At 32.0% G+C, this 65199-nt stretch overlaps 8 protein-coding genes, 1 non-coding gene and 1 pseudogene across 15 annotated transcripts; 8 read left to right on the forward strand and 2 right to left on the reverse strand.

Moving 5' to 3' along the window:
• Nucleotides 1-676: 676 nt before the first annotated feature.
• LOC123208597 (peroxidase A2-like) lies at nt 677-2953 on the forward strand. Its single transcript, XM_044626132.1, has 6 exons — nt 677-689; nt 790-847; nt 1582-1741; nt 1871-2061; nt 2181-2341; nt 2424-2953. The coding sequence occupies exons 1-6, from the start codon at nt 677-679 to the stop codon at nt 2840-2842; spliced, it is 1002 nt and encodes a 333-aa protein (XP_044482067.1). The 3' UTR covers nt 2843-2953.
• A 1748-nt stretch (nt 2954-4701) lies between these two features.
• Nucleotides 4702-7669, forward strand: LOC123208598 (annotated as a pseudogene).
• A 2848-nt stretch (nt 7670-10517) lies between these two features.
• LOC123209789 (subtilisin-like protease SBT4.4) lies at nt 10518-13719 on the forward strand. 3 transcript variants are annotated; one of them, XM_044627931.1, is made up of 10 exons: nt 10518-10556; nt 10644-10735; nt 10827-10918; nt 11008-11254; nt 11357-11855; nt 11937-12031; nt 12122-12343; nt 12431-12542; nt 12635-12848; nt 12940-13719. In XM_044627931.1, exons 1-10 carry the CDS (start codon nt 10518-10520, stop codon nt 13482-13484), a joined length of 2157 nt encoding a protein of 718 aa, XP_044483866.1. In that variant the 3' UTR covers nt 13485-13719. The 3 variants fall into 3 exon arrangements, with proteins under 3 accessions (XP_044483866.1, XP_044483865.1, XP_044483864.1); XM_044627930.1 differs by lacking the exon at nt 10518-10556 and having other exon boundaries at nt 10635-10735; nt 11937-12020; nt 12099-12343; XM_044627929.1 differs by lacking the exon at nt 10518-10556 and having other exon boundaries at nt 10638-10735; nt 11937-11998; nt 12140-12343.
• Nucleotides 13720-22407: 8688 nt separating this feature from the next.
• Nucleotides 22408-25097, forward strand: LOC123209791 (peroxidase A2-like). Its single transcript, XM_044627933.1, has 3 exons — nt 22408-22814; nt 24044-24235; nt 24339-25097. Exons 1-3 carry the CDS (start codon nt 22593-22595, stop codon nt 24963-24965), a joined length of 1041 nt encoding a protein of 346 aa, XP_044483868.1. The 5' UTR covers nt 22408-22592; the 3' UTR covers nt 24966-25097.
• A 2780-nt stretch (nt 25098-27877) lies between these two features.
• Nucleotides 27878-29423, forward strand: LOC123209792 (peroxidase A2-like). Its single transcript, XM_044627934.1, has 4 exons — nt 27878-28178; nt 28290-28481; nt 28597-28765; nt 28866-29423. Exons 1-4 carry the CDS (start codon nt 27963-27965, stop codon nt 29327-29329), a joined length of 1041 nt encoding a protein of 346 aa, XP_044483869.1. The 5' UTR covers nt 27878-27962; the 3' UTR covers nt 29330-29423.
• A 157-nt stretch (nt 29424-29580) lies between these two features.
• LOC123209790 (formate--tetrahydrofolate ligase) lies at nt 29581-34815 on the reverse strand. The gene is made up of 5 exons (XM_044627932.1): nt 34485-34815; nt 33999-34148; nt 31308-32483; nt 30566-30712; nt 29581-30134 (listed from the first exon to the last, which is right to left on the reverse strand). Exons 1-5 carry the CDS (start codon nt 34647-34649, stop codon nt 29859-29861), a joined length of 1914 nt encoding a protein of 637 aa, XP_044483867.1. The 5' UTR covers nt 34650-34815; the 3' UTR covers nt 29581-29858.
• Nucleotides 34816-35587: 772 nt separating this feature from the next.
• On the reverse strand, nt 35588-35660 carry TRNAA-AGC. Its single transcript has one exon. It is a non-coding gene; the product is annotated as a tRNA-Ala (tRNA).
• An 8083-nt stretch (nt 35661-43743) lies between these two features.
• LOC123208411 (E3 ubiquitin-protein ligase SINAT2-like) lies at nt 43744-47524 on the forward strand. Of its 5 annotated transcripts, none has more exons than XM_044625909.1 (4): nt 43744-43886; nt 45090-45426; nt 46007-46393; nt 47087-47524. In XM_044625909.1, the coding sequence occupies exons 2-4, from the start codon at nt 45208-45210 to the stop codon at nt 47405-47407; spliced, it is 927 nt and encodes a 308-aa protein (XP_044481844.1). In that variant the 5' UTR covers nt 43744-43886; nt 45090-45207; the 3' UTR covers nt 47408-47524. The 5 variants fall into 5 exon arrangements, with proteins under 5 accessions (XP_044481844.1, XP_044481842.1, XP_044481841.1 ...); XM_044625907.1 differs by having other exon boundaries at nt 43875-44050; XM_044625906.1 differs by lacking the exon at nt 43744-43886 and adding an exon at nt 43897-44046.
• A 465-nt stretch (nt 47525-47989) lies between these two features.
• On the forward strand, nt 47990-51412 carry LOC123208410 (GTP-binding protein BRASSINAZOLE INSENSITIVE PALE GREEN 2, chloroplastic). The gene is made up of 3 exons (XM_044625905.1): nt 47990-49247; nt 49488-49655; nt 50420-51412. Exons 1-3 carry the CDS (start codon nt 48024-48026, stop codon nt 50804-50806), a joined length of 1779 nt encoding a protein of 592 aa, XP_044481840.1. The 5' UTR covers nt 47990-48023; the 3' UTR covers nt 50807-51412.
• A 5711-nt stretch (nt 51413-57123) lies between these two features.
• LOC123208599 (metal tolerance protein 4-like) lies at nt 57124-63484 on the forward strand. Its single transcript, XM_044626134.1, has 4 exons — nt 57124-57195; nt 59077-59227; nt 62904-63034; nt 63152-63484. Exons 1-4 carry the CDS (start codon nt 57124-57126, stop codon nt 63326-63328), a joined length of 531 nt encoding a protein of 176 aa, XP_044482069.1. The 3' UTR covers nt 63329-63484.
• Nucleotides 63485-65199: the final 1715 nt, after the last annotated feature.

Consider the following 65199-nt stretch of genomic DNA (forward strand, 5'->3'; position numbering starts at 1 on the left):
GAAATATATATAAGTCCACTGACAGGCAGCAATGGAGATGGAAAATTTATTTAAGAGGGGAAATATGCTGATTCTTCATCAGCATGACGTAGAGATTACCTGGAATATAGTACGTACATAGCAATACCTATACAACTATGTTCAACAAGTTTTTTATCTTGCAAAACAAAACAAATTACATTTAAGTAAGCTCTAATGTTTTCCTCTCTCTCTTCTGTACTAGTAAATTCATTAAGTATATTTGAAAAGGTTAAATTTGAGTACTAATTCAGAGAATAGTTTTAAATGATTACAAGACCAGGAGATACTTATTATCCCAGGAAGATACTGCACATAGTTTTCCCTTATAAAAACCTTGCTATATTCTTTTATTAATTAATTTACTAAATGATGAACATGAGTTAATATTTTTAATCGTTCCAGAATTGCTGTAAACTTTATTTTATGCAAATATGTGTACCAAATCAGTGTGAAGTTTTGTTCTCTCAAAGGTAGAGGGGCCTGTTATGCAGATATGGGATGTTACATTATTGCACACAATTAACCAACCATAAAAGGTGACAATTCTTGATGAATTTTACAACAACTACGCGGTTTTCTTAAACGAATTATATAAAATTTATTTGAATGACATCAAACCAACTTGTTTGACACTTCTGGGGAGTCCATGACTAAGATGGGAAATGTAGGTTAATTTATTGACAGGAAGCAATGGAGACATTAGGAAAAATTGCTGAAGAGTTAATTAAATAAAACATCTAGCTTCGTACTTGAGTTTTATGTTATGAGAAAATATTTATACTCATGTCTTGAAATTTCTCAAGTTATTATATTTTGTTATTAATTTGTAAAAGTCAGTCCGAATTCTTAGTTATTCATATTGTACCACAATGGAAGCTGTCCATAGAAGTACGATTTAATGAATGTAGCTTGAGTTGTATATTTTGTTTGATTTTGATTTTTTTTTTTTAAATATTGAATCTTCGCCTACAAGTTTTGGGTTTAAAAAGGAATGATACTATTAACAAATCATAAGTGGAAGAATTTAAAGCATATAAGCAACAATGAAATGAATAGTTTTGGTTGAAATTGGATAGAAGTATCGAAATTTCTCTGCACGTTTAATATTTTTCCAGCAATTATGCGGAAAATATCAAAATATCATAGTTGACAAACTATATTCCTTATGAGATAAAGAATAATTGCATGACAAACATATAAGCAACACTGCAACACCAACTTCAAATAAATTAAAACGTAATGAGTAATTTTGGTTACCATGCATTTCAATTTTCAATATGAAAACAAATGAAAGAAATTTTAACTTGGTAGAAAGTCATTTTCATTAATATGAAACCTTATAAATAGTGAAACCGCGTAGAAGCATAAATGTAAGGTAGAAACTTAACACCGAAAAAAGAAATGTATTGTATAAGCCAATTCGTCATTCTTCAGCTATAAAAGGGCTCAGGCGCTCAGCAACAAAATTGTTAAACCGAAAACTTATTCTCTCTTGCAACAGAAAAAAAAAAAAATGTCTTGGTATGGTATAACATTGATTGGTCTTCTTGTTAACATAACATTTGGGGTGTGTAATAGCCAGTTGAGTCCAACATTCTATGCCACTTCTTGCCCCAATATGTCGAAGATTGTGCGTGGCGTGATTAAGAGAGCCAGAAAAGATGATGCGCGTATTGGTGCCAAATTCATCCGTCTTCAGTTCCATGATTGTTTTGTCAGTGTAATTACACAAGTCTCTTTACTGAACTAGTGTTTTAGTATAGTACTTTCTTCCAATTAATTAATATTTAACTCCATTTCTTGGGATTTTATGTACTAATTAATTCCTCTTCAATGTTTTTTTATGAAGGGCTGTGATGCATCACTTTTGTTAGATGATGCAAATGGCAAAGACAGCGAGAAAAATGCACGACCCAACTTGTCAATAGAAGGTTATGAAGTCATAGACAAAATTAAAACTAAGCTTGAGAGAGTTTGCCCAGGCGTCGTCTCCTGTGCTGATATCATTTCCCTTGCATCTCAAATTTCGGTTTCTTTGGTACTTTTACCTCTTCATTCTTCCATTGTATAGTTTAGACTTTTAGTTAATTGATTTTAATTCTTTTCCATAACAATAAAAGTATTATAAATTGATAAGTTTTCCTTAATAAATTTACAGGATGGGGGTCCAACATGCAAGTACAATTGGGAAGAAAAGACTCCAGGGAGGCATTTCTAAATAGAACTATTGTCATTCCAGGACCTAGAGAAACCCTCAGTGAAATTTTACAGAAGTTCAGAGATCAGGGACTTGATTCCACTGACTTGGTAGCTTTATCTGGTAATAGCATTACATAAGATCCAAATTTGCGATTATGTTAACCTTTACTATTATATAATGAGCTAAATTTCTTTTTTCTTAGGTGCACACACTTTCGGTTCTGCTAGATGCACTGTTTTCAGCCACCGTCTATACAATTTCAATGGCACAGGAAGGCCAGACCCGAGCTTGGATCCCAAATATTTGCAAAGTCTTCGTGGACAGTGCCCTAATATCGAGAAGCAGTCTCCTCCGACTCTAATTAAACTTGATCGAACAACTCCCAATTATTTTGACAACAATTACTTCAAAAACCTGAAAAAGAAATCTGGTCTTCTACAAACTGACCAGGAGTTATTTTCTACTCCTGGGGCTAAAACTGTTGCAATTGTGGAGCGGTTTGCAGAAAACCAGACTGATTTCTTTGAAAGTTTTAGCGAAGCCATGATGAAGATGGGAAATATAATGACACTGACGGGAAACAAAGGTGAGATCAGGATGAACTGCAGAAAAGTTAATTGAATCATCTAGTATGGGAAGATTGTTGCTACGACGGGTTATAATGTAATAAATTATATAGTTTGTTCCCATTTAAGTTGGTATATATGTGAAAATTATTGTTCTGTGAGAAGCTCAAAGTTTATATGACAAAAAGATGTTAACGTGATTTAAAATTACAGATGTATACTTTATTTACTTGTGGAGTGTCTCAAAATATGAGCTTGATAATTAATAGGAATCTTTATTTAATTTTTTAGAGTTTGGAAAAGCTTAATGGTCTCACTGGCAATCTTCCTTCAATTTTGGTATCACCTCCAATACCTTTATTACCTCCAGCAAAACAACTAATTCCCTAATTTCCCATTCCCCTTCTCCTTCTCCTGCTAGCAATGTTCTTTGTGTGCTGCTTGAATAGTGAAGATGGTGGTGTGATCAAAGGAACGGTAAGAAGCCTAAGGATGAAGCACAGCCTAACTTGGCATGTTTGAAAAGCTTGAGGCTACTAAAAATACAACTCAATTAACAACGTTTTAATTGTACCAGACTTAATTTATACCACAAAAGGCCATTGTTACATTCCATTGAGATCCCAACTAACCATCATTTTAAAGAATTTGAGGAAATTTTTGTTTCTGGATAGGAACCAGAATTTCAACTGATCCAGGACTAAATTGTTTTTTACCACAAGAAGTGATGTTAGAGCTCTCAGGTTGTTCAACAAGTGACATCTCAGTTTTTTCTAATAAATCATTCGGCCTTGATTAGCGTAGGGAAAATTCTAAATTTGATTTGTGCTTGTGGTTAACTAATTTTGGGATACTTTAGATGAGATAAATAAGAATGTAGCCTATAAATACTTTGTCAATTGTATTTAACATGGAAAGTTTTGACTTTTCTCGCAAATGGAAGCGATTATCTGCTGTATTTGGATAAGACAGTCCATGCATGGCTGTTATTTGAAAGAAGCGACTTCCTAGTTTTATCTTTTTATAGAAAAATTTCTTCTGACTCAAACTAAAATCATGGTATAAAAAGTTAATTTATTAGTGAATTCTAAGACTAATTTAATGATGAAGCCAATATAATAGACTGGCTTATGAACTATAAAGTCAAGTAAACGATTGTGGCATCTTCGTTATTCCTAAGAAGTTAATTAGTCTCATAGACAAAATATTCCTAATAAGTTAATTATTTAGAACATCCTCCATAGTGTTTTACTGGATTTTGATTTTGTTTAACAGCAATAGGAAAAATATTATAGACTAATGTAAACGTTGCTGAAATTATTATCCAAATGATCATTTTTATACTTTCAGAGAATAAAAAAAATGTAAAAATGATCATTTGGATAATAATTTCAACAACGTTTACATTAGTCCATAATATTTTATATGTTTAACAGCAATAGGAAAAATATATTTTATATGTTTTTTATTATAATATTATTTTTTTCATATAAAATTTATTGCAAACCAGATTTGATGCATTTAGTTCATAATATTATAATAAAATAATTGATTTCCTTAATAATTTTTATATAAATATCTTCTTACCATATAAAGGGGAAAATAGATTTGATGCACTTAATTCATAATACTATAATAAATATCATATATTCTTATTAGATGTGATGCATATACTTCATAATATGATAGTACATCTCATATATTTTTATCTATTCTCTTATATTAATCCTATTAAGTAATTTCTGCTGAATGTTTCCAATCTATTATTAGCTGTAATGCCAAAGATATGAAAGCTTAATAAACACAAACTTACTCGATTAATTTGCTTATCAGATTGGAGCGTCGAGATTTGAAACAATGGTTGGCAATGGATTCTTTATATTTAATTGCTTCCTGTTGTTTCTGTTACTCAATATGAGCACGTTGTATGGTGCCACTGAAGGAGATAGAAAAGTAAGTAATCGTTTTCCATGCGTTCTCAAATTTCATCAAAATATTTGCTATTAGTAAAAATGTTAAATTTCCATTATATTCATGCAGGTATACGTTGTCTACATGGGATCACTTCCTGAGGGTGAATACTCACCATCGTCGATCCATCAAACTATGCTTCAAAGAAGTTGTTGATGGCAGGTAGTCTTTCTGGCCAGAATCTAAATTACTATAATTGTAGTTTAAATTTCCCCTCAAACCATTTCTTTCTCTAAGTATTTCTGCACCCAGCTCTGTAGAAAATATACTGGTTAGAAGTTACAAGAGGAGTTTTAATGGATTTGCTGCCAAGCTCACTGATAATGAGAGGCAAAAGCTTGCCGGTGAGTACTGCTCAATACTTTGTTATGTTACCTGAATATAGACTATACATTTGTTGGCCTTTACAATTACCGTATTAATTGACATACAGCCATGAAAGGGGTAGTCTCCGTTTTTCCAAGTAGAACACTCCAGCTTCATACGACGAGATCCTGGGAATTTATAGGTTTAGGTGAATCTGTTAAACGCAATCCCAGTGTTGAGAGTGATGCTATAGTGGGAGTTTTAGACACTGGTATCTGGCCAGAATCCGAAAGTTCTTGTGATGAAGGTTTTCGTCCTGCTCCTAAGAAGTGGAGAGGTGCTTGTAAAGGAGGCAGAAATTTCACTTGCAACAAGTAATTTGTTTCTCTTGTTGATAGTATTTTGTTGATACACCTAAATTGTTTAATGTTAATTTCTTGCTTGCATATCAATTGATACTGGATTATCATTTTACAGAAAAATAATTCGAGCTCGAGTTTACTAATTAGATGGTAAAATGAAACAGCTAGAGATAATGAAGGTCATGGAACCCATACTGCCTCTAAGGCTGCAGGCAACAAAGTAAAGGATGCAAGTTTTTTCGGAGTGGGAAAGGGTACTGCAAGAGGAGGAGTTTCCTCTTCAAGAAATGCTGTGTATAAAGTTTACTTGGAGTCAGGTTGTAAAGGAGCAGATGTATTGGCCGGTTTCGATGATGCTATTGCTGATGGGGTTGACCTTTTAACAGTCTCATTAGGAGGAGATCATGCAATGGATTTTAGTTATGATCCCATTGTCATCGGTTCTTTTCACGCATGGCTAAAGGTATATTGACTTTAAGTTCTGCTAATAATTCTGGTTCATTTTATGGGTTGACAGCAAGTGTATCTCCATGGATGTTGTCAGTAGCTGCTGCAACAACCGATCGCCTTTTCATCAACAGAATTGTTCTTGGAAACGAAAAGGAAGTAGTGGTATGAATCATTAACCCTTAAATTTTCATTAATCTAACGGAATTATCAATAAGTATTCTGATTTTACATCAGGAATAATCTAACGATTTGTTTACCGAAATAGGGATTTGCAATTAATGGCTCACTCAGAATGGAAAAAATTTCCTCTGGTACTTGGGCATAGAGTCGTAGGCGATTGCCTTGTATCGGATGAGTTGTATGTTCCTCTTCAAAACCATACTAACTCATAACTTAGTGAGCAAATAATAAATGTATTAAAATAGTTTGAAACATTGTTGCTTTCCAGCAGGTGTTCTGGCAGGTGTCTCAATAACAGTCTTGTAGAGGAAGAGATCATTCTATGTGAACAGCCTGAAGGACCTATCGCAGCTCATCAAGCAGGCGCTGCAGGATCCATCGTTAGACAAAAAGAATCAGTTGGCCGGTCATCCTTTCTCGTTTCTTGGCCATCATCATCAGTGACCTCAAAATTATGACAGTATCATCTCCTACATGGATTCAACAAAGTATTGATAACTTTAAGTAGCCATTTTTTGGGTACTTCTCTGTTTTATCACGGTAAATAATGAAATATTTGCGCCTGGATTTTCAGAAATTGGCAAGCAGAGATACTAAAGACTGAAAGTATTAAGGATTCTGAAGCTCCTGCTGTTGTTTATTTCTCTTCTCGTGGTCCAAATACTATTTTGCCTGAGATTCATAAGGTATATGTTGCTCAAACCTTAAATATACGCTATCTCTTCAATAAGCATATTGATCAATTTGCCTTGTAATTTGGTGATAAAATGTCATTCAGCCTGATATAAGCTCTCCTGGAGTTGACATGTTGGCTGCATTTTCGCCTGTCGCTGCATTGACCATCGACGAGGCAGATAAAAGGCATGTTAAATTCAATATATTGTCTGGAACCTCAATGGCATGCCCTCATGTTGCTGGTGTAGCTGCTTATATTAAAACATTTCACCCTACTTGGTCACCTTCCGCTATCAAATCTGCCATAATGACTACTGGTAATCATTTTATCTATGGTAAATTGCATGTCCAGATGATTTTCTTAAGTTGAATGTTTCTAAATCAACAATTTGTTGTTCTGCCCCTAGCATTACCAATGAATGATACCAAGGATTCACTAGCCGAATTTTCATATGGATCTGGGTATGTTAATCCAATAAAAGCCATCAATCCAGGACTTATATACGAAGCTTCTGAAGAAGACTAAATAAGAATGCTCTGCAATGCAGGTTATAGTTTGGAAAAACTTTAACTTGTTACCGGAGATAACAGCACTTGTCCTAAATCCTCAAAAAAAGACATCACCAAAGGATTTTAATTATCCTTCAATGGCATCCCAAATTTTAGTAGGAAAGTCTTTCACAGTCAACTTTCATAGAACGGTGACAAATGTTCGTCTTCCAAACTCCACATACAAAGTGCAAGTCCTTCCAAACTCAAGAGTTAAAATCAAAGTAGTACCTGACCTTCTCTCCTTTAACTCAATAAATGAGAAAAAATCATTCGATGTAATTGTAACTGGTAAAGGTGTTCCTTTGAGTATTGAAATATTGTCTGCATCCATTGTGTGGTCTGATGGGAAGCACAGAGTAAGAAGTCCAATTGCTCTCATTCCTTAGGGGGGTTCAATATGAAGTTGTCAGTGGCTCAGTGCTAAGACATTGGATAAGGTTGAATAGATAACGATGATTAGACATTGGATAAGGTTGAATAGATAAGGATGATTAGAAAAAATCATACATTTTTTACTATTAATTATATATTAAAGAGATAAATAAATTAGGCTTTTGAGTAAATTAATTATATTCATCAGCTATTGTGGCGATGAATGTTTTTTTATCACTTCAGTGCTTCTCCTTTCATTCATTGTGCTTAATTCAATATTTAGCTTGATGTTATTGATTGGTCATCTTTAATATGAATTGACTAATTGATCGAGACAAGATAGTAGATGTATATGCTTAACCCTGAAATTGTTCCCTTGAATGAAAGAATTATTGTTGATGCAGCCACCATGCTAAGAGACTTTTGGGTTGTTATTATTAATTTATGTTCTTGCTTTGAATGAGCTCGTCAAATCTCTGTGGGTATGAATGACTCGTATTTCCTTACTATACTACTATTTGGATTCATCCACTTGCAAGATCTAAACTTTTGTTCATTACAGATGCCTCACTGTCAATAACATAATTCATGCATCAAGCAAAGTGATAATAAGACTTTGATGCTAGAGATGCATAAGAAATGCACATCAAGCAATGTGATAATAAGAGTTTGCTATTGCTACACATGTAATGTAGACTTTGGCTCTTCATTTTGTGGATTGAGTGTCTATCATATTTTTGATGCGCGGTATTTCATTCCTAAAATTGTTATTAAGTTGGACTACCTTCAATTCGCATCTTATGCAGTAGTTGTTGATTTTGATTATATGTTTTTGTGCAGAGCAACAATGTCCAGACCTCTAGCATATCAGACTATGACCTGCGAATTGGGACAGATCAATACCTTTTAAATTGAAATTATATTCAGATATGTATATCAGTTTTTGAATTCGGGCAAATTATGTAAGGTCAAGATATGTTTGATCTAGTAGTTATTATTGTATCAATCATGGAATCCAGAACGAACCTTAGAAAGTAAATTTATACCAAAAAAATTTGAATAAGAATGGTCATTTATAAACTACAAGTATTTCATACCAAAGTATTGAAAGACTTGACAATGTTAATCATCATGATATTATAACGAAACTCGTTGAAAGCAACCTATAGTAGGATTAACCTTGTAAATTTTCTATATGACACCATCAAAATCAGAGAGATAATGTGTTTTCACAACTTTTCAAAATAATCTTTTAATCGCCTTTGTTTTTCTATGCTTAACACGTATGTTACTCTCAATATATTGGTTACAACAACTGCAATGGATATTAGAAAACACATTGGCAATTGCATCATTGATTGCATTGTGTTGATATGCAATAATAGACATGTTAGGAAGGTCACTAATGCACCTATGTAACTCCCTTATGAACAAAATTCATAGGAGTATTCATAATTCAGTTCAAACTGTAAAACCAGATCAAACCACTTAAATATTCTCTTTGTTTTAGTTTGTAAAATGGTTCAATTTAAGTTGATAAAGTTTTAAAAAATAGTTCTTATTTTGGGTTATAGTCTTGGTGATTTTTAAACCGTAAACCATATTTTTTTTTAAATACATAATATTTCAATAAACAATTAAGTATACAACTTGTTTTTTTTTTATATTTATTTTGTCATTTTCTTTATATATATTTTGTAAATATATTTAATATTTATTTTACATATTTATATTATATTTTAGAAAACTATAATTCAATTAATTTTATTAAATAATATATATTTATAAGTAAATGATTTTATTAGATGCAAACTGTAATTCAAACTAGATCGAATCGTATTTTTTTAATTTGATTTAATTTAGTTTGGTTTGAAACTTAAAGTGGTTTAGTTTGTTCTAAACTGTTTTTTAAATTTCGCTTGAAAAAACTCTTAAACCATACCAAACTGTACTGTGCAAACCCCTAAAAATCTACATCTCCGTTTCTTTCTTTCCACCAATACTAAACACTAGTGGATAAATCCGATTATTACTATCTTTTTTTACAACTATAAAGAGTATTCTATGGTACATGTTTTTCAGAGATATATCATCAATGCAAATTACTAGACGATAATACTCTTGGAACAACCTCATTTACGTAAAAAAACTTAAAATAATAACTCGAGCCGTTTTATCTTTTGTCAAAAAAAATTAAAATATACAACAACATATAATACGAATGTTTAATACGGTAAATATATAAAATATGTAATATACAACTGAATGTACTTAAAATGGTAAAATACCACAAAGCATATAATAATTGAATTTACTAACTAGGCTTAAATTTAAATTTAAAGATAAAGGTATAACTGGAATCCTGGCAGAGATCGTATTGAAAAAAAAGGAAATTAAAATTGGATAAGCCAAATAAAAAACTAAAATAATTAATTTCCTTAATAATGTATATCCAAATATCTTCCCACCATATAAAGGGAAAATCAGATTTGATGCATTTAATTTATAATGTTATAATAAATATCATATATTCTTATCAGATTTGATACATTTAATTCATAATATGTTAGTACATCTCATATATTTTTATCTATCTTCATATGTTAATCCTATTGAGTAATATCTGCTGAATGTATCCAGTAAAGGAAAATGCATACACTGATTCCAAGCTAAAATTAACTGTAATGCCAAAGATTTGGAAGGTTACTAAACATAAACTTATTCTATTAATTTGAGAAACAACGTTTGCTATCTATAAAATAGCCTTTCGTTGCTCATCAGATTGGAGTATCTAGATTTGAAACAATGGTTAGCAATGGATTATTTCTGTTTAATTGCTTCTTCTTGTTTCTTTTTCTCAATATGAGTACATTGTATGGGGCCACTGAAGGAGATAGAAAAGTAAGTAACCTATTTCCATGCGTTCTCAAATTTTATCAAAATATTTTCTATTGGAAAAAATGTTAAATTCCCATTATATTGATGCAGGTATACATTGTCTACATGGGATCACTCCCTGAGGGTGAATACTCACCATCGTCGACCCATCAAACTATGCTTCAAGAAGTTGTTGATGGCAGGTAGCTTTTTCTAGACAGAATCTAAATTATTATAATAATATTTTCAATTTCCCCTCAAACCATTTCTTTCTTTATGCATTTCTGCACCCAGCTCTGTAGAAAATATACTGGTTAGAAGTTACAAGAGGAGTTTCAATGGATTTGCTGCCAAGCTCACTGATAATGAGAGGCAAAAGCTTGCCGGTGAGTTCTGCTCAATACTTTGTTATGTTACTTGACTATAGATTATACATTTTTCGGTCTTTACAATAACAGTATGAATTGACATACAGCAATGAAAGGGGTAGTCTCCGTTTTTCCAAGTAGAACTCTCCAGCTTCATACCACGAGATCCTGGGAATTTATAGGTTTAGGTGAATCTGTTAAACGAAATCCCAGTGTTGAGAGTGATGTTATAGTGGGAGTTTTGGACACTGGTATCTGGCCAGAATCCGAAAGTTTTAGTGATGAGGGTTTTGGTCCTGCTCCCAAGAAGTGGAAAGGTGCTTGTAAAGGTGGCAGAAATTTCACTTGCAACAAGTAATGTGTTTCTCTTGTTGGTAGTATTTTGTTGATAACCCAAACTGTCTGATGTTAATTTCTTGCTTGCATATCAATTGATGCTGGATTACCATTTTACAGAAAAATAATTGGAGCTCGAGTTTACTCATTAGACGGTAAAAATGAAACAGCTAGAGATACTGACGGTCATGGAACCCATACTGCCTCTACGGCTGCTGGCAACAAAGTAAAGGATGCAAGTTTTTTTGGAGTGGGAAAGGGTACTGCAAGAGGAGGTGTTCCCTCTTCAAGAATTGCTGTGTATAAAGTTTGCTCGGAGTCGGGTTGTAAAGGAGCAGATGTATTGGCCGGTTTCGATGATGCTATCGCTGATGGAGTTGACCTTTTAACAGTCTCTTTAGGAGGAGATCGTACAATGGATTTAAGTGATGATCCCATTGCCATCGGTTCTTTTCATGCAATGGCTAAAGGTATACTGACTTTAAATTCTGCTGGCAATTCTGGTTCATTTTATGGGTCAACAGCAAGTGTTTCTCCATGGATGTTGTCAGTAGCTGCTGCCACAACCGATCGCCTTTTCATTGACAGAATTGTTCTTGGAAATGGAACGGAAGTAGTGGTATGTATCATTAACCCGCGAATTTTCATTAATCTAACGATATTATCCTTGAATAATCTAGTGATTTGTTAAACAAAATAGGGATTTGCTATTAATGGCTTCACTCAGAATGGAAAAAAATTTCCTCTGGTACTTGGACATAAAGTCGTAGGCGATTGCCTTGCAGTGCCTGACTTGTATGTTCCCCTTCAAAACCATATTAACTCATAACTTCGTAAGCAAATAATAAATGTATTATAATAGTTAGAAACGTTGTTGCTCTCCAGGTCGTGTTCTGGCAGGTGTCTCGATAGCAGTTTAGTAAAGGGAAAGATCGTTTTATGTGAAATGCCTGAAGGACCTATTGTCGCTCATCAAGCAGCTGCTGCAGGATCGATCGTTAGACAAAAAGAATCAGTTGGCCGGTCTTCCTTTCTCGTTTCTTGGCCATCATCGTCAGTGACCTCAAACGATTATGACAGTATCATCTCCTACATGGATTCAACAAAGTATTGGTAACTTTAAGTAGCAATTTTGTTGGGTACTTTTCTGTTTGATCAAGGAAAATGATGAAATATTTGCGTTTGGATTTTCAGAAACCCTCAAGCAGAGATACTAAAGACTGAGAGTATTAAGGATACTGAAGCTCCTGCTGTTGCTTATTTCTCTTCTCGTGGTCCAAATACTATTCTGCCTGAGATTCTTAAGGTATATGTTGCTCAAATCTTAAATATATGTTATCTCTTCAATAGACATATTGATCAATTTACCTTTGTAATTTGGTGATAAAATGTCATCAGCCTGATATAAGCGCTCCTGGAGTTGACATATTGGCTGCATATTCGCTTGTCGCTCCGTTGACCATTGACGAGGACGATAAAAGGCATGTTAAATTCAATATATTGTCTGGAACCTCGATGGCGTGCCCTCATGTTGCTGGTGTAGCTGCTTATATTAAAACGTTTCACCCTACTTGGGCGCCTTCTGCCATCAAATCTGCTATAATGACTACCGGTAATCATTTTATTTATAGTAAATTTCATGTCCAGATGATTTTCTTAAGTTGAATGTTTCTGAATCAACAATCTTTTTCTTCTGCCCGTAGCATTGCCAATGAATGATACCAAGGATTCACTAGCTGAATTTTCATATGGATCTGGGTATATCAATCCAATAAAAGCTATCAATCCAGGACTTATATACGAAGCTTCTGAAGAAGACTACATAAGAATGCTCTGCAGTGCAGGGTATAGTTCGGAAAAACTTAGACTTATTACCAGAGATAACAGCACTTGTCCTGAAGCCTCAAAGAAGACATCACCAAAGGATTTCAATTACCCTTCAATGGCATCCCAAATTTTAGCAGGAAAGTCTTTCACAGTCAACTTTCATAGAACGGTGACAAATGTTGGTCTTCCAAACTCCACATACAAAGTCCATGTCCTTTCAAACTCAGAAGTTAGAATCAAAGTAGTACCTGACATTCTCTCCTTTAAGTCAATAAATGAGAAGAAATCTTTCGATGTGATTGTAACTGGTAAAGGTGTTCCTTTGAGTATTGAAATATTATCTGCATCTGTTGTGTGGTCTGATGGCAAGCACAGGGTGAGAAGTCCAATTGCTCTCATTCCTAAGGGGGGTTCAATATGAAGTTGTTAGTGGCTCAGTGCTCAGACGTCGAATAAGGTTGAATAGATTGGGATAATTTAGTGTTAATTAAAAGTCATGTTTTAAAGCTATTTAAAATGGACATGGTCGCTGTTCTTACGGAGCTTGAGCGCCTACATGAGACTGGTTTAGCTGTTAAGGTAATGGGATTCTTGCTTCAATACACAAAAATAGCTCTTTTATGGATTTTATCTTAATTTTATTCATCCAAGTTGCACTTTCTAAGATTTGAATGTAATCGTGTTGGTTGTTTGCATTGCGATGCCGTCTGAGCTTGTTTTTTCATACTTGGTGCAGTGAAAAATCATACAAATTTTGTTGGAAGTATGATTACAGTGTGGCTCTCATAACTATGGCAATATGAATTTTAAGATATTCAAAGTGATAACTGTTAAGAAAAAATATATATTTCTTATATTGGACTGACATATTAATAATGGTATATACTATACATTGTGTATTATTTGACATTTTGGGTAATATCGTTAGAGTGTATTTTGTTGTGATCAAATAATATAATAAACTTATGAGTTTTGTAATGTGTAGAGACCATATTTATTATATTTCATCATTTTATGATAGGCTAATGTAAAATATAACAAATACAATATGAATAGGTTGAAGTTTCGGTCTAAACATAATTTTATTTACCTCATTACTTATATTTCATCATATAATGATACAGAAAAAATTTTCTCTGTAGTTAGATTGTACTCATAAACGATAGTTAAACACGTGATTTTATGTTGCTATGGATTTAGATATATTCCTGTAAAAATACTGTTTTTATTGATTTGATATATGACCAAAATTTAGTAAAATGAGGTTTATCTCACCTTTATAATTTCAACAAGTGATATCAATGTAGTTTTTGTCAAGTTTAACATTTGATTTATATCAATTCTAGAATTAAGAGAGAGAAACAAAAACATGGGACCGTGGAAAGACAAACAAGTAACATAAAACACAAATAATTTTTAACATGGAAACTTCTTCAATGTGAGAGAGAAAAAACCATGGGACTGTAGTCCACCAAATATTTTCACTATCAATAAAATTTGGTACAAATCTCTGTAGTTAAAACTAGAGGCATAAATTCATGATTCTTCAAGAACAAATTTTTTGAGCAAATGCAACAAGTTTACACAATAAATACAAAAAAAATCTTACAAAAAACATAGGTGCGTTTAAGGGTTGAAGGACAACTTTTCAGAACTCCAAATCTGATTTCCACTGTTCAAATTGACGATCAATGAGTCCTAAATATGCTTCTAAAATTTCATATCAATCAGACTATGGATTGATCTTGATTGAGGTTGTTAATTAAACCTAAACAAACTACTCTTGCCCAAAAAACTTTGCATTTTTCTTCTTTGTTTGTTATTGTAAAAACCAATTCTGCCACCGTCTTGTTACCCTAAACTCTTGGGTTTTTAATCTCTTTAATTGGTCATCAAGATTATTAATTTAGCCTTCCTCCAAGTGAGCAAAAAAAAATTATTTGGACTTCACTTTTAATAAATAAACTTTAGGTCATCCTCCACATGGAGAAAAACTCAACCCACTAAATCTCTCTCTTACCGACTATGTGGAGGGATTCGTCATCCCAAGAACCAAACAACATTTTTCTAGTTTTTTCCTTGATAGAGTCTTTGTTAGCATATCTGAACCATTGTCATCGGTGTGTACTTTATCTAATCTCAATAACTTCTTCTCAAGTGTATCTCTAATTCAATGATACATCACATCAATATACTTTGATTTTGTATGAAATGTAGAGCTCTTAGCAAGGTGAATAACACGTTGATTGTCACAAAATAAAACATACTTTTCTTAATGGAAACCAAGGTTTATTAAAAACTTCTTCATCTATAGCAACTCTTTATAAATTTTTGTTGCTGCAATAAATTATGTCTCTGTTGTACACAATGCAACACATTTTCATAACATTAATTACCAGAAAACAACACCACTTGCACATGTAATCAAATAACTTGATGTAGATTTGCAAGCATCCACATGACCTATCATATCAAAATCTGCATATCCAACTAACATTGGCTACCATGGATTTTTCAAAATATGTCAAGACAAATGGAGGAAAAATTTTTAAAAAAAATTAGAAAGAAACACCTCTACTTTTTGTTGCAATCAACATTTTAAATTCTAAAGCCAGATTATTAGGAGTACAAAATTGTTTAGATGTTATAAATGAAAATTTGTTAAAACGTGGCACTTATAGAAGATATTTAAGATTTTTTAATTGAAATTTATAATATTTATGAAAATAAAGATGGAATGACGTCACATACTCCTAAACCAAAGGTAAGTTCAAATGGTTTAACTAGACGTAAGTCGCATATATGATCTATTCTACACAAATGTAAACAATAAATAAGTCAAAGTTCAAATTATAGTGTGTTCTTTAATCATATTAATATTGATCATTTTCTAAAAATTATGAACTAAGAAAGTGACGTATTCGATATTTAACAGGGTGAAAAACACATCAAATCAGTTATCCTATGTTTTTTGCTATGACACGCAATATACTAATGTCTTCGGTGTTTATTATAAAATCAAAATCAATTTTTAATGCATGTAAATGCATGGTAGCTGACAAGTGATCTAACTTATACCCTAACACAGTCAAGATGAGCATGTATATAAAAGATTAGGTAACAACTAAATTCAAATTACAAAATTGAGTAGCAAATGATATATTTGAAGAATTCAAAAAGTTGATTAGAATCTATATAATTCAAACTTATATTTGTATATTAGATAAATAAAGTTATTTATCTTATTTTGGTTTTTATTTCCATCATATAACTAGAGAATTCTTTCGTACAAATGAGAAATTATCAAGAAAATTTTTGAGGTACTGGTTCTATTAATTTGAAAATAAATATAAATTAATTTTATATGATTATTAAATATAAAAATATTATATTATTTAATTAACTGGCAAACTTGCTAAAAGCTACGTGTCAACTTATTAAGGGTCCAACATGACATGGCTCACTAAAATGTAAGTTGTGCAATGAGCCTTTATTTTATAATGGGTAGACCCGACTCGTATGACCCACACTATAACGATTCTTAGTCCAACATGCATGACCCACAAACATGATGGACCAAGATAAGGTCAATGTAGCATGGCTCGATCCGGTCCAATCCATTGCCATCTATAATTAGACTTGGTAAATGGGTCGGTTAAGTTAGGTGCAAGTCCAGTCAATATGGGTATGGGTTGAAAATAGATCAAGTTGTATGGATAATAATATTTAAAACTTGTACTTGGCCTTACGGGTATAAGTCAGCCTACAAGTTACCCTCTAATATTATTTTTTTATTATTTCTCCTTTTTTTTTATTTTATTAATATATTCATTTCGTAATTTTTAATATTTTTCTCTTCAAGTACATAAGTATTTTATAAAAAAACAAAAATTTAACTCAAATTATAAAAATATTTTCTATAGATTTGAATAATTCAACATTGAACACAAAATAAATATTTATAACAAAGTGTGTAATATTTATATTCTTTAAATTTGTTTTTAACACAACAAATTTTTTAATTTTATGATAGATTTGAGTTTATTTCATATTAAGAGAAAGAAAACTGTATAAAATTTATACTAGGTGTGTTATAAATTTGATGTTGAAAAGGAAAAAAAAGATAAATAGAAAAAAATGGCAGGTAACCCATGGGCATCCATAGGTATATCCAATCCACTTGTAAAATTCACTACCCGCAAATACAGAGCCAAAGATCTAAAACATACATCCGCTTTTAAGCAAATCATCCACAGCCCCCTACATATGACCCACCGGTTTCTCAAGTCTATCTCTATTTCATACCTGAGATTAAACACAAACTATTCATATTAAAATAGTTTATAATTGGGAAAAAAACATTAGGCCCACTGGGCGCAGCAGCCCACAATGGGAACCAATGTGGGTCCATCCCTTTACAACCAATGTGGGTTCATTAAAGTTTTAAACTTAGAACTTCATCATACATTAAAAAAAAAAAAATTTATAAGAATTCGTTGAGGTCGAATCTTTTTCTCAGGCTGTCCACATGTGACTCAGACAAATGATGGAAATGTTGACTTGGTAGAAAGTCATTGTTATTACACAATCTTATGGTACATTCAATGCATATATATATATATATAAACCCACAGAATTTCTACCATAGGGAAACTTTATATTAACGTGCATGTGAAACATGGATCTCATCAAGGTCTATCTTTTTGAAAGGTGTCTAAGCATCAAAGCTAATTAAAATGAAAATGAAAATTTACCTATATTCATCATAGATAATATTGTTTGACACCTCTCAAAAGCATCTTAAATCCAGATTAAATTTTATCACTTGAACAAAATCGAACATTGATCAAACATACGGGTTTCAATCACTTAATTAGAATAATCCTTAGAAAATCATATCAAAAGATGAAACTTTATTTGACTTTAAAAAAGATGGTCATCTCCAACCAAATAAAGGGGATAGATAAATTAAAGTAAAGCCAGTAGGAAGTCCACGTGTTTGAAATAGTAAAGGCATTTAGGCAGGAATTAGGCATGCCCAAAGGTCCAAAAATTCAACAATTGTATCACTTAGAAATGGCCAAAAGTTATTCCCACCTAAGGTTTACTGCATTTTCAAACTTCCACCAATAAAGTTTAAAAGCCTAAGTACTCACCTTTTTGATAAATTTTATAATTAGTATCAAGGTTAAAAAGGTTATTTATTAATTTTATTTAAAGAAAAAATTTATTTCCTTTTCTCACTTTTATTTTAAAAATTAATAATTTTCTCTATAACTTTATTTTAAAAAATTATTTTTACACCCTGAATATCTAAAGTTTTCATATTTTAATGTTAATAGTCATCTTCTCAAAATTCAAAATATTATACTTACATCTCAAAAAATGCATTCACTGTTTCTCATGATTGTTCTTCTTGGTGGGATTGATTTTTTTTTAAAATAAAATCAATAAATGATATTTCTATCTCTGATACTAACTACAAAATTTAATAGACGGGTAGGTATTTAGATTTTTAAAACTTAACACATGAAAGTTTAGAGATGCACTAAACCTTGGGTGGGAATAAGCTTTTTGGCCCTTAGAAATTAAGAATCCAATAGATCACATGCATGCACCGATTAATGATCTAAGATTCATGCATTCACTAACATTTTTGAATTCCCAACTTCAACTTCAACTAAGATTCATGCACCGATTAACCCCTTTTTCTTTTTTTAAAGTAGTTTCTCACAACATATAGTCCAAGCAAGATTCGAACACCATTCCAACTTGAATTTTAACTCAAATCTCAGCCATACCAAAGAAGGGAATTAATCATGTCTTAACTATCACTCTCCATGATCTTTTGATACATCTATGCAAACTTGTAATAAGCACAATTAAGCCGTGCACTATAATCCTTCCAACCACACATTTCCACCGAAAAAAAAAAAGTGTAAACTGGAGGGTTTTTTTTTTTTTTAAAGCCTGAGACCTTTTTCTAAAGGCTATAACACATTCTTTCGTCTGTTATTGATTTTCTTTTTATGCAAATTAGTACTTTTTTTTAATTTATGAAAGTGCCTGGTTACTCAACAAGTCATAAACTTAGAGTAGTGTTTTTGTATACTCATATTTCATGTTGCCACTTGATGTGAAAGTTGACATGGGTTTCATGTCATGCCTAACCCCCAATTACTAAGAAATTAGAAGCAATGGAGTAGATTTATTATAAAATCACAAACAAATTCACCTCCTCGTTTTTTTACTCAAACATTATTTAAGTCTAACTTCTGTCGAATTATATTAGATTTATAAGTATGAAAATCAAAACTCAAATAATAAAAAAACTAATTAGGTTTATCATTTGGTTAGATGCGTTGTCATTTAATATCAGAATCAATTTAGTTCGTTAAACCCAGATCACTTTTAGGTTGTTAGGTCTACTCTTAGTTTTGGGTTTTAATACCATATCAAAATATATTAGATCTATAAGTGTAAAGATTAAAACTCATATTACATAAAATCAATTAATTTATGTTAAGATTCAATCTTCTACACTTATATACAAATCACTTATATTGTATTTATTAGATATGAAACTTTAGTCTCCAACAGTTTCAAGAGATAACTAAGAAAATAAGCATCATACTCAAAATTATGCATAACCATAAAATTCAAACAAACTTCTTTAGAAACTTTTTCTTCAACAACAAAAATAATCATGCGTTCTCAATCTCTATAAGTTATTGCTAAATCTTTAATAAATTAGCAAGTCAAAGCAATATTCTTACTTGAATTAACAATGCACCTTTTATTGGGAATTTATGACATAAATAAGAGTCTACACAATAAAATACACAATTAAAATTTTACAAATAAAACCACAAACACAACTATAACCCCTAATCCAGATTCGTTTATACATATTGTATTGCAAGCATAACAAACAACCATAAAGGGTTTATTGATACTTATCAACATTGACGACTCTTTCGTCTTTATCAATCATCAGAATGTGTCAATTTTACTCTCAATTCGAGTGTAAGATTATACCTTGGTATCGACACAAAGTATGAAAGAATGAAGACTCCAACACACACAATAAGTCTACTAAGACATCTATGAATGATTAGGCTATTTGAGGTGTATGGGTGACGTTGTACATTGGAGAAAAGTTGTGAAATTGTGAAATCGTTTCTCTTTATATAAAAACCATGCATGATCATTCACCATAATGCATGACTTGATGATTATCTTATCTTGTACAATATGTGATTATCCAGATTTTGGGGTAAATAAGATCTTTGGATAATCATCAATCTGGTATAAGGGACGCTCGTGCATAGATCATGCATGTCTCTTAAATATTGATTTTGACCTTCTATTTATCTAATTGAAAAAAAGTCAAACATCCATAATTTCTCCCACATCAAATCACCTTACAACTATTGTTTTTATGGATAAAAGATGATCTGAAAGGTCATCTTCTCTAATCAAGGGACTTTATCTACGTACAAGGTTACTAGTCACTATTCTTGTAGTTTATCGCTTTATTAGGTGTTATTCAATGAATTTTGTTAAAGATAAATTTTACAATATAACGACTATCAACTCAACACAATAAATAATCTTCATGGTGTGTGTGGTTCAAATAATCTTTTTATTAAAAAAATGACATGTTGTCATAAAAATAAATTACCTAAAAGATTACAAAATAAAAATTATTAATGTGTTTGGTAAAATTGGCATATGTAAATTATTATTATGTTTGGTTAGATATAATAAAATAATACTGAAATATAATTATATTGAAATGTTGTCCTATGTTGAACTAAATCAAAGGTATGGAGATAAGGGGTAAACTTCAACAAATCAAAGATGGGAGGCTAAAAAAAAATGAAAAGGGAAACTGCATTGAATTAAAAAGTAGGGTTGAATTGAAAATCTAGTGTGTGTGAGAAGGTGGCAATGACTACTTTGTCACCATCGATCAACATTGCAGGGGTATCAATGTAATAAGGTGATGAGTGACATTAATTCATCTCATCTAAATTTTGCCTCGTCTCGTCTCAATTAGAATTAACAAGAGAAATTATAGTAAATCAAAAGTGTAGAGACAAGAGGTAAACTTCAACAAATCAATGGGAGGAGGCTAAATAAAAAGACAAAAGAAACTACAATAAATCTAAAAGTGAGAGCTGAATGAAAATTTAGCATGTGTGAGAAGGTGGTAATGACTACTCTCTCACCATTGATCAAATGTCATAAGAGCATCAACCTAATAGGGTGATAATTGATCTCAAAGTGTTAGGGATTTTTGGTGGCATTGGTCAATGAAACGACAAATATTTTACATTGGTCGATCTTATCATGTCTCATTTTGATCAAAGTCTTTTTGGTATTATCCTTGTGATAGATGGGTGGTGGTCGTGTCGATGATAAGTGGTTGGCTGACTTATAATTTTAATAGAATATAAAGGCATTTTATATGAGTATGAGTGAAACAATCAAAGTGAAGTTTTAGATTTAGTTGTTATTTTAATTAAATAAGAGAGTTTTTTTCCCCAAAAGTTTAATAAGCACAAGTAAAATTGTAACATTAACTTAATAATCAAATTATCTTATATTATTTGTTATATCACATTGATATCAAAAAATTAATATAACTTTTTATTATATATCAAATTAAATAATATAATATCATAAATAAAAAAATAAATAATCAAAATAATAAAAAATTATCTCCAATCAAACATTCCTGCAAAGTAATCTATTTATAACAATATTTAATTAGAACTGAAGGCTCACTTAGACGATAACATTACATATGCGGCGTACGTCTGGCCTCCATGCTCCTACAAAACAATTATATGGAAAATGACAGACAAATTAAAATCAATGGGAAAATAAAAGTCAAAAGCTTGGAGTGAAATGCTTAGAATATCCTCCATTAAAATTTCTGAAAGCCAGATATTCAACATTTCCGGCTGAAAATTATAGTCAATTTGGATTACTTTCTACCCATCGAAGCCATTTCTGACCAAATCCTGTGAAAATTTCAACCAGCCGACATCATATTCCATTTTGACACTGTTTGCCAACGTTATATTCTAACACAATGTCTTCTCTTTGATTAATTAATGAGCACTCTTTACGGTACATATAAAACATTAATTTTTTTTTTCCATTATATGATAGTTATTGTTGCTCTGGAAGGATTAAAAGGGCCTATTTACATCTATAAAGTTCTTTTTATACCAACTTTTTAAGTTCATGCACCATTTTTTTTCTAAGTGGAACTTTTACCATACAAATCCCACCAATAGCTTAAATACTGAATTGAGTAAAACAGAAGTTAATTAAGATTTTCAAACCAATCTTACTTTTTAAACTTTTGAATTTCTGTAGGAATGTCACATCTGCAACTCCTGTTTAATATGTTTATTGCTTTTGTTTGATTATAAATAAAGAGGGCATTAAAGATCAATCCCAAACAACTAGCTCCCCAAACTTTCTTTTCTTTTTTAATAATTTATTGGAGAAAATGCCTTCCTCTCGCTATCTAGTTGCAGCCGCTGCTGCTATATTCTTCGCAATTGTGCTTGAAGGATCAGTGTCTGTGGCTCAGCTGAGTTCAAACTTTTACGACGAAACATGCCCCAATGCATCGAGCATTATTGAAGGAGTTCTTGTGCAAGCTTTTCAGTCTGATCCCAGAATCGGTGCCAGTCTCATTAGGCTTCATTTCCATGACTGTTTTGTTCAGGTAATCAATATTACTGTTACTTATTTTCCTTCTTATTTGGCCTGTCTTCTCCGATATATTTAACCCAAAAAACCCCGTACTAATTGACCTACTTTTCAAAAATATGAATGAAGCAGAAATAACTTCATTTGATATTAGGGTTGAAGTCGAATCGAATTTATTTGAGATTAAAATTGAGTTTGATTCGAATAAACCCAAAACGAACTCATCTAAAAAAAACTCGAGTTTGAGTTCGAATATGAGAATTTAATATTTTCGGGATTGGCTCTTCAAGTCATAAACATGAAAATTTTATATATGAATCAATAAAAATAATATCGTTTTGATTGATACATATTAAAATAATCTCATTTTAATTATTTTTTGTTCAGTTATATTACCAAACCAAACTCAAATAATTTTGAAGTAAGGTTGGCTTCACTCAAATGGAGTCAAGCTCGCACTTAAGTGAATTCAAATTTTACCCAATTTGAATCCAACCATAATGATACATATGTATATTTTTATTTTCTTGGTCTAATCATTATTATTAATTAATTATTTTCAAAATAAATAACACATGACACATTTATTAGATGCGTAGCGATGCAGACAGATGTAATATAAATTATGTCAAAAAGGTTAAATTTTATTAGTTAGATACACAAGTATAATAATAAATAAGGAAATATTTTTAACAGTATATTTTTGTACTATTAGCACATATATAGAGCTTTGTTATATATATATATATATATATATATATATATATATATATATATATATATATATATATATTATTTATTTATTTATTTATTTATACATAAATAGTTACACACATAGATATATTATCATATAATTAATATTATTTTATTATCAATTCAACACCATGACATATCTATGTGTATATAAATTTGTATACCAAAACCGTATACACATAATTTCATATATATATATATATATATATATATATATATATATGAATGTTTACATCCAATTAAGTATCATATTTTAATAATTAAACCACCTTGATAATTCCAAAAAAATTTAAAGTTATACATGTTGAAGGAAAAGAAAACAAATTAATTCAATAATTAATAAGCTAACAATAACTCATTTAATCAAATTAGACAAGAAAGATAACTCTAATTTTTTTCCTGCTAAATAATTTTTTTTTTAATTTTTCTCAAACAAAAGAACTGAAATTCTTACTATGTTTCGTAACATATTGACTTGGTTAATTATTTCAGGGTTGTGACGCATCCATTTTACTGGATCCCACTGATACAATAGACAGCGAGAAAGGAGCTTTTGGAAACAATAACTCAGCCAGAGGCTTTGATGTTGTTGATCAAATGAAGGCCGCATTGGAAACCGCCTGCCCTGGAATTGTTTCATGTGCTGATATTCTCACCATTGCTGCTGAGCAATCTGTTGCCTTGGTACTGCTTTCATAATAACCCTAATCGTATTTTTACTTAATTTAGTGCTCATTTTGAACTCGTTTTACTGATTTTTAAGAGATGAATTGAATGGCGATGACAGTCAGGAGGTCCTTCATGGACAAATCTATTGGGAAGAAGAGACAGTACAACAGCTAACCGAACTCTTGCTGATGAAAATCTTCCGGGACCAACTTTAACCCTAGAAGAACTCAAAGCCAAGTTTATTAATGTTGGCCTCAACGGTGACACAGATTTGGTCTCTTTATCAGGTGCTCACACATTTGGAAGGTCACAGTGTCAATTCTTCTCTCAGCGATTATACAATTTCAACGGGACAAATCAACCTGATCCGAGCCTAGACACAACCTATCTACAAGTGCTTCAAGCTCTATGCCCAGAAGGAGGAAACGGCAGCGTTTTGGCTAATCTTGATACTTCAACTCCTGATGTATTTGACAACAATTACTTCACCAATCTTCAAGGAAACAAAGGCCTTCTCCAGACCGATCAAGAGTTATTCTCAACTGCCGGGGCCGATACCGTCGACATTGTTAACCTCTACGGCTCTAACCAAACTGCTTTCTTTGAAAGATTTGTGGTGTCAATGATAAGGATGGGAAATCTGAGTGTTTTGACAGGGAGTGAAGGAGAAGTCAGATTGAATTGCAGTAAGGTTAATGGGATTTCAAGTTTGTCAAGTGGTGATAATTTGATCAGCTCATTCTAAATAATTATTGAAGGGAGAAATTATGAGTAAAGCAATATGGCTGATAAGCTGGAATAAACTTGTCTTTTGCGTTTGACAGAAGTTCCGAGATCTTTATTAATGAAATAAATTGACTAATTTAAGTGTTGTTTCCATGCTGCTTTATACTTCAAATTTTTCTTTATCTCATCTTTACAATAGCCAATGACAAGCATGCACATAATGTCACACACAATAAATCAAACCCTTCTTAATTCCACTAAAAACATTTAATTGTTAATTAGAAATGTTTAAAAAAATAATTCTTAAATTGGATGATGACAGTATTAAATGTATAAACAAAGATTGTCACAAAAAATTAAAGAAGCCCAAAAGATTAAGTATAATCAATATCAAACCATGCACAAAAGAAACATTTAACGAGCAGGTACCAATGTCCGGTACCCGATTAGGTGCCTCTTATGCACGTCCATATCTTCTTCTTAGGTCAGTTTCGGTTCCTTACAGCGGTGAACGGAAACCTATCTGTATAATTTTGACTCAACCTTCTCTAATCAAAACTATATGAATAGTATTATATATATATATATATATATAATTTTAGGTAAAATAGTGATATATTATTATGTGATTGAATACTTGAAAATTAAAGATAAAATAACATAAATATTATTGTTTGTATATAAAATTGTATACAAAAATTATACACAGTTTTATTAAAACTATATAAGTTGATTTCAGGTAGCAATTGAAACTTTGGATATGTGACGGTTCTAATTCCTCCTTGCTCATATGATAGCACTCATTCTGACTCTTTCTATCTCATAGAATCCATTTTGGTCACCTAATTTTTTTGAAGTACCCAATTTTGAATAAACGGGTCGGGACAGGCTATGACACTTAGTGTTAAATTTTGTCCCTTTTTAGAATAATAATGTCTTTGTACAAAATATGTAGGCTTGTATATTAGTATTTAATCTCTAGATTCAATGTCCTGAAATTCTATAAAGATGTGCAGCTAAAAATAGAACATGTAACAAACATTCACTTGAAACTTCTAAAAAATTAAATCGACTAAAATACTTGCATTTTTTGATAAAATCATTGTAAAAACAATCTTGCTTGAAGAATTCATAATATAAGATTATGAATTAAAATTAAAATCAAAATCCCTTCAAAACTTTCTCCATTCAAATGTTTAAATGTTAAAAAAAAAAAATAGAAATTTTTATCATTTCAGATGTAATTCAACAAATTCTAACTCAAATTACAAATATTTCGAAATCTTATTAAAATAAAAAATATTAATTAATCCCTAAGCATTGATGGGTAGTAAAATATTATAAAACCTTCATCTTGCCTATTGTAAAATATAATAAAACCCTCTAAGCGTAACATCTTGTTAAATATAAAAAAATTCACTATGTTTACTGCAAGATATCAATTAAGTGCTAGGTTGTAAGATATCAATTAAGTGTTAACGCCCAGCGACATGTCATTGTTTGTTCTTCTCTTGAAGATATAATATATGACAAATTATATAAATAAACAAACTACTATTAATTTATATATCCAAGAATAGGGGTGGATTCGGGGCGAGCCGAGCCAAGCCAAACACTCCTTAGCTCTAGTTCGGCTCGTATTAAAAAACGAGTTAAAAAATTTGAATAGAATTAAATCGAACCGAATCAACTTTCGAGACCAAGCCAACTCGGTTATATCCAGAGCATATTGAAAATTGGAGATCATTTCATTTGTACGTTTAGTTGGAACATTCCAAAAATGATCTCTCTATTTAGAGGATGGTAAGACAAAAATGAAATCTAAAAAATATGAAAATATAAAAAACAAGTTTAAAGATAATTTGATGGAGTTCTTACTGTGGTGGCAATTGAGTCTCTTGCAATTAGAGCAAGAGTATTTGCACAAGAAACTACACTAAGACATTTCTTCATTTGAGCTGAACCAAGTCGAACACCCTTTAGCTCAAGTTTGACTCTAATTAAAAATGAGTCAAATTTTTTAGCTCAAATTTGATTCGAATCGAATCGAATCAACTTTTCAAGATCGAACCGGCTCGGATCATATCTAGGCCTATCCAAGAAGTTATAATTCAACATTGTCATAGAGGAATTTTAAGACTAATAAAGATGTGACCTCACAATTCATGTTATTCGGTTATATTTGTATCATGTTAATTTGAATTTTAGGTCACACACCTTCATCTCTAACATATCGTTTCGAAATTTTTAAACTCTAACATAACTATTTAATATTTGGATTACTCCAACACAACTCAAAATTATCCAAAATTACTTATAGTTTGCTCTCTCTTAAGAGTTTCTAGTTTTTTAATTTCTTCACCAAATTATTCAAACACACTATGAATAAAACACACAATATAATATTTTATCTTATTTACAAATAATCTAAAAATTACATAATAAGAACTTTAAAATATGTTAATAATTTTATTAATCGAATCATATTCTCACTACCAAATAAAAAAATAAAATATTTATATAAAAATTAATAATAATATAAGTAATTATAACTATAGATATTGTTTTTCAATTTCAAGTCAATTCAGATTTATTCAAGTTGTCTTCATGTTAATCTTAATACTACTACGATTTAGTTTCAAATCGAATTAGATTGGCCTAAAATAAATTTTATGTCTAAAAACCTCAATTCTAACCCCATTTTTTTATGTCATATCATATCAAATTAACATGTTATGTTGAAAATTCCTCAACGGCTCTAGATGTGAAAACTACTTTATATGTAAATATTCCAATTTGTCACCTTATTAATTATACATACACTAGAACTTTCCACGTTAAATGTATTACTTTAACTAGAAAATTTGAAACATTCAGTGTGTCTGTTCACCCTCCAAATATTTCTGGTTTTGCCAGGCTATAAACAACGAGGCTTCTAAGAGCTTCATACAAGTTCCCTTGGAACAAATTCTACTTCTTGTTTCATTATTACTATTATTATTATTTCTGAGAGAAAATGTCTTCTTTTCGCTATCTATTTGTAGTTGCACTATTTTGTGGACTTGTGCTTGAAGGATCATATTCTCAGGCTCAACTGAGTCCAAATTTTTACGCTGCAACTTGCCCTTTTGTGTACAGCATTATACGTGGAGTGCTCTTAAGAGCCTTTCGTTCCGATCCCAGAATTGGCGCTAGCCTCCTTCGCCTTCATTTTCACGACTGTTTTGTCCAGGTCGTTATATTTTACAGATTTCAAAGTGAATAAATCACGATATGTTATTAAAAAAATTTGTTTCCTGTAATTTTCTATGTTACATAATACAATTTGTTTGTGAAATTTCAGGGCTGTGATGCATCAATATTGCTCGATGGCACTGATACAATCGACAGCGAGAAAGGAGGTCTTGGAAATAACAACTCAGTGAGAGGCTTTGAAGTTATTGATGAAATGAAGGCCGCTGTGGAAATGGCCTGTCCTGGAATTGTTTCCTGTGCGGATATTCTTGCCATTGCAGCCGAAGAATCTGTCCTTTTTGTATGACTTAAAATTACTGTAAATGTTATATTATTAGTCCTAAGATTATTTTGCTTCGATGCCTCAAAAATGTTAAATTCATAAGTGATTTACTAATGTTAATTACTGGTGACAGTCAGGAGGACCCTCATGGCCAGTTCTTTTAGGAAGAAGAGATAGCACAACAGCTAACCGAACTCTTGCCAATCAAAATCTTCCAGGACCCAATGAATCCCTTGATGGACTCAAAGCCAAGTTCCAAAATGTTGGCCTCAACGGCAATACTGATCTAGTTGCATTATCTGGTATTTAAATTTTCATTCAGAATCAAGTGTCTATATTTTCAACCAAATGTTGTACAGGATGCCATATATTCAAACTGAACATTTGTTACTTTTACTGCAGGAGCTCATACATTCGGAAGGGTACAGTGTCAATTATTTATTGACCGATTATACAATTTCAAAAACACAAATCTTCCAGATCCAACCCTAGACGCAACCTTTTTACAGGAGCTTCGAGCTTTATGCCCAAAAGGAGGAAATGGCAGTGTTTTGGTTAATTTCGATGCCTCAACTCCAGATGCTTTCAACAATGATTATTTCACCCGTCTTCAACAAAACAAGGGCCTTCTTCAGAGCGACCAAGAGCTGTTCTCAACTCGCGGTGCTGATACCGTTGACATTGTCAAGCTCTACAGCTCCAACCAGGGAGCTTTCTTTCAGAGCTTCGTGGTTTCAATGATCCGGATGGGAAACCTGAGCTCTCTGATGGGAAGTCAAGGCGAAGTTAGATTGAATTGCAGAAGGGTTAATGGAAATGGAATTTCAAGTGTGCTTAATGGTGATGACATGATTACCTCTATGTAAGTGAAGGTAGAAAGGATGGTGTGAAAATGATTTGGGATGTTGTTTGTAATGTTTTGAAAGTTATTATTTGTTCAAAGAGAGTTCGTGTTTCACAGGCTGATGTTGTGATTCTTCATGTTTGGTGGAAATACTCTGCAACAATTCTAATTCAGTTCTATTAACATCTCACAAACATAAGATGTCCAATTTAGTCAATAAACTAAAGCATCAAATGTAATATGTGTGTGTGTGTGTGTATAACGAACTCAAGATAAAGAAAAGCCTTAATACTGAATTTTTACAAGCTTCTTCTGACAAACCAATGAAATTGTAAGATAATATTCACCCGAGATCTGAATCAGCTAGATGAAACAAGTCTTATTATCTCTTTCGTTGAGTTCAATTCTTTTTTACACACATGAAACAGACACATGTAATGCACGAACAAAAGTCCTAACAGCAACAGCAATAGAGAGAGTAGCTCTCACCTGAGTTGTTGTTTTATGAACATTTTTGAGAAAAGTAAAACCTGGGAAATTTTCACGCACCCTTAAGAGAGACCAACAACCTTTCCAGTTGTAGTGTCAATATCAATATCATAAAAGCATGGCCTTGTGGGGAGACCTGGCATTGTACTCATCGTCCCAACTAGAGGATAAATGAACCCAGCCCCAATGCTAGCTCTTACATCCCGTATTGGTAAGACGAATCCACTTGGGGCTCCCTTCTCAGAAGCATTGTGCGAAAATGAATACTGAGTTTTGGCCATGCAGATAGGGAGACCAGAAAACCCTTGCTTGCTGTACATCTCAATTTGTTTCTCAGCCTAGTTGCACAAAAATTTAATTCCAAGTCAATAAAAGAAGTCCTGAAGTGACTGTGGGTGAAGGAAGAAATAACAATATTTTCGCTCGGTGTTTTGGAGACTGCAAACTTGAAGAAAAAATTGGCACATTTGAAGAAAAAAATTGGCAACTCTTCTGCATGAAGGGAAATGACTTCCATATTTCCAGCTGGAAAACAGCTTCTTTATGCCTAATTAAAAGAGACAATTCCCATCCTGACTATGCTTTTCAAGAAAGATAATAAGTATTTGCCTCAACTTAGACATTTTTCAGGTTCTGAGAGGACTGAATGAGTCGATTTAAGATCAAACTTCACAACTTGCTAATGCAATTCAACTTCAGTTAAGTAGGATGAATAAGATGATTATGCAAAAAGAGAGTCAACTGTTAGAACAAGGCATGACATGTTTACCTGCTCTGAGTATTCAACACCACTTGCACCATAGGACCTTGCTATTGCCTCTATTTTTTCTTTAATACTAACATCCAAAGGATACAAGAACTTCAGTGGCTGTGTCACATTCTCACAAGCTTTTTGAACCGCAATTCCAAGGTCCACCTAAAAATCATGATGCAGATAAACTTCTAGTAAATGGAAGCAACAAATTAGTTCTTACAGGGTTGGTTCTATCACATAAAAATATGCCAAAAAAAACCTACTCAGAATCATTCCACATGTAGTAAAAGCATAAGCCTTTCTGATTTTTCTAATATATTGAGAATTTTGTTCCTCCCTTGGCTATGAAATATCATTTAGTTTTGCCACAATGTAAATTCATGAAGTTCTACTGTCAAAGATGAACCAGCTACATTCATCAGAATAAAGCAACGAGGTTCATGCACAGTGACAAATGAGGCAACAGAAAAATTAGCATTAGTGCACTGGGTTTCGGCTCAGAAAAAAGTAAAGTGCTTGAAAGTAGACCATAAGACATTCATGCTCTAAGAACAGGGAAACTGCAGGAAACAGCAGAATATCTGATATTCTCTGACGAAGACATGATATGTGTAGAATGTTAAGAACCAGAGAAAGCAGTTGTTAGATTAACGCATTTTGAGCTATCATTAATTTATTTTAAATTATGTAATTTTAGGAGTAGAGATGAGGTAAATTCTTCTCAGTTTACTGAATCTAAGGTTAATAAGTGACTAACCGCTCCTTTTCCACCATGCGCATGGTGAGTACAAATCACAGCATCATATGCCCCAGCAGCCAGTGCTGCATTTCTTACTGCATTTAGTTCTGCTTCGGTATCAGTTGCAAACATGTTCACAGCTACAACAACATTCACACCATATGCCTTGGTGTTTGAAATATGCCTGGCCAGATTCACACAACCAGCTTCAACAAGAGCCACATTCTCATTTAAGTACGCACGGTCAAGAGGCTTTCCGGCAACAACCTCTGGCCCGCCACCATGCATTTTCAAGGCCCTTATAGTTGCCACAATAACAGCACACTGAGGAGTTAAACCACTATATCGGCACTTAATATTCATGAACTTCTCGGTTCCAATATCAGCACCAAAACCTGCTTCAGTGACCACAAAACCACCCGGTCCCACCAGCTTCAGTGCAATCTTATCAGCCACTATAGAAGAGTTTCCATGAGCTATATTTGCAAAAGGGCCGGCATGAACAAGAACAGGAGTTCCTTCAAGGGTCTGCATCAAAGTGGGGTTGATGGCATCCTTCATTAGCACAGTCAAAGCGCCTCCAACACCAAGATCATCAGCAGTTACTGGATCACCTGCCTTGCTATTTCCAACCACCATATTTCCAAGCCTCTCTCTCATATCAGCTAAAGATGTTGTGAGTGCCAAAACTGCCATTATCTCACTAGCAACTGAGATATCAAATCCTGTTTCCCTCGTCATCCCCTTTTCTTCTGGTCCCTGGCCAACGGTAATCTTTCTTAAGAATCTATCATTCACATCCATCACTCTCCTCCATGTGATGGAATCCGGGTCAATATCAAGCCTTGCAAATTTTTTAACTTCCTGTGGTGTAAGATCCTCTGGCTTGGTCTTGGAAATACCAAGCTTCTTCAGTCGCCTAAACATTATGTCACTAAAGCTACGCTTCCCTTCTTTGTTTGGTGGGCACAGTCGGTTCAAGAGAGCCTTATCTGATTGTGTTGACTCATGGAATATCCTGGTGTCAATGGCAGCAGCAAGAAGATTGTTTGCTGCTGTAATAGCATGGATGTCCCCTGTTAAATGAAGATTGAACTCATCCATTGGGATCACTTGACTGTAACCACCACCTGCTGCACCCCCTTTAATTCCAAAGGTCGGTCCTTGTGATGGTTGACGAACACAGGTAACAACCTAACATCAAAATCAGTAAATGGGGTCAGGTTTAAACTAAACAGAGTCCCCACATACAGCAATATAGCCACCGGTCACAAATTAAAATTCTGCAACAACCATAAAGACAGCTTTATCTAGAGAGCCTGGAGGTAAACAAAAAGGTTTATATAAACTACAATATTCAAAAAACCAGAACTGTGACAGTCAATTTCCATTTTTTTTTTTCCTCCTTTTTCTCTTTTGGCCCAAACAGGCTCAGTTTTCAGACAACAGTGTGCAGACCATCTTCAAAAATGTTATGGCTTGTTTTACAATGAACATAAGGCATTGAATTTAGCAGATTTAGATGGAAAAAAGGTGTCCTATTGAGAAGCACTCCATCTTAAACAGACAAAAATTCAAGAGATTAATATCCCACCAAATATAATTCAAAGTGCAGCTAATATTTATGCAAGTAAATATTTTAGTGATCATTCCATTGGAAGAATTTTTACCAACTTCCACTCTAAAAAGGGTATTAACTCTTTTTGCAAAATTAGTAAATGGAGATATAGCTTACATCCAGAAGCAAATTCTAGTTTATTTCACATTAATTCCATGTAGTGTTCGCTGGCATCTGAAATTAAAAAACATTGCTCCAGTTTATATATCAGCAATGAAAGAACTGTCACTTTCTAGCTAGTTACACCATAGCCAAAAGTAGAATTTGAAGATGTTAGGAAATACAAACAGTTGATGGTGAGCCAACATCATTGTTATCTCTTAGATTTCCCCCAAACTAGTAACATCTAAAAAAGTTGAAACAGACAAACAAGGGCCTATAAGAAAAATGAACTTGTTAAGGCACATTTGAAGCACATGCCATTGTCTCTTAGTTCCCGTCAAAATAATAACAGCTAAAAGAGTTTGAAATAGCAGAAAATACACATAAGCAGTAATCTCATGCCATGCCCCTGGGACATAGGAAGCTAGTGACAAATGCTAATAGATAAGTGGACAAAGCACGAAATTTTTTCAAGGAAATACTGATTCAACAGAATATCGAGCAAACCAGTTTGCAGTGGCCAAGAAAAAGATTACAAAATTGCTCTTTGTAACCCATTCAAAGACACAAAGATAATTTTCAAATTTCCAGATTTTCTTAGCAATAACATGGCTTGCTTGCAGGTGCTCTGAGACTAACTAGTGATTACCACCAGATAGGATACAGTTAGTTTATACTTCTCATTAAAATTTTAAGTTCTTCTACAAGGAATTTGCAGTCTATCAGCATGATGAAAACCATGTTAATATGAAATCCAAGCCCAAAATAAATCACCTGACATCTCAAAGAGGGATGATTCTTCTATGCATTCTACACAATCAAATATTACCATTGAAGCCAATAAAATTTCAGATTTAGCTTTTCTCTAGCCAACTCCACCAAGCCATAATCATGGATAAAATTTGAAACTCAGAAAGAAATTGCGGTAACCGGAATTCCATATCTCAAACCACCACAATGCCTTACAAATAAACACTTGAAACTTTTACCTTTTTATCAAGAAAAGCACCCAAAGCCTGGCACAGCCCAACTGTTGTCGTAGATTTTCCCTCTCCAAGAGGAGTTGGAGTGATTCCTCCAACCACCACATAGTAACCATCTCCAGATCCCTTAATCTCATCAAGCACGGATAACAAAACCTTCAAAAATAACAAACAATCATTCAAATTCAGAAATCCGAATTTGACTGCTGAGAAGTCAATCCAAATTCAGAAATCCGTGATTGACAAATGTAATCATTGTAGCATCCACAATTCTGAAACTAACAACAGCAAAAAGCATCCCAATTGTAAATCAAAACTCAAAACCAACAAAAGGGTAGTTTTTGCTCCACAACCTTTCCTCAAAAAAAAAAAAAAAATCCGATCTTTAAGCAACAGATCGAACCAAAAAGTCCAATCTTTGGCCACAGGATTGAAACATAAGTAAACAACTTGATGATAGACAATAAAAACAAAAGAGAAAAACAGAGTCACCTTTGCTTTGTACTTTCCATAAAGATCATAATGGCTAGGACCAAGATTAAGTTCCTGAGCAATCTCGGAAATATGAAGTGGTTCAATTGAGTTAGCAATGTCAATGTCAGCAGGCACAGGCGTCACCACCTGGAGTTTCCTCACTGTTTTGGATGAAGAAGTCATTTCTCCTCCTCAAAACTCAATAAAAACGTTTCCTTCAAATTTCGGTGAGTTTGAGTTGGAATTGGGTGAGTGAATCAAAAGCCGAAATGGCTAACCATGTATTAGACAACAGGAGGGAGAAGCATGCCGATCTATAGAATTGTGTGTAGTTTATTTTTTCTTATCCAGTCGAGGTGGGACTGGTGGGGGCTCTCAGTAATTTGTGGGCGGTTGGTGGGCAATTACGATTGACGGATAAAATCGTAATTATATAATTATTTTATATTTAATTAATTATATTTTATTAGATGACAAGAAGTTCCCCTAATTCTTCATTCTTAAGTTTTAAAACATATATAACCATGAATCTATTGGAAAGATTAGAACAAAATTAATGTGATAATATTAAATGAGGTAAAGCCAATTTGTTTGTTGATACAAATTAATCCTCATTAGGAAAATACCAATTACTTAATTTGCATTTCATAATTCTTTACTTTATTAGAAAAACAGAATTTTAAAAGTAAAATTCTAAATTAGGTTTCCTATAATAAAAATTAAATATGATAAAGTATTAAAAATAATAAATATTTTTTTCCTACCCAAACAGTCCCCAAAACAGATCAATCAAATGTGTGTTTGGCCCCAAAGGAATCATTAAAAATCATAGTTTGTGTATTGATTTTAATAATAATAATAATAATATAAAACAATAACAACTGATTAAATTAATCCACCGGATCAATTATAATATGTATTAACTAACATTCATGGCTTTAGTTGAAAAAGTAAAACTTTATAATAACAAAAAATTGATATTTAAATTGGTTAAATTAATAATGCTGAGGCTGGCGTGGAGTCAGTCCCCTAGTTGACTGACTGTCACAATCATGATCTCTGTATCCTTGTGGACACCTGTCGGTGCTTCATGTCCGACAAAAATGAAAATAAACGGGTTGTGGAGATGCGGGGTATCGATCCCGGTACCTCTCGCATGCTAAGCGAGCGCTCTACCATCTGAGCTACATCCCCGTGCCGATTTTCTTGTATTTTCTTTGTTAAATAGATAGATTCATTTTCTTCGGTTATACATCATGGAAATCAGTATGTCATTTCCATCTCAAATAATAGTGTATAAATAACGGTAAAATAAAGCATATAATGTCACATCATTTAGAATAAAATTTTGATTTATAATTCAAGGTATTTTGCAAAACTTTATCGAATTTGAAGCTGGACTTTAATTTTCTAGATGGTAAGGTTTATCTACTTTGGTTGAATCTTCTATTAGAGATCTACTTGAGATTCAAGCTAGTATTGCTTTTAAAAATAAGTAGAGCATGTGCCGTATCTTTATATGGTTAACAAACGACAACTTAGGTTAGGTTTTTTAATCTTGATCCTTCTATTAAATAAATATGTTCTTAGTAACTCATTAAAACTAAAAAAAATCTATGAATGTGAAAACGTTTGCTTGAAGCTTAAAATGAACAAGTTTGTTGATTGGGCTCAAGTTGGGGTTGTACATTATTTGATTTAAGCAGGAAAACTAGAACGAATTGTTCAGAAATTCTAGTTGAGTTTGGTTTAGGATTATGAATACTTCAGTTCGGGTTAAGAAAAACATTAATATGGTTTACAGTTTGTGGTTTAAACAAAATTTTTTGCTTTTCATGAAGTTGGTTTAAAGTTCTGCAGCAAATGGTAGTAACTTTCAAGCTGGGGAAAGGAGTTGTAGCTTCAATTATGTCTGTTTTTAGATAAGAGTTAAAAAGGGATGGAAGATATCAAAATTAGGCACTAACTTCATCACTAGACTTGTTTCAGGCATTATTGTATCTAAACAATATCAATGGAAGGTTATTGGATTCCTTCTTTTGTTTATTTTGATGACTGTACTGAGCCATTTTGCTTCAATTGCCGGCAATTTGCAAGTCTCATTCGCGCAAAATGCGAGTAACACAATCAGAAACTGCCATGGTAAATGTTCGTCGACAGTCAGAATCGACTGCACAAAGTTACTTCAAAGATACATTGGCAGGAGTCATTCAATTGCACAGCCATGTATATGTGTTCTGCATTGCTTCAATATTTTATTGTTCGGTTTAACTGATGATGAGCATGTAATTGGATGACTTGATGTCTTCCCTTCATATATATTTATTTATTTACTCTTGACAGAATATCATCCATGGTGATATAAAACCCGATAATCTTTTGTTGAGTAGAAGTGGAAGGGTGAAGATTTGTGATTTCAGCTCTAGCCATTCGTTTGAGGTAAGGCCATTAATTCAAGAGAACAATACTTCTTGATATGATTAATAGAAGGAGGTCTTGCTCCAAGAAAAAGCTCATGCAACAACTGGCCAAGTTGCTTGCAGCCAGAAGAAGGCACCAAAATTGGGACCAATAATTTATATAGACATCTTTAGTTTATTGTTTTGCAAAATAATTTAGTATTGTATTCATTTTACAGAAAATCAAGAACAAAAGAATTCAGTACCATTTTACAGAACCAAATAATTTCTAAGTACATACATATCAATAACCTTCATTCTCTTCAATGATGGGGAAGTCTTGGTTTGATCTTGAGCCCCTTGTTGAAGAAGGCGAGGAAGAGGGCTCTGCCGGTAAGTCAGAAAGGGTGGCAATAATCCTGTGAATGCTAGTCGAACTTGCCCGCTTGAAGCTCAATGGTCTCACCATCTTATTCTTGGAGAAAATATCAGAAGAAATTGTGAGGATGAAGTACACCAAAACCTGAACAAGCACAAACATAGCCACTTTCACAAGGGCATCAGCCAAATCGAACTCCATTAACTTTTTTGTGATTCCTTTGAGAAGTTTGAAGAAGTATGCTCTAAGGAAAAGCGTTTTGAGATTGAATATGTGAATAATGCATGGAGAGAGATGTTATATAGGGGGAAGAACTAAAAGAGGAGCCAAGGATGGAAAAAGTTGATTGAGCACGCAAAAAAGTTGATTGAGAAAAAGAAGCTTTAGCCTTTAATAATTGACCAAGGGAAGAAATTGGTTTCTTGAAAGAAACAATTTTTAGGAAGTTACACTTCGCATTCGTGTGCTTAATTTATTCTTGTTCTTATCAAACTAATGGGAAAGTTATTGTCGGTTAAAAAGAATTAATATAAAAGGTTTCTAATAATTTCTGTGCAATTAAAATAAGAATAATATATGATACATTTATCTATAATAAATAAATTAAATGTTATTTTGATTAAAAAAATATATACTTACGTTTATATTGAATTATATATTTACATAATTGTTAAATAAAAAGAAAATGCATTGGATTCATTATAAATAAATAAATAAAAAAGCTTATAAAAGTTATTGCTTTCTTTTTTGAAATGGGCATAAATCATTATAAATGAGGCACCTTGTGTATAAGCAAAGGCCAATTAAAGTTGCAATTGACCCAATTTTAAAGTAATTCTTAGTGGAGAAGCCATGGAAAAGCAGCCACAACAGGAACCATTAAGAATTATTATGGGTAATTAGGTGATCCATTTTTGGTGGCACTTTATAAAATTGTTTTGAAAATAACACACTATTATTTTTGCCCGAAATTGAAGGAAATTTTCAAGGAACAAGGACAAAAATAAATAAATAAAATATTAAAATGTAGTCATTGCTGAAATCATGTTCCCCATCCCACCAAAATTTGATCTAATAAAAAAACCCATGCATGTCTTGTGAGTTGTTCAAAGTCACATGTAAAACGATGTAGTATAGGAGGATTGATAATATTAATATGTGTTGAGTGTGGACAAAGTTAGTGGAAGCCTGAGGTGGCCTTGACAAAGCATGAATCCATCCATGCTTAATTGCCTCCATGAGCTTTAGGGTTTTGTCGAACAAGTTGGAGGCAATAGGAATGTAATTCTTCCATGATTTTTGAATGAATCATTTAATTTCCATGATTTTATTTAGCTTTGGGATTTCTATTATAATAATCACGATCAAACTGAAGAAATATTATCATGGCCAAGCATTATATGGTTCGCACTACTAGTTAGCCAAGAAGAAATACCAAACACTCCACTCAAGGTAGAAATATTGAGATATTAAGAATCCGTATAGTCCAATAATTAGCAAAAATAAAAAATTTTCAGATTATGTATTATTATATGATTGAATATTTTTTTATATTTAATTTAAAATTATTCAATTTAAACTTTATCATTATTTTTTAAAAAATCTTTAAAAACTCATTTTATATCTATTAATTTAATATTATATTTTGTTGAAAATTTTGAAATTATAAATATAAAATTTAGAATTATGGTTTATGTAAGAATTAAAATTCAAAATTGAAAAAAATATCATATCTTTTCTTAGGGCTTTTATTAAAATTATATGTCAGAAACAGGAATAATAAGCTAAAAATTGCCTACCTTTTAGGAAAGTTTAATTTTATTTAATAGTATTATATGTATAATTTTATATATAAACAATGATACATATTATATGATTGAATAGATTTTTAATATTATTGTTAAAATAACGGTTTTACCCTTATACTTAAGAGTAATTTAATAAAAGTTTAAATATGAATAAATGTTTGGATTTTTGAACTCTTGTGAATATATTTTTAAGATTAGATTAAAATTTAAGTAAAAAATAATTTTTTGATAATATTATTATTTATATATAAAATTGTTTATATTTATAATTTTATTGAATTTTATTAGATCAAACCTATAAACCTAAACCCGTCATCTACGAGGGCCAACAGTCTCGGCCTATCCTAGCCCATCCAGGACCAAGGAGCCCTTGTGGCCACATTGCCTTTTATTTCTCTATTTATAACAGGAGCCTAACCCCAAGCAAAGAAAAAAATCACATGTGAATTACTTGACTTTTTTAAATCAAACCACTCAGCACAGTACCCCACAGCTCAGCACATTGAATTCCACCTCCTCCGTTCCAAATTTCAAGCCTTAACGGTCACATTTCGCTGAAATCAAATCAAACCGAATTGAATTCTTCAAAACGTTGCGTGGTGGAAATGTCACTTCAAAATGAAAATTCCAATGCCCAAAAATTAATTAATTAGCTTAAAACAGGAATGACTCACCACTTCTTTTCACCTACCGACAAAACCCCACGAGCCCAGAAAACACTCTTAAACAACTCCTTCTCAACACTTGGCAGGCAAGGTGTACAAACTTCCATCAGCCATTACTTATTTTTGGCTAAAGGATTATTTTCCAGGTACGTGTAATGATTGAAAAACTCCCGCCCTAATTTATCGGTTAATTTTTATTAAAATTTTTTAATTAAAAATAATATTATTATTATTATTTTATTTTTAAATATTAAAATTTTATATTATTTTCGTTCTTTTATTTTTAAAATTAATAATTTTTTTATAACTAAATTTTAAAAAAAACTATATTTTCACTCTTTCAAATTTTCAGGTAACCTTTTTCTCTTTCTAGTAATTAACGATCTTTAATTGTCTCTTTCTTCTCTTTTGAGCTCATCCTCATTGAAGAAAACAAAACTTCTTATGAACAATTTGTCTTAATCAACTCCAGATAAATCAATGAAGAAGAGAAGATTTGGTCTCGTCATTGATTCAGTCTCATCGTCGCTTTAGTCTCATCATCACTCAACGAAAACGATTTCTCATCTTTGTTTAGACAAAGTTTCGTCTTTTTTTACAAGGATGAGACCGGAAGAAGGGGGAGAGACAGTTAAAGGTTATTGGTTGCCAAAGAGGAAGAAGTTGCCTGAAAAATTGAAACTCTAAAAGGAGAAATATAACTTTTCAAAATTTAATTATAGAAAAAATTGTTAGTTTTTAAACCAAGAGGGAAATTGTATAAATTTTTAGAATTTTAAAGTTTAGTGGTAAAATAAAATTTTGCGTTTGTCTCTAATAAAAAATTATAACAAAAGTTAATTTATGAGAAAATATTTAAATTTTTAATTACATAAAAATAATATTAAAATTACACTAAAACTTGGATAGAAAATAGTCCTTTAGTCTTTATTTTTTAATTAGATCATTGACATCTTCAATTTAAAATATTTATTCACTCATTAAATTATAAATAACACTACTACCCTAAAATAAGCTTCATTAACATAGATTTATTGATAAAAAAGGTGCAATAGTTATATTAATTCCTTTTCATTTTCTTTCCCCTTTTTTCATCGCCCTTTTCTTCTTTCTTACCACCACCCACCATCGCAACAAAAGCTAGATCATAGTGAAAGCAATGATAAGGATTCATAACATTGTTGAATCTAAACTCTCTCATGTCCATGCTCAATACTTTCAGCCTCTTTATGTTTGACTTGTCACTAGAAACTTCTCCCTCAACATCTACACCATTGATTTATCCATCTTATTTAACTCATTGCATCACACCTTTGAAAATGGGGTGCCTTCCACATCACTAACCACGAAGTCAATCTTGAACTTCTTTTTTGTATACAGTGTTTTAATCGTTTCTTGTTAAAAGAAATTCTCGTGTTTAACAATCTCATGTACATCATATATAATTTTTCTAACAAGGTAGGCAATTTTTTTTCATTTTTAGTCAAAAGCTAACATTTTTCATTCACACGAAATACTCTCTTAGTACTTCAAAACTATATCTTTGGAGAAACTATGTAAACACTTGTGCAATTAGCCTAATTGAGAGCCACACCACTAGCAATCTTTATAATGTTGTATAACTATTATAAGGACAAAATTCTGAAGTAACTAAGGCAAAATCTCAACAAAACTAGTATACATGATACAATATGATTTAGTAAAACCTAGAGGACGTTGCCTTGATAAAGTGGATGTAGGAGCCAAAAAATCTAAGCTTTAAATCTCCATAAAATCCTTGAACATTTTATTTCTCTTACCTTGTTGCTTAGATTATGTTTTGAAGTTTTTATTCCACGCTAAAATTTTAAACTCCTATTCATTCTCTTTAGAATTTTTTGTCGTAACGGGTTTTACAGTAATCCAAACAAAAAAACATGTGGTTTGTTATTGATACAATGACTATTGGTGGCAAAGAGCCATCAATATGTTGGATTTAGACCAAATTTAAAGTGTCTATAAACCAATATCACGATGATTTTGTGTCACTTGCCTAAAAAACTAACAATATTTCCAAATTTAATGGAAACAAAAAGAGTCTCAATCCTACAACCAAACCCATTATACTAACATCATGTGCTCAAAATCTTCTTCATTGGTCACATGAATCGAAGCATTGAGGTCTTCACCAAGAAGTTCGTACTTGAAGCGAATGTTTTTCATAATCGTAAAGAGCAAAAAAGTTTATTTATGATAATATTGAATTTGACATGGGATGGAGTGTGTATCACATGACTGATGCAATAAGGGATGGTGAGTTACTGCAAGGAGAGATTTTATTGTGTGGTGCCAATTCATTTAATAGTCAAATTTGCTACATACAATATGTAACAAAGGTGTTTCAATCATTTCACATATTCTTAAATTATTAATAACAAAAGTCAAACATTAAGGGTATTATAGTAATTGTATACTCATGTTAGAGGAGATATTCTAATAATAAAATTAGGTTTTAAGTAAAAAAAAAATGATTTATACATTCCATGTGTAGACATATGTTTTTAAGCAGCAAAATGTTAATCCCTCTTTTCAATTGTGATTTATTATTAAAATTATTAGTGGTTGATTAGTGCCCTTTATAGAGATCATATTTTTCATCTTTATAATGTAAAAAGTGGATAAATTGTGTTCGATGGTAATGTTGTTAAAATGCTTTTTAAGGAGTCGTCTGATTCTTAGTAAACAAAAATTATTTTGATAATCTATATTTTATTATTTATATTATTTTCGTTTATCAGTAATAAATTATTTTGATAATCTTCTATTATCAATAATAATGTGACATATAATATAAGTAGTAATTTGATTATTGCATTCATCTTTAAGTATAAAAAAATATAAAATAATTTTGATTTTATTATAATTATATTTGTATTAAATAATTTTTTAGAACAACAATACCCTATTTTCAATTAATATAATATAAAAATATTTTATAATAATTATATCGAAGATATTTAAGTAAAATAATATACTATTTTTTTTATTATCTCTGGCTAAATATAATAATTATTTTATCAAATATAGTATTCATTTATATTCAATAGTCTTCTAAATAATCTATTTTTAAGGTAATCTTTCAATTTTGGTAATAAAACATTATTCTACGTATATAAAATTGTTTCCATAAATTTTGCTAATAATAGGGAAAACATCGGAAATTTTGTTTGGAATAGAATTTAAATAAATATGTCTATTTCAAAAAATAAGGGATGCAATAAATCTTATGAAGATGCATAAAAGAAAACTGAATATAAAATTAAAAAATAATTAATTAAACACATATAAATGTTAAGATATAACACAAAATTTTATTTTTTTTAATCTTATTTTTAATCACAAAATAAATAGGCTGATAACTCATATTTAAATATATCAAGGCTCATTTAGTAATTTTATCTAGACAAAAGAAAAAAATATTATTAAAAAAATGTCAAATTATTAGTTTACCCTCTTAGTTCTATTGATAATCAATATTCTAAAAATTTCTAACTCCATAAAAAATATTAGGCCTCATCGTCAAAGTCCTTCACAATATTAATATTTGTTTTAAGAAATAATGATACATTAATAATATTTTATTAAAAAACTTAAAATAATATGTTATTATATGCACAAAGACAAATAAAAAAAATGATTACCATGTAATTATTAAAAATTATATTAAAATAGAAAGTTGACATTAATTATTTATCCTACAAAAATGTCAAATAAAATTATTTTTACCTAAGAAATAATATTTGAATAATAATAAAAAATATTTTTTATAAGTAATTAAAAATATTTTTCAAACATCTAACACTTTCACATACTAACTTTATAATAAAGAATTGTGTTATTAATATAATTTTTTTTCAATAAACAATAATATATTATTTTATAATTTAACAGTTAAAAATAAAAAATATATTTAATTATTGTTTTTTATATAAAAATTATATATATAATATTATTTTCTAATAAAACATCGACAAATGTAAAAGGGAAGCCAAATCTTTGACTTTGTAAGATTGTTACATCTTCCAACTCCCAAGTGTTTTGTTTATCCAAATTCTACCCCCTAATCCCGTCAATCAACGAAGCTTAGACACGGAGTATGCGGAGGCCATCTTTCAACGAAACTCCTCCACGTTAGTACATTAAAATTTTCTTCTTTTGTGTTTTGTTTTCGTGTCCTTAAAAGTTCAATTATTGTAAGCCTAAAGCGTGATGGATTCAATAATCTGAGAGATTGAGGCTTTTGGGCTCTCTTTTTTCTGTCTGGGCATCGTTATTTTTGTGTTACAGTTGGTGGGTAAGCCTCAAGTTTCCTTTTTTTTTTAATCTTTTACAGCAAGTTGTAAGTTATACTCTGCTCTGATGCTTTTCTTGTTGAAAATTCTCATTTGGGTGTTACTTTTGGGATATTTGTTGGGTTTTTATGCTGATGAGGGTAAACTTTCATCCGGATATAGCTTGTTTTTGTTTTTGTTTTTTCTCCTCATTTGGGTGGGTTTTAGTGAGGTGAAGTCAATGTTTCCATTGAGTTGTTCTAAGGATTTCAGTTCATCATGAACATGGTTGCTTTTTCGAAATGTTTTTTGGGGAATTTTGATATATGATCGAATGCAAGCTAATCTCTGGATGCTTTCAGAGTGATTGGGTTTATGTTTGAAGTTAAATTTCATTGTTCCATGTTTTGAGTTTTGAAATGAACATCTGTTGTTTTGATGTTTAAGACTATTTACTTCAATTCGTTGTGAATGGTTGAAATCAAAGATCTGTAGTTAAAGAGTAATAAATTTCTGCACCTACCCCTTGATTCTTTTGAAAATTCAATTGGTTGACTTGCAGCTATGGTGATTGTGTATCTTATCCTATTGTAATTAATGGAGGAGGCATTTTGAAGAGTGAATATGCTTTTATCTACCTATGCTTGCTTCTTTTAGGAAGTGAAATTTGTTTGACTTGCACCTCTGGTAATTGTATGTATCTCATCTGGTAATAAATGGGGAGGCATTGTAAACAGTGACAGTACTTGTATGTGGGACCATGTACAACATTGCCACTGTCTGTGGACCGTGCAAGAGCACCATCATCCCCTTCATTGCATTCATTTATCTGCTATTTCAAATTTTGTCTAACTCTAATAATCTCTTCACTTATCTCCTCACAGGGGAATTCTTTGTGCTTTTGTTTTGCTTTTCTTATTTCAAAAAATTTCTGCCTTTCAGGCAGATCAAGTGTCTATGCATCATAATATAATATATAAAAAGTAACTAATTCTATTTTTTGATTTTTCCATAGTTTCGAGCTTTAATTGATTTCTATATTTGCTACAATGTTTATCACAGGGCAAATCATATATGAACTTTAGAGAGTGATACGACAGAGGTGAAGATTATAATATTGGCTTTGGTTCTGAGACAAATAGAAGAAGCATACGAGCATTGGCGTAAAAGGAGATATAGTATGGCTCCTGGAGGAGGCTACTGCAAGGAAGTGATTGAATCTCACATTGCAAATGCAGATTATGATATGGCAACTTCCAGTGTGGAGTTGAGGGGTTCCCCTTGCAGAAAAGCTACAACTAGTTTCGGTGGAAATTTTGGGATGACATCAAACAATGACGTGCATGAGCTACTTGAGTGTCCTGTTTGCATGAATTTAATGTACCCTCCAATTTACCAGGTATGTTCTTGCATATAAAAATTCTAGTAGAAGAAAATAATATTTGACATTTTATTCAAGCATCTTTAACTCCCTTTTTATAACAAAATAGATAATAATTAGAATCTCATAGTTGGCATCATTTGGCTTGGTGAATCTTAGAAATATTTACTCATTTCACAGAGAAGGGGAATGTGATATGAATTGAAACTGTTTAAATTTGTTAATTACTCGATAAATTATTTTCAGTAAATTTACAGAAAACTCCACTAACTCATTTTATTGCAGTAATTTCTTGAGTTGGAAATGCGATTATCTTGAAATCTTTCTGGAAATGTTTTCTTATATTATACCATGATTAGCTATATAGCTGTAAACAAACTCATTGCTACTACAATTTTGAGCATTTTCTGAAAGGATATCACTCCTTTTTCCTTGTATTGTTTCAGTGAACACAGCAGTTCCATTTTCTGACTTCTCCAGGTTCAGATGTAGATAAATTATGGCATTTCATCATAGACATGGACACAGTGATTGTAGCACAAGATTTTTCTAATTTAGTCTTCTTTTGTTGACCAAGTTCTCTCATTTTCTTTTATAGTGTCCAAACGGTCACACTGTATGCTCAAATTGCAAGGTTAGAGTACGCAACTCTTGCCCAACTTGCCGCCATGAACTTGGAAATATAAGATGCTTGGCTCTGGAGAAAGTAGCTGAGTCACTGGAACTCCCCTGCAGACACCAGATTTTTGGTTGTCAGGACATATTTCCATATTACAGCAAGCTAAAGCATGAAAAGAACTGTAAATATCGTCCCTATAATTGCCCATATGCTGGAGCTGAATGCTCTGTCACAGGTGATATCCCGCTCCTTGTCAGGCATCTCAAGAATGATCACAAAGTTGACATGCATGATGGAAGTACTTTCAACCACAGATATGTCAAAGCCAATGCCCAAGAAGTTGAAAATGCTACATGGATGTTAACTGTAAGACTGCACTCTCTCTTTTCACAACACAAATCTGTATGGTCTTTTCTTATTGAAACCTGAATATACAAATTACTAAATTTCTCTACTAACAGTGATTCTATCATATTTTTAGAATCATTTATTTATTCCTTTCATTATATTCTATACTCTTGAAATGAAACCTTTTTGCAAATTTGTCATAAATGGCAGATTGAGATCTTTACACAGATCTTGCTGTAATCTCATGTTCTATGGGGTTTCCTTGTGCATATTGAAAGCAGATTCCTTATTTCATGCAAATTCTCCATATAGAAAAGCTTAGTCTTAATCTTTCTAATTACACATATGACTTAGTGGTAGTTCACCTATCAAGGGTTGCCTTATAATTGGATTGTTTATTCAACTGCAGCTTAAATGTGTATTTAATTTGCAATGCCACTTCTATGGTTCTCCATCATCATTAATTCTTTGGTTTCTGAGAAGTTGGACAAAAGAATAAATAATCGATATGGAAGCACCAAACTGGTTGTTTTAGGGAGAAAAAGAAAATGAGGAAAAAACCACATTTTGCATTTTCCTCAACCTTTCTCCTTTTACCCAATGCTTGCTGCATAGCAGTTATCAGATGGTGTGATTGGAGAGTTTGCTCAAATTGAATTCAAATGTCAGCTCTGATCTTCTTAAACAGCTTTATTCTCCTGTGTTATGCAGGTTTTTAATTGTTTTGGGCGGCAGTTCTGCCTGCACTTTGAGGCTTTTCACCTAGGAACGGCTCCTGTTTACATGGCCTTCTTGCGCTTCATGGGTGACGAAGAAGAGGCGAGGCAGTTTAGTTACAGTCTGGAAGTTGGTGGAAATGGCAGAAAACTGACATGGCAAGGGATTCCCAGAAGCATCCGTGATAGCCATAAGAAGGTTCGAGATAGTCAAGATGGCCTAATCATCCAGAGGAATCTAGCTCTGTTCTTTTCCGGTGGTGATAGGCAGGAGCTCAAGCTGAAAGTAGCCGGCCGTATATGGAAGGAACAATGATAGATAAACCAGAAACTATGTCATAGATAATGTAGTGGAAATTTGCATCAGATATCCAGTGTACTTCTCTGTAAATCGGTGGATATATATATTTATTGCCAATTATTACTTTTTGCATCGGAAAATCCCATCTTGGGGAGGTTATTGAGGCAAAGCCTTCTTCCGGCTAGTGACATATTTTCTTGTCAAATAAAGCAGAGGCAGGTAATCACCCCAACACAAAACTGGTATGCAAACTACAAAGCTTGCTTAGTAGTTCAAATGAATCCATTTTATGTTAGCTGCAGAGTTTCGATCATTTAAATGGAGTTTGGGTGTTAGTCATAACTTCAGATTTAACTAATATTATAATAGTCATACTAAATACAGCAAAAATATTAACATATTATTATGTGATGATTGATATTTTATCTCTAATTTGAAATTAATCAGTTTTTGGGATAGGTAAGTTGTGAAGAATTAGAGTACCACGCTTGCTGGGCTGCAATGACAGGAAGTTTAACTAAACTACACTCGGTAAGGGTACGGAAATTTATGTTTTGAGCAATACGGTGTCGTTTAACACCGAACAGTTGCTTTAAAACCCTAAACCCTACATTACTTCGCGAAAACAAAAATGCTCTTACGAGCAAGAACTCTTTCTCCATCAAAGCTTAAACCCTTCTTCTCTCAATCCTTAATCCACAAAATTCCCACCAAATCTCATCTCCAAAAGTCCTTTAAGCCCTCAACTTCTCAATTCTTTTCACTTTCACCCTTCTCCTTCTCTTTCACCTCCTCTTCTCAACAGCCTCCTCCTCCTCCTCATAAACATTTTCCGCTGAGCAGAGATGGAAATTACGACGAAGCCACTCCCGTACGCGCTGTCTGTCCCGGATGTGGGGTCTACATGCAAGACCACAATCCCAAACAGCCCGGCTACTTCATCAAACCCACTGCAACGACACAAACTCTTCAGAAAATAAAAAATTCTCATCTTGTCCCCGTTTCGACAGTGCCCGAGTTTTCGGAGTCTGTCAAACGGGGTAATATCTTAATTAATCCTGAACCCGAAATCTTAAACACTAACAAGCCCGATAAGCCCGTGGTATGCGCTAGGTGCCACGGTTTGAGGCACTATGGGAAGGTCAAAGATCCGACGGTGGAGAATCTTCTACCAGATTTTGATTTTGATCATACGGTTGGGAGGAAGTTGATGTCGGTGACGGGGACGAGGTCGGTTGTGTTAATGGTGGTGGATGCATCAGACTTTGATGGGTCGTTTCCCCGGAGAGTTGCTAAGATTGTTTCTGAAACCGTGGAGGAGAATTTGACGGCGTGGAAGGAGGGCAAATCAGGTAATTTACCTCGAGTAGTTTTGGTTGTTACGAAGATTGATTTGCTGCCGAGTGGTTTGTCTCCAACCAGGTTTGAGCATTGGGTGAGACAAAGAGCTAGAGAGGGTGGAATTGATAAGATTAGTAAGTTACATTTCGTGAGTGCTGTTAGGAATTGGGGGCTAAAGAGTTTGATCGAAGATGTTGCATTTTTGGCGGGAAAACGAGGAAATGTGTGGGCCATAGGGGCACAAAATGCAGGGAAGAGTACATTGTTGAATGCAATTGCGAAGTGTGTTGATGGTGGAGAAGGCAGAAAGGTTGTTAGTCATTTGACTGAGGCGCCTGTGCCTGGGACCACTCTTGGGATTGTGAGAGTGGAGGGAGTTTTGCCTGCACAGGCAAAGCTGTTTGACACTCCGGGTTTGTTGCATCCTCATCAGATTACGATGAGGTTGAATATAGAGGAGCAGAAGCTTGTCCATGTTAGTAAGGAGTTGAAGCCGAGAACGTATAGGATTAAGGTTTGTTTAAGCTTCACTGTGCGTGTGTTGACAATGTATGTTATTTAGTTGCTTTATTGATGAATTTGAATGTGGAAAAAAAAAAACTGTGCTATTAATCTGTAGGTAAAGTTTAATTAATACGAAGAACAGGTTGAGTGCATCATGTAGATATGACTGGACTGGAATGGTATTGTTTTTGTTGAATCATTTTATGTTGTCTGCATGTTCCAACTCATGTAATGTTAGCATTGGTTGCAGGCAGGTAACTCAGTCCACATTGCTGGGCTCATGAGGCTGGATGTTGAAGATTTATCAGTAGAATCTATTTATGTTACCGTTTGGGCATCACCATACCTTCCATTACACATGGGGAAAACAGAAAATGCTAGCACAATGCTAGAGGAGCATTTTGGCCGTCAATTACAGGTAACATTTGCCGTAGTTATTAAATAGTAAATTTGCACTTTGTTTCCACATAATTTCTTTTTCCGGTTCAATATATACCACTTTTCATCCATTTTATTGAACTCTGTATCGGTTTAATTATAATGATTGTATAAAGTTATATAAGACCATAGCTTGTTAGAAGTCTCTTTGTGATGTAAGTACCATTGAATTTGGTTGAAATAATGCAATAATGGATAGTTTGACTTTGCACATATATATGCCTAATTTGAGCTGAGCTGAAATAAGTGCCCCAGGGTCCGAACTGCGGTAATGAGCCAAAATTTGAATGCTCCACATGATGCTAAGTAGCATTATATTTAGGTTTAAGAAATTAATAATGACCAGGAAATTAGGCAGAAAAAACATGAGCAAGGAAGTCTAATTGCTATAATAGTTTGAACATAAAACAAAACCATAAGCTGGTAATTTTTGTTCTAGTTGTAACCTTTGTATATCTGTAAGATATGCTGTGTGCAATTGTGGGTCTATTGTGATGTCAAATGGGGGCATCTGAATAAAATTTCAGTGGCTGGTTAAAGGCAACAAGAAGATTTTGAACAATTCAAGAATTTCAAAGACCTGTAAATATTTGGGGACTCAAAAACTATCCTTTGCGTACATATTGCCCACTAACATCTCAAATGAAATATACTTTTTGTAGTTAATTCTTGAGGAAGAAGCATGCTGCATTTTGGTTTCGATTTATATAAATTTGACACTATCTGCATCATTTCTTGATTTAGCCACCAATTGGAGAGAAACGAGTAGAAGAGCTAGGAAAGTGGGTGAGAAAGGAATTTCATGTCTCTGGTAAAAGTTGGGATTCAAGCTCTGTAGATATTGCTGCTGCTGGACTTGGTTGGTTTGCAATTGGTCTTAAAGGCGAGGCAGTCTTAGGTGTTTGGACCTATGATGGAGTTCAAATATTCCTTCGCAACTCTTTGATTCCTGATAGATCTCAGGTGTTTGAAGTTGCAGGATTTACAGTCTCAAAAGTTGTCTCCAGAGCTGACCAAGCTCTAAATAAATCAAAGAGACAAAGTGAAACTAAGAGGAAACAGAGAAACCTGGGAGCACTAACTATTGAATCATCATTATTAAGTGTTGATTCACCATCAAGTTCTCAATAAGAACATCTGCTCTGGAAGTTGGAAGAGTGATGTGCAACAAAACTAGGTGGGTTGAGAGATTATATGAAGTAACAATTATGGTTTTTCTCCTGCAGTACAGATAAAGCAAACAACATTCTTTAGCCACAGATGGATCTATCAGTGCTTTTTCGACTTAGACCTGATAACGATTTAATTTTGGAAGTCAATTTCCAATTGTTCCAGAGCTACTAGGAACCTCAAAATGCAGTACATCTGGGTGAATGGCCTGGATTTGTCTTCTAAATAATTCTTTTTCCGCTAATGGGTATGTAGCTTCCTCCTGCTTATTGCTATTTAGAGGATTTTATGTAACAGTTTAATGTGAAGCTTCCCCCCAGCTTGTTCTTATTTTAGATAATTATATGCATGCATCAGTCTAAAATGAAGCTTCTCTTATTTGTTCTCTTAAACATGTATGCATCAGCTCAAAGTTAGTCCAAACTTTCACAATATTTTTTTTTTCTTGCGTTCCAGCATTTGTTTTGATAATTTTATTGGTTTGGTTTCTTTCAACAATGTAATAATCTTTTTGACTGATGGACTGTATTCATGACTTAATTATGTAATTTACTAATCTTCTCTTGTTCATGGGATTATGACACTCAATCAAAGTATGTGTATTAATAATATGTACAATTTTATATATAATCAATAATATATCACTATATGATTGAGTGTTGTTTTATTTCTAATTTAAAATTATCTAATCACAAGTTAATATATCATTGTTTATTTATAAAATTGTGTATAATGTTTATACACACAGTATTACTATATAATACTTGATGCTCTGATGAGCGTTTCCTGCTACCAAAAATTAAGCTCACAGTTGCAGTATTCGAGCCAGCTCTAAGAAGAGGGGGAAGAGCAAGGGAAAGTAGGGGAAAGATTGAATCAGAATATCTCTTTTCATTTGAAAAAAAAAAAAAAACAATGAAAATGTTGTGTCTTTTTGTTATGGGAAATTATTAAAATAAGCAAAATTTTTTCTCACCTACACCTTTTTAGCCAACTCAAATTTTGTTATGCCTTTCTAGGCAAAACCCGGATTTTGCACCAAGGATGTCCTCTCTACTATTTTTATGAATGTTCACTTCCTTCATCATTTTTCTTTCAAAATAACATACAGTTATACACCTTAAAATGGAAATGTACTTTCTCTTATAAGATCATCCCATTCTCAGTAAGTTTCTTGACTCAGATTTATATCAAACAAAATCTTTTATTCATTTGTGTTAATATTCAAACAAAATAACAAACAAAATCTTACAAAATCTTGACTTAGATTTAACCTGGCAAGTTCGTTGTTGATTGATTACAATATTTGTTCATGTGTAATTAATGATGATTGACCGAATAGTATTAATATTTTTATATTTGTTTGATCATGCAGAAGTTTGTAGTAATCTAGTGACTCCATGGGTTGAGAGAAATTGGTCAATCATGTCTGCAAATCAACCAATATGGGTGTTTAGCCAATAATCGTACATAAATATGATGTACATGGTTCAGGGCAATTGGGCGCTATTGTTAATCTATCTAAGAAGAAATGTATCTGTAAGAAAATTCAACTATCACAATAAGCTACTTTCTTAAAGGAAGGAAGTGCAGAAATGTTACAGTTGATGCCACTAGGTTGGACATACTAGATTAAGTTGTTCAAATCCAATACTCGATAAAAACAAGTCATCGTCATGTAGGAGTCGTTGAGGGAATGGGCGAAGGGCATCATGTGTTAGTCATGGGGATTCAGCTAGCGGTCGAAGAGAATATAGACATTAATATTCCAATTTTTTTTTTTTTGGGCAAGTAAAAAATATAGTATTAAAAGAAACAACGAGTCCACCAAATGGAGATTGGAAACAACCAAGGCTCACCATTCCTAACGGAAAGGATATCAAAAACCAAACTAAGCCTAACTATACTTGCACATTCTATACACAAGAAAAAACATATTCTCTCCCCTTGAAGATTTATCAAGGCACTAACAAAAATAGAGTTCAAGTGGAGATACTAGATATCTTTATTATCCACAACTTAACAATAACTTGTGTATGCCTAACTTAGCAAACTTTCATGTATAAAGCACTAAAGAAATAACAAAAACTGGTAGCACTATCTTCAAAAATCTAATAGTTTGGAGGGCAACTTTGCAACTAGAGAAAGGAAGAGAAAAGTAGTATATAGTCTATAACACCTAAGCAATTCAAACCAAAAAGAAAAGGCCAGGGAGTAAAGCTTTCTAGACAGCACAATATTAGTGGGATAAAAAAGGTAACTAAGCAATAAGGAATGACACTAGTCTAAATCACTAAGGAGATTGGCCAGACATTTGCTTGAAGAATTTTTGGCCTATTTGTGAGGATCTGCACCAAAGCACATGTTGATAAAAAAAACTAGGCACCAAAGAGCACTAACATGCAACAACAAATCCTTGACACAACAATTTGATTAGAACAACAAGTAAGGAAAGCCAAAAGCATTTCTAGAGTAAACAAGCCTTGGCAAACACTTATGGGGAAAAACTAAAGGAACTAAAGACCAGTAAAGCTTGCAGAAAAGACCATGGAAGGGTCTCGGAAGATCCGTAGAAGATTGGAGAGAAAATCTAGAAAAGGAGGACTCTTAAGTTATGTGCATACAAAAGGAAATTAGCGGGTAAAACCTTATATGATGGAAAATAAGGTGAATGAAAAATAAGAGGTGCCTTTAGCTGTGTGTTCTAAGGCATAAATCTCAAGAAATAGGGATTCAGGTTCGATGAGATGAATAAGTCATAATTCTGTGGAACCAATTGAATTATGATATAAAAAGCCACCGATTAGGTGGACAGTGGTGTAAGTTTATTGATGAAAAGTCGATGCTATATGACCTTCGACTTGAATGAATTGAATATGTACCAATGATATATGATTTTGGTATAACGAGAATGGATGATAGCCATTACTAAAAAGAAGTAAAATGCTAATGATGTGTGATCTTTGGCATGATTATTGGTTTTAATGCTAATATTATGTGATCTATAGCACAATGGGGTCAATATATTGCATGATCTTTGGCCCGAGTTTAGAGCAACTATGAAAGCATAAGTGTTATTGCGTGATACCTATGAGATGTTTCATGCACACACCCATATAAGGGTATCCATAACTTTGGGTGTCAGTTGAGCAATTCACTTATGAAATTGTGTGCATGGAAATGATTTCTCACATGGCTATTCAGATGCTTAATGTATGTGTCCACAATATAGACCACCTCCAAGTGACTATAAAGTTATCCATTTATGTATGTATCAAAGGAGGATTACACAATTTTTCCTTATTTTACTAGGGTGTTTTTGCTTATACAACATAATATAGTTGACACATTTATGTGATGTTGAAGGGAGTTGAGAATGCAATGAAGTTTCCATGTTTTCATGAGATATTATGAAGTAATTGATGAACTATACTATTATTGAGAGTTGAACCTTGATGACAAGGTTATGTGTTATAATACGTTGTAATAGGATAAGTTAAACATGATATCATCAAGAGAATGGATGATATGAGAAACCTTAATCACATAAGTTGTGTGCAAAAATTACTTCAAATATGAGTTAAGGAATGCTAAGAGTTAGATGAATTGTTTTAAACTACATACATTGAAGATATTTGATAAGTCATCTACTTATTAAATGTTTTCACACTAATGCATTCTCTTTAATTGTTTTGCAAGTAAGAAGCGAGATATAAGTTGGGTAGAGTTGATATCATTAATAGAATTCACCTACGATAATAACTATTAGGTGATGATTAAGATTACTCTGTGTGAGACACTTTATCATGGAAAGTGTAAATAATTGTTTCATTGGGATAAGGTCATTGAGAAAGATTCCCTAACAAAGGCATTTGGGTTGAAGATGACTTAAATGATCATAAAGAATGTTAGACTTATCTAAGAAAGTAAGAGACAAACTTTAGGCCAGTTGAAGAGTTATGCTGGCCAAAAGAGATGTGACCTAGAGTTCAATGTGGATGACAAGGTGTTCATGAAAATAGCTCTTTGCCAACATGTTATGATGTTTGACATAAAATGGAAGGTAACTCCAAGGTATATTGGACCTTTTGAAGTTTTCAAAAGGATTAACAATGTGGCCTACTGATTTGCATTGCTAGTGAACATGGATCACATCCAAAATGTGTTCCATGTGTCATTGCTATATAAGCATGTCAATGACTTTTCCCATGTTTTAAGGACTAGAGATATTGATCTAAAGGATAACTTGATTTATGTGGTATAACCAGTTTAGGTATTGGACAAAATAGTGAATAGGGCTTAGAAATAAGCGTATCTCATTGGTTAATGTATTATGGAGAAATCACAAAGTCAAAGAATCTACATGAGAGGTTGAGTAGGATAGTCTGTTTAGGTATTGGACAAAAAAGTGAATGGGGCCCAAAAAAAAGCAAATCCTATTGGTCAGTGTATTATGAAGAAATCACAAGGTCAAAGAGTCTATATGAAAGGTTAAATAGGACATGAAACTAAGATTCTTAGAACTATTTAAGTGAATTTTGAGGACAAAAGTCAAATAAATGAGAGGAAATATAACACCTACAGGTGCATCCCATAGGCCTTTTGGCCATTTACAAGTTTTAAATTATTAAATTTGAATTTATAAGATGATGAATGATCATGCATAGTAAAGGTAAATCTGTTCAAAAGCCTAGAATTGTTCATGTAGAGTGAACAATCATGCAAATGCAAAACTAGAATTTTGATATCATGAATGACCATGCATGTGAGGCATACAATCATTCATGAGCGTGGTTATTGGATAATCATGGTACCGAAGAAGAATGATACACAATTTAAGTGGTTGAACTGTTATAAACGCTCATATATAAAAGGTGCATGATTATTCATGAAACTTTAGAGTAAATAACATTTTCCCACCCAAGGTTTGGTCTAAAACACTTTTCCACCCTTAGTTTGTATAAATAACATTTTTTCCACCCAAACTCAAACTTTGTTTAAAAAAATAACAACGTAAGGGTAAAATAGTAATTTTAATACATATTAATTTTAAAAATAAAAACAATACATTTCTATTAGACCCAAACGTTTTAAACATGACAAATTTAACCCTTAAAAAATATTATTGCATTTTATTTAATTATTTTGGTGTTGTAATTGTTATTTTTGAGACTATTAGAAGGCAAAATGATATGTCAAAATTTTCAAAAGACCCAAAAACTTTTATAAAATTTCCAATCACCCCCTAAAAATTTATAAAGACTCATGTTATTTTCAAAAATTATAATTTATCTCATAACATATGATTATACAATAAAGATACTTTTATCTATAAAAAGATATGAATAAATGATGAGTGAAAGAAAAAAAATAAGTGACTTCTTATATAATTTAAATATTTAAAATTTTATTTTTTAATTTTTGTTAATTTAGGGTTATATGATAATTTTGAAAAATAAAATAGTAAAAATAAAATGGTAATTTCATTTTCTAATACTATTATTTCATTAACAGAGTTTAATTTTAGATAGAAAATTATTATTTATACTTTATTTTTGGGTAAAAAATGTTATTTATGTTAATTAGGGTGGAAAAGTGTTTTAAAGCTAAACCTTGGATGAAAAAATTTAATTGACGCTGAAGGTTTATTTTGAAATTTATATAAGGAAGTCGTGTTTTCGGTTAAGAGTTTAAACATTTTCTTATATATTATTCACAATCCAATACCGAGAGAGAGAGACTAGAGGTTATGAGGGGTCCGACTTGTTGCTATTGGAAAATGATTGCTAGAATACTAGTTATCTAAAAATTAGTACTTCAACGGAGGGCAAATAAGTAAACATAACATCCCTCTTTGAGTTAAATTATAGATGAAATAACATGTTGCATTCTCAACTATGTTTTGGAATTATGTTATATGTTGAATTGTTGTGTGAATTTAATGATAAAATGGGTATCTACAAGTCGAACGTGAATGTATATAATGAGAAGTAATGAAATTAAGAATTTTATAGAAAAATAATTACTATGAAATTTAATTGAATGAAGGAGCTTGTTGGGCATGATGGTTGGAATGTTATTAATAACCTATGGCCTTATGAACTTAATCTCCATACATAAAGACATATAGTTGATCATCGTAAGTTGGAAAATTAGAATTTCATACTCAAATGAATGGTCATGCAGGGTGAGAAAAGATCGTTCATTCAAGAGGAAGAAAATGATGAATAATATCTCGTTCATGGAATGAATGATAGTGATGATGTGTAAAGGTAGACATGTACGATCATCATCAGGGCATTGACACCGGTGCATGTGAGTTAAATTGTGTTATATCATGCATTGACCTTGTCTGTCATTCCTAAGATTATAATGACAAAATTACTCTTAAGTTATATGCAATAAGCAGATATAAACAAATATAGACTCATATGTTAAGAAATAAGGTGATTTGATGAGAATAACTGTTTTAAGCTACGTAATCTAGGGTACGAATTATAACATGTATGAATTAAGATTCAATGAGGTTTAATAAGTTATAAACAATGTGAAAACGACTAAGGAATTAATTAACGAGCCACCAACTTTGTGATATATGACATAAAATTATTGAAAGGGTCATTATTATATGATCTTTGACTTGATTTAATTAAAAACATGTCAATATTGTGTGATCTTTGGTATGAGAATGATAAATATTAGTCACTGTTACGTAATATATGGTAAGAAAATAAATATCAATATTGTGTAATCTTTGGATGAGATAACTACTTTGCCACTGCTATGTGATATTTGGCAAAAGGTTTAGGAGAAAAAATATTATTTTTTAAAGTTAAAAAACTTTAAATACGAGTGAAATGTTAATTTTTAAAATTTATAAAAGAAAATATAATAAATTTTATATATTTTTTAATATTATTGGTAAAATGATAATCTTATTTTTATCTTTAATAAAAAATTTTAATTCTATTAATTAATAATTAAAATTTTAAATTTTTTAAACCTCGTAAATATAATTTAAAATTTAAAAAATGTAACTAAACTTGAGGGAAAAATAACCCCCTTGTTTTAAATTATTAAATGTCAGGATCTTGTTTTAAATTTTAAATGTCAGGACTATTTTGTAAAATTGATGAAGATTCCAAAATGTTCAACCCACGGTATCTCCATGGACTTTAATCTTAATTAAGATAGCCTTGGCCCTTTTGATTCTGACACTACGATATTGACATAAACCAATCCCTTGATATTCATAGAAAGAATCTATTTATTTAATTAACAAATTTGTCTAATAAAATCATTTTTTTACGGAGATCAAAGTGGTATTATTTTTTAATAATAATAATATTATATTTACACATGAGGAATGTAATTATATATATAAATAATAATATATTATTATAATTTTATTTTTTATATAAAATTATTTTATTATAAATCATATTTTAGTTTATATATATATATAAAATTATGTTAACCTAATCACAAAAATATATTTATGATGAATAAAAAATTTAAATATGTATCCATTCTTAAATTTTTATTAAAATTATTACTAAATATAAAGACAAGACTTTCATTTAACAATAATATTTAAAAATATATAATTTTATTTTATTTTCTTACCAATCTCAAAAATTAATATTTGAATCTCATAATCAACTTTGAAAATTGATTTTTTTTTTTTCTAAATCTCTAGATTTTTTCTTCACACCTCCTATCACCAGTGGTTGTTGGTGGCTAGAGACCCTAAACTTTGTTGGACTCGTTGTTTAGAGGTTGTTCATTGGAAGATGATGTCTTCATCACCGTAGAGTTATTGTTCGCAAGAGAAAGTGTCCGGATTTCAAGTTTGGTCTTCAAGGGGAAAAAGTAAATTTTTCAAAACTTAATATTAGGAAAAATTGCTAATTTTTCAAACTAAATGAAAAAATTAGATATAATTTTAATTTTTTTAATATTACTCTTAAAATAACGATTTTTTCCTTTAATCCTAACAAAAAAATTCATAAGTATATCTTAACAAACTAAACTTTATATATATATTTAAATTTTTCATTTATTATGGATAGATAATTATCATTTCATCAAACCATTTCTTAGAACTATCGAGAGTGAGGACAACACAAGACTAACGGGTATCATATCGAACTAGAAATTTACAAATACCCTTTTATATTTAGAGAATATATGAAAATTTACTCTTAAAAAATTAGATAATTCCATGACAGGATCACTATTTTGATGTGGTAACAAATTTAGTAGGACTGGCTGCGGCTATTCTTGGTGATAGCTTCTACTGGTGGATTGACCCTGCTGGTGCCATTCTCCTTGCTGTTTATACAATCTCAAATTGGTCTGAAACTGTCATGGAAAATGCAGGTACCTTCTTCAGTCACTTCTCTTTGATCTAATAATTTGTCGATCCATGTAACTTAAAAATAGATAAAAAGAATGTTTTGAATTCAAAATAACTATATAACTTACCTTACCCTTATAAATTCGACAAAAAGGCTTATTTTCACCTGATGACTCTACCTAAAGAGAAGGCTTTGGAAAATAAGGTTGTGATTTGAGAAAAGTAATATCCATTGACACAAATGCACATCAAAGAATTGACTATCATTCATACCCTCTTTGAGTTGGTGAGTATCCAGTGAAAAAACACTTAGATGACTTTTAATCCAGTTTTAAATAGATTTGACTATGGATATGTACAATGTTGTACACAAAAAGGTTTTGAGCAAAACATAGGAAGAAAACTAAAAGATGAGACATATTTTTTGAGAATCAAAATTGGTGATTTGAATGTAACAACTCTTGAGAGTATTCTATTCATGAGATATGAGGTCGTTAGAATTGTTTCATTCATTAGATATTTTGGAATGTGCATGGTAAACATTAGAGCTCTAACAACCTCAAATATGTGATAGTTTTTCTTTTCCGCTACACTATTTTGTTGAAGTGTATTCGAATAAAAACTTTGATGGATAATTCCATGAGTTGTTAGATTATCTCCAAGAATTGATTGAAAGTATTCTTTTCTATTGTGAATTTTCAAGATCCGAATGGTTTTGAACTATTTTTTCTTTTTCACTGAATGGAATGTTTGTACCACCTCAAATTTTTATTTGAGGAGATAAACCAATAGATTATAGTATGGTCATCAATAAAGTTAATAAACCACCGTGTATCGGAGATATTTTGTGTCATATAGGCCCCAAATATCATTATGAATTAGTGAGAATAAATGAGATTTTGTGTACGGTTTGATATGAAATGAGGTGCGAGTATGATTTGCTAATTGACAAACTTCACAAGAGAAAAAATTTGGGTTTCTATTTGCAAAAAAATTCGGAAAAACATGTTTAAGTTTATAGAAATTGGAGTGGCCTAACCTATGGTTCCATAACATTATTTCATTATTAGTGAAAGCAGAAAAAGATTCTTTCTTGGTTGCACAATCTTGTTTCTCCACACATACGTCATCCATAAAGAAGTAGAGTCAACCATCTCCCTAATATTATTGATCACCTGCTCCTAGATTTCATACAAGATTGTCAAAAATTTAGCAATACAGTTAAGTTCTTAAGTCAATTTACTAATGGACACGAAATTGCAAGTTTGGCACATGTAGGATTGAGGGGAAAACAATAATATTTGATAGGCGAATTAAGTCTTTACCAGCTATCAAGGGGAAAGTACAATTGATTATTTTAACTCAAGAATTCTCGAGACATGGAAAGTATGAGTAGAACAACGATGGATTACTTGTTATATGATTAGATTCCCTTAAGTCAAAGATCCATGTATGTTGAGACTGAGCATGAAGAGTAGTCCTTTTATGAGTTAATGTAGTTTGCTAGATTCAAACTAGTCCGTGTCGATTGGTTCAAATCTTTTGAAGTTGTTCAATTTGAGCGTTGTTCAAAAATACACTCATTGTTTCATTGTTAGTGCTTGTTCTCTTAGATTTTTTCTCCGACGAAAGCTTGAAAAATATTGCTCTCATTCAAAGCCGACAACTTACAATTTGTTGGTTTTTTGTAAATTTTCCAAAGTGTCACAAGTGTGTCCAGTTTTGTGGTAATGGTTGTATCACCAATCTCCACATCGATTTGTATTTTGATCTCCACCAAACCAATAAGAGGAATATTTGGCAGCCAAGGTAGTAGTCTCAATTGATCTCTCACATGAAACTATAACAGGTAGGTCATTTCCTTTAAGCATAACACATCATTTATTTTCTTATTGTTGCACTTTTGTTAATTTTTTGCAAATGGATGGTAACAATCTTAGGCCCAAAATTCTTCCTCTCACTTCATCTAGGTCTATATTAAGACTAACAAGAAAACCATACAGGCACTCCTTCTCAAGGTGCCTCTTGAACTTCACTTTCTCCTCTAGATCTTCTCAATTTTCTTTGGAGAACATGTCAAGCTCCTACTAACGTTTTTGTAATGCATTGTAATATCTAATCACATTTAAATTGCTCCATTACTTGTGTTTTACTTGGTTTTTTATCTCAAAAAACCTGAGAGGCATTCTTAAGATTTAAGTTATTTTTCTTGACAGTATCCCAAATAGCTTTGGCATTTTAAAGAGATATAGTGCAACTTATATAGGGTTCCATTGAGTTAATCAACTAAGCCATGATCGTAGAATTATTGAGCTCCCACATGGCATATGTTAGATCTCCGGTATTGGGTCGTTTAGCCTCATTGGTGATATATCTCATATTTTTCTTCTACAAATTACTAAGAGGATGATGGGGACCATTGAAGGAAGGTTTTTTTTTTTTTTCATCTAACTTGTGATTGGAGATTGACAAGGATGATTTAGATCCAAAAGATTGTGAGACCACGATTTGCTGGACTAATTCAGATGAAGTAGTAGACCATACTTCCTTGTCTATACCAGAGACCTCTTTTCATATGTTATCATTGTACATCTTTTTAAGGATAGATTGAAAAGACAAGCGGATCTGTATTTTTTTATAAGAAAGATAAATTGATGTTTGCTGAGGGTTACCTCTGTGTTCTGACGATGATGAAGCAATACAAAGGTAGAATGACACTTTCAACAATGAAGTACTACATAGTGCTACCTTTGTGTTAAGTGATGATGAAGAGCTATATGCTTAGATCAGCACTTTAAGAGGTAGATCAACGCTTTTCGACACCAACAAATGTCTTCAAGGGTGTATCGGCATTTACTGTGCTATTTCGGTATTATATATGACCTTTTTGGCAATGACAAAGCTTTTCTAGCAAAGTTTGTGCTTTTCCAGTGGCTTCTGGAAATTTTCAAGAGTGTTGGTGCTTTTAAGATAGCATTTAAATATTTTGGACAACTTTTGTGATTTTTTTGACAAATTTTTTACTGTCTAAAAATTTCTGGATCTTTTTGACAAATTTTGTACGATTCTGGTAGCTTTTGGCTTTTCTAATGACTTTTGGACTGTTTTGGTGGAAGGGTTACCGGTGACTTCTGTTTTCTGACAAACTGTCAACTAGATCTCCTAAACAAAATCAAATTTTCACCTTCTATACTCTAGTACTATAAAAGTGATTTGAGAGAATATAAAACTATGATTTAATTTTGAAAACAATACTACAATATATAGGAGCACACAATCCCATAAAAAAAACAAATTAAAGTCTAATATTCTAACTATTCTTTTTAAAACAATAAGAAAATCAAATTAGTAGTTCTTCTCTAATATAAACATTAAACAACTATCCTTTGTACACAAATACTCAAAATATTCTGTCAATATTTCCCCAGGGGAATATTTCTTAATGAATACCTAAGATTTCTACAAGGCTTTATCATGTTGAGTCTGAGTTTTTCAGTTTCTTTTGATTCATTTTCCAAGCACCCATTTTAGACTCTTCCTCTTTCTATCACTGACTAGTAGTGTTTTTCTTATTGTTTACTCAAGTATAATGGAGCTCATGAAGCTCCCTACAAGAAATCGCTTAGCTTTCTGTTATTGCATTTAAATAATGCTTTCTTGTTTGCAATAGTATTATCTAAATTAATCATATGTTTGCAGTTTCGCTTGTGGGAGAATCAGCCTCTCCTGAAATCTTGCAGAAATTAACTTATCTCGTCTTAAGGCACCCTAAAGTCAAGCGTATTGACACAGTTCGTGCTTACACTTTTGGCGTTCTTTATTTTGTTGAGGTTGGTTATGTGGTTAATCTTGCAGCTCATATCTAGCATATCTTCAGTTTTATTAATTACGTAAAGTGCAAGTGTTTAATGAATCTTTCTCTTTTCTTCTCCATTCTGTTGGAAAAGGTTGACATTGAGCTCCCAGAAGAATTACCTTTAAGAGAAGCACATGCTATCGGAGAAACCTTGCAGAACAAGATTGAGAGACTCCCTGAAGTTGAAAGAGCATTTGTTCATCTTGACTATGAATGTGAACACAAGCCAGAGCACACCATCCACAACAGGCTTCCCGACAACGCTTAGCCTTGATTTCTAGTATCTCCCTCATGCCATTACTTCCACAAGCTAGCGGCGGTAAATACATTGAACAACAAGGTTTTCATTATATATGTAAAGTTTGTTACAGGGAATCTTCATTTTTTACTTCTGAACCAAATAAGATGGAAAGTTTTTCTTGCTGGTTGAAGGTTCTCTTTTAGTACTTGATATCCCAAAATTCCTTTACAAAGAGATGGCTTGCATGATGAATAATTCCAGGATGTTATAATTCTTACATGATGAAACATGTGCCAACGCCTTTCCCAGATAAACAGGGGAAATTTTTTTCTGAAATATCTAGATTGACAATAACTAAATCAGAAAGGGAGATACAAAAGGAAAATGAAATTTCTGAAATATTTATTACCACTTCTAGTTAGCAAATTATTTACTTCATAAATATACAAGAGTATCAAAATTTCTATCCACCTTTGGAAATGGTTTTCTAGTCATTTTAGCTTCTAAACAAATTTCACATTTTTCACTTTGTATTTACAACAAATATAATTTATGCCTTAATAAGAGTTACGATAACTTTTTATATATAATAAATATAATATAATTGAATGATATATAAGTATGTGGATTAGATTTTAATAAAAATTAATTAGTTTTGTGTAATATAAGTTTTGATTTTCATATTTGTAAGTCTAATATATATTCTGATATAAATATGGCCCCAGGACCTGATGTGTGATCAGTTTCACCATTTTCGTACTCTTGGTTAGATTTTTTTTTAAATTCAAAAAAAATAGAAAACAAATAAAATAGCCGTTTAATACTGTAAATATATATAATACATATTTAATATATTTATTTTGAGTTAAAAAAATTCAAAATGTCATATTGGGTCACAGCATGGATCATTTTCGGGTTTTAGTCCTCAATTGGGCTGCTGAAACTAAGTCCTCTAACACTCTTACCGTTTTAGCCCGATCCAACTCCAGGTCCAGATCCACTTCGTCATAGTCAATCATCGAAAGCTGCTACACTTTGGTTGTACCATCCGTACTCACTGCTTGTCTGTCTATCTCTATTCTGGACATCTTGCTTTAAATTATTAGAAGTCAAGTTCATATTTCAGTGGCTATAACTAGAGATGTCGATGGGCCGGGCTGGCTTCGACTCGGCCCATCGGGCTAATGGGTCGTGCTGGGCCTAAGGCCTAAACAGTAACGGGCCTTCGGGCCGGTCCATTAAAAGATAAAGGTCCGGCCCATATAATAACGGGCTTTAATCGGGCCGGGTTGGGCTTTAATCGGGCCGGCCGGGCCCATTTAATCAATTTTAAAAAAAAATTTAATTAACATTTTTTAACATGAATTTTTTTCAATTATTAAAACCGATAACAGTATCCCGAATATTTTATTTATAACTCATTACTTGTGACGGAGGAATACCGTAGTTATATAATGAAAAATATTACAAATTGATAACATAATACAAATAAATTAATTTATATACGGTATAAATTACAAAACATAAATAAAATATATCTACTATATAATATTTATCTATTCATCTTTTATACTTAAATCTCTGAATTCTTCAAAAATAAATAATTATTATTTACTAATTTAGATATTTTTTGAAAGAGAGTTAATGAAATTAAAAATATAATGAAATAATTGAAATTGAGTGATTAAAAGATTTATAAATAAAAGTGAAAATAAAAGAAAATAAAATAAATTTATTTAAAAATTTTTTTTTTAAAAAAATTATGTAGAGGCTTCTGCCAGGCAGCCGCAAGGCAGCTTCTGTTGCCAGCAGAAGCTGCTGCCCAGGAAAAAAAAAAAAATATATATATATATATATATATATATATATATATATATATATATATATATATATAAACA

The sequence above is a fragment of the Mangifera indica genome, chromosome 2, assembly GCF_011075055.1.
Source record: "Mangifera indica cultivar Alphonso chromosome 2, CATAS_Mindica_2.1, whole genome shotgun sequence".
NCBI classification, from domain to species: Eukaryota; Viridiplantae; Streptophyta; class Magnoliopsida; order Sapindales; family Anacardiaceae; genus Mangifera; species Mangifera indica.

Bases quoted from the DNA above. Each gene is read 5' to 3' on its own strand.
- LOC123208597 (XM_044626132.1), top strand. The intron at 848-1,581 runs GTAAAAGTCAGT...TGTTAACATAAC, and splicing joins TTATATTTTGTTATTAATTT to ATTTGGGGTGTGTAATAGCC. The intron at 1,742-1,870 runs GTAATTACACAA...TTTTTTATGAAG, and splicing joins TCCATGATTGTTTTGTCAGT to GGCTGTGATGCATCACTTTT.
- LOC123209789 (XM_044627931.1), top strand. From the start codon at position 10,518: ATGAGTACATTGTATGGGGCCACTGAAGGAGATAGAAAA. The intron at 10,557-10,643 runs GTAAGTAACCTA...ATATTGATGCAG, and splicing joins CCACTGAAGGAGATAGAAAA to GTATACATTGTCTACATGGG. The intron at 12,849-12,939 runs GTAATCATTTTA...TTCTGCCCGTAG, and splicing joins ATCTGCTATAATGACTACCG to CATTGCCAATGAATGATACC.
- LOC123209791 (XM_044627933.1), top strand. From the start codon at position 22,593: ATGCCTTCCTCTCGCTATCTAGTTGCAGCCGCTGCTGCTATATTCTTC. The intron at 22,815-24,043 runs GTAATCAATATT...TAATTATTTCAG, and splicing joins TCCATGACTGTTTTGTTCAG to GGTTGTGACGCATCCATTTT. The intron at 24,236-24,338 runs GTACTGCTTTCA...TGGCGATGACAG, and splicing joins CTGAGCAATCTGTTGCCTTG to TCAGGAGGTCCTTCATGGAC.
- LOC123209792 (XM_044627934.1), top strand. From the start codon at position 27,963: ATGTCTTCTTTTCGCTATCTATTTGTAGTTGCACTATTTTGTGGACTT. The intron at 28,179-28,289 runs GTCGTTATATTT...GTGAAATTTCAG, and splicing joins TTCACGACTGTTTTGTCCAG to GGCTGTGATGCATCAATATT. The intron at 28,766-28,865 runs GTATTTAAATTT...CTTTTACTGCAG, and splicing joins TGATCTAGTTGCATTATCTG to GAGCTCATACATTCGGAAGG.
- LOC123209790 (XM_044627932.1), bottom strand. From the start codon at position 34,649: ATGACTTCTTCATCCAAAACAGTGAGGAAACTCCAGGTGGTGACGCCT. The intron at 32,484-33,998 runs GTAAAAGTTTCA...TTTTGATGTTAG, and splicing joins GTGCTTTTCTTGATAAAAAG to GTTGTTACCTGTGTTCGTCA. The intron at 30,135-30,565 runs GTAAACATGTCA...TTGTGCAACTAG, and splicing joins GTGTTGAATACTCAGAGCAG to GCTGAGAAACAAATTGAGAT.
- LOC123208411 (XM_044625909.1), top strand. From the start codon at position 45,208: ATGGCTCCTGGAGGAGGCTACTGCAAGGAAGTGATTGAATCTCACATT. The intron at 45,427-46,006 runs GTATGTTCTTGC...TTTCTTTTATAG, and splicing joins TGTACCCTCCAATTTACCAG to TGTCCAAACGGTCACACTGT. The intron at 46,394-47,086 runs GTAAGACTGCAC...TGTGTTATGCAG, and splicing joins ATGCTACATGGATGTTAACT to GTTTTTAATTGTTTTGGGCG.
- LOC123208410 (XM_044625905.1), top strand. From the start codon at position 48,024: ATGCTCTTACGAGCAAGAACTCTTTCTCCATCAAAGCTTAAACCCTTC. The intron at 49,248-49,487 runs GTTTGTTTAAGC...CATTGGTTGCAG, and splicing joins CGAGAACGTATAGGATTAAG to GCAGGTAACTCAGTCCACAT. The intron at 49,656-50,419 runs GTAACATTTGCC...TTCTTGATTTAG, and splicing joins ATTTTGGCCGTCAATTACAG to CCACCAATTGGAGAGAAACG.
- LOC123208599 (XM_044626134.1), top strand. From the start codon at position 57,124: ATGTACGATCATCATCAGGGCATTGACACCGGTGCATGTGAGTTAAAT. The intron at 57,196-59,076 runs GTCTGTCATTCC...ATTCCATGACAG, and splicing joins TTATATCATGCATTGACCTT to GATCACTATTTTGATGTGGT. The intron at 59,228-62,903 runs GTACCTTCTTCA...ATATGTTTGCAG, and splicing joins AACTGTCATGGAAAATGCAG to TTTCGCTTGTGGGAGAATCA.